Raw genomic sequence first — 60,948 nt, 5'->3', positions numbered from 1 at the left:
AAATAAAATATATAAAAAGCCTCTAAACTTTCTCATTATGGTAATTATAAATGGAATCATGCAAAGACGAATTTCGTCAGTCAGCATATTTTATTATGTTATTATTAAAAAATAAATTCGGTGCATTTGGTTCCTGTGGAGAGAGCTTTCAATGTATTATGTGTATTATACTTTCATAATTGAATTTTGACATGACTTAAGACATTTTTTTCGCTTAATACCCAAAGTTGCCTTATAATATTTACTAGGTTTTTATATTTTATATAATGCATAAACAAATCATTAAATGTAATCGGGTACCTGCCTATCTAATTTATTGTACTTAGGTAAGTAACAATGTTTTAGAACTATGTTAATTTGAAAGTGTTCGTGTATTTTGTTTTTATTAAGTCATTATATTGTGGTAATTTTTAAGGAATTTTTGGCAATAGCACAGAACTGACTATTCAAGCTTATCTACCCACGTCTCATAACTAAAGTAAGCTGAAATGATCCAGAATAATAACATATATTTTTTTACAGTGGTTGACAATGGAGGTATAATTATTGAATAGGCATGTTACAAGAGCGTGATATATGACATTTCAATTAGTGGGTAATTATATTATTTACCTTCATTAACTAACTGACTTTCGTCGTGATGGGACCTGACGCTGCAGAGAAAATACTTTTTACACTGCAACGAGAAATACAGGTCTATTAATATATTACAGTCATAGAATTAAGATTAAGAACAGTCCAGAAACCGCATACGCGCATCAAACAGAATGCGACTAAACTACTCTTAAACGAGTAGTTTTACGTTTTGACCCATTAGTTTCTTTGTAGACGTCGCTCAGTACGCAATTTCCGATTTGAATTTAACTATGCCGAGTTATTTCGATTAAAAGTGAAGAAATGCCGCCGAGATCAACAAAAAACAGGATGGGATCACATTTCATGTGAAAGTAGCAAATGCATTACTTACAGAAAATATCATTTTTCCACCTGTCAAATTGTCAAAGAAAACAAAATGGACATTTTGTTAGTGTTGCCAGGGTAGTCGATTTTTTTACGCTACTTTTTATTAATGAGAACATTGGTTTTGATTGATTTAATGGAACTTTTGTTTCCCTGCTGATGAAAGAAGGAAAACAAAGTGGATAAAAATAATACAAAGAGTACGACGATATGAATTTTGGAAACCAACAAAGCGAAGCACAATTTGCTCAATGCATTTTGAGGAAAAATGTTTTTATGACACAAAAACTCAGGTATCTAAATGTAAAACTTTAATGATTAGTTCTGTTTCTAAAAGGCAATATTACAAAAAGCTTACTCAACAAAGGGGAAATTAAAATTATCGGGTAGACTGTATTGATATGTTCTTATTAAAAAAATATTATTTATAAGAATGAGGAAATTGTAAAAAAGTTTTACTGAACTCTTCATTCGAAAAAAATTGTAGAGGTCTTTCTCTCGAAAATAATGAAAATGGCTTTCTTTTGGACAAGGCATAAACTTTAAATTTCTTTCTCTTTTATACAACATTCTTCGAAACCCGCACCTCAGTATTTATCTGAGAATTTGGTTTAACTTTCCAATTATGGTGGAGCACTTTGCTCATCTAATGAGAGAACTAACAAAAATTGGACCTCTCGGATTAAATAACGCCGTGGTGGATATTTGACCGACCTTATCTTTAAAACATCAAATATTATTTAACATTACATAAAATATCAATTTTATGCAAAATAAAATTTGTTTTACTTTTTAAGTTTAAAGTTCATTAATTTAATTGGGTACTCTTATTAAATGACCATTTACTTATCTACTATGTTGTGCCAATCAATATTTCCGTGTGTACAATAAGATTTTAGGGAAATTAACAAATTCCTTTTTAAAAAATATAATTATCTTACGTTTGTGTTATGGTTAAATTTTTCACGATCTAGCAACATTGTGCGGCGACTTTAAGCATGCGCGCGGTGAAAGTGGGGTGGAGTGGGGGGATTTTTGGACACAGTCCGATGTTTGATGTATTCAACGATGATTCTACGCTCCTTTTGGACTATTCTCAATTCTATGATTAAATAAAAACATCTTAGATAAGGGAATATGGAAGTCTAAGCATTAACAGGGCTTATGTAGTGTAATGTATTTGTTTAGATAGTTGTAAAAAAATCTCGAACAATTTGCTACAACTTACATTATAATCAATATTACAATTATAATTTACATTATAATCGATATTACAAATTTACATTATAATTCGTTTGCTCAAATTATGGTCAAAAGAAAATAGTTTTTTGTATTAGTGATAGTTTTTAATTTTTGATAATGTAATGTTTTTCAAGCTAAATTATTGTTAATGTAGGTTAAGTGTGAATAATCGATGCAATTTATAAGAACCTGCTGACGAGTTGTATGAATGCAACTTAGCAGGACTTTAATTTAAGACTATTTTGTAAATATTTTTAAAAATAAAAAAAATATGTTAAAAAATAATTTCATTTACTGTATTAGAAGTTATTAAATTCAGACACATTATGTTTTTTTATTTTTTTCATATTTCCCATTCTTCATCTGATTGAATTATTTGAGAAAATCTATCATATATTTGTCTGACCTGTCATTGGTTGGTTCAAGCGGCCACTTTGCACAGTTCTTTAACTTCACAATAGTCAACAGGTGTAAGAATTGAAGATTTAAACATAGGCAAAATGGTGAATGTTACACAGTGTGTAAAGTGGCTACTTAAACCCGCCAATGATAGGTCATAAGCCCTGTAAATGCCTAGACTACCTTACTCCCTTATCCTAGATTTTCTCCATATTTGTTGTAATAAAAGGTCGATGGTTGTAATATAATAGGGTTGAATCCAGTCCTAGTCTACGAAAATTTGGACACTCACTCAAAATATTGTTGACAGATAGGTGTATTGTTTTATTCATAAATATAATCCAATTTATGAAATAATTATATTATTAGTTATACTTTTCATTTTTAGTTTTTTCGTTTTTAGGAAATATAAATAATAACACTGACAGCCAGTGTCGTGGCTATGGTAATGAGTTAGACAACTAAAATGAATTAAGGAATCATGTCTATCTTTTAAATTGCGTGTGTATCATTATTTGCCATTTCTTTTTTTAATGTTTTTATAATGCAAATAAAATATTTGAAAAAATGATTTTTTATGAATTGACAATTTTTGTTTATAGGATGCGTCTCCCGGCAGTCAAAACATGTTGCTGTGGGTGTTCTTTGGAAACTGGATCATACTTTATTGGTTGGGTACAAATAGTAAGTTCTTGTAAAGTCGTCGCCAGATATGAAAGCTTACGCTAACATGTCAATGGTGATACTGCAATACCGCGTAACTATCAATTGAATTTTTTGGCAAGGGATCCTAAAAAGCTTTCTGTTAATATATTACTGACGATTTTAATAAACCGAAAATACTGCTGGAGTATCAGAAAAACGATTATTATTAAGGGTAAAAATAGATTCCCTTTATGGACAATTGGAGATAACTCTGTTAACTTTTCATTGTAGTCGAGGCCTTGATGTTTAAAGTATCTCTGTTATTTTAGATCATATTACCACTGTGCAGTATTTCCGATATTGTTGTTGAAATTGTAACAGCTAAAAATGAACACAAATCGGTTTCCTTGAAAGACGTTATCCTAAGTGCTGCAATCGGAATATATGCTTGTTTGTCCGGGATATTTCTTCTCGCTGGGATTTGTAAGGTAACCCATTGCACTATTGCACACAATTGTATTTTCTTACAAGTTTACTTAGAAACTACATTTAAGTCCCAATCAATGACCCGGTAGTTAGATAGGTACGTAAAGGTAGGATTACATTGTGCGTGCCACAACACACCACACTAGAGTAATTATGTCCATACAATATCCATATTAGCGCTAGGTAGCTTTCCAACACACCATAACACAACATAACACAACAATATAATCCAAACCTCATCATTGTCTTATCAGTGTATTAATAGGTTGATGGGTGTATGGGATTTCTACTTGTTGGATAATTGCCTACATTGCCTTCATTCTCTATCGGTACTACTACTGTGCGGACCAACCCTGTGTCTAGCTCCGCTATCACATCATATAAATGGATTGAAGCTTTATTGAACAATCGTATCTTTCAACTAAAAATAGGCAACAACTTATCTACCGAACATAACGTACTCAGCGGTGTTCCGCAAGGTTCAATCCTTGGCCCGATCCTCTTCATCCTGTACATTGATGATCTCAAAACAGTTTGTAAAATCTCAATCGAGTATCTTTGCAGATGACACCAAACTGTTTCCCGACACCCTTCTATACTCTTGAAAACTAATTTAGGATTTTAACCACATCAATGAATGGACCAAAAACTGGCTAATCTCGCTAAACGCTGAAAAATGTACCATTCTTTACATAGGCATAAACAACCTTATGTATACTTATACTTATATAATATATTTATAGATGACAACCATGAAGTTTCGCATAAATAAATTGTCTATGTTTTTATGAATGTATGTATGTGTATGCGCATGGGTGTATGTACGTGTGTGTGTGTATGTACATGTGTATGTATGTGTGTATTTATATATATGTGTGTATATATGTGTATGTCTGTATGTATATGAATCAAAATGTGTATCCGAATAACTTTATATTTTGTTTGTCTGTGCTCTATACTAATTTGTTAACTACTCGTATTATAATATATTAAAATGTAATTTCCTAGCTTGGAACGGGGTATGTACCCTTGTTAGCTGGGCAAAGTGAACATGGAATTGTATTTTGATAGAGAGTGTGAATAAATAAATAAAAAATACTTATCTGTTGGGTGGTGTCCAACTCAAACCTGTATCAAAAAGATCTCGGCATAATCATATCAATTGATTTAAAATGGGAAGCTCACATCACGTCTATTGCCAAGAAAGCCAAGTAATTTATTTTTTTATTAAAAAGGCATTCTAAAATATCAGTCCAGAGTTATTTCTTACTATATACAAGATCTATGTAAGACCTTTATTAGAGTATGGATATCAAGTATGGAGTCCCTACTTAACTAAAGACATTGAGCTATTGGAAGAACGACTGAAGAGAGGGGACTTAATAGAAACTTATAATATACTCAATAATTACTATGACTGCCCCCTGCATGGGATGTATCAATTAAATCCCAACACAAATTAACTGGGTCATAACTGGAAGCTCTATGGTCCCCAATTCCACCTCGATCCCAAGAAAAACTTCCTTTCCAGCTGGGTAGTTTCAGACTGGAATAAATTGCCAAGCCTAGTTGTCCATTCCATTTCAGTCAACCAGTTCAAAAACCGTTTTGGTGCTATTTTGAAGAAAGAAGAACACAGACAAAAAACAGCACACGAGATATAGGTAGGCGCATCAGCAAAGGCTGCCTGTCTACAACCAATAATAATAAAAATAACAATCTTCAGTAATAAATGAATATTTACCTAATAAAATAAATAAAACAACCTTTTTTATTTTTATCATGTTCACTAAATACTACACGTGGACCCAATAAATTGAGTCGTATTTTCCTTACACAGGTGGTAATTTGATATCACTATTTTCAAAGTTAGACAAGAGAGAACTAAAAGAAATATTGTTTATTTGGTTATTAATTGTTTTTTTCTTATTATGAATCGCTTTTTTAATTTCTAAGATTTCTAAGTTGTCTAATTTTAATATTTTATTTTCAACATGAAGTACTTTTAATCCAGTGTCTTTATTGAAGTTGTGATTATTTTCTATCAAATGATTTGCAAATTCAGAAAAAACATTATTATTTAAGCATCTTAAGTGTTCTTTTACTCTAATATTAAAGTTTCTTTTAGTTTTTCCAATCGCAATCATTATAATTTAATTGGTACATCCCAGATTCATTATATTTATGGACTTTTAATTTTTTAACAGTGTTCCTATAGTATTAGGAATTAGATAATTGTTTTGAAAAAAAGTAATTTATAAAAAGAATCCGCCTCCATTGATTAGGTGGATTTGCTTTATTTACTGTGGGAGTCGAAAGAGAATCTCAAAACTCATTGTACAAGGGATTGAAGCTATACAATGAGTTACCTCAAGAGATAAAAGAAATAGAAGGAATTGAATTATTTAAAATTATTATTAATATTTAAAGCATTAACTTTGTGGTCAAACATTTAGTATTTAAAATCAATTTGAAAAAATATTTTCTTGAGAAATTTTGAAAAAAATAGTGATGCTAATAAAAGCTTGTATTAGTTCTTAAGATGTATGAACTAACTAAATAAAGCACAAATAAATACCCAAACCGTTCAGTTTGAGAAAATTACAAGTACATGGACATATTCTAAGGAATTATACTGAATCAAATTAAAATTAAAAACAAAAATTAACACTACAGGTTTTATGAAGAAAGGAGAGGAGATGGCAAAGAAAGAAAAAGAAGAAAAGAACAACTCAAATATTTAGATAGTGACATTTCAATCTTGATTAAAAGGTAATAAAGAAGGGGCGGCGGCGTCTCTAACATTATTGGGTAGATTATTCCACAATCGAGCAGCTACAACTGTGAAAGACGAGGCAAGAAAGAGTATTAAAAGGGTTCTCTCGTTGCTAGAACGAAGAGATAGTCCATGTTGTGATAGAGGTTGGAAGAGCGATCTCAGATAAACAGGCGAAGTGGGATTATTATAAATATTGTGAAGAAGTGATATAAATGTGTGAAGAAGTGTGAATGTTTGTTCTATGCCTGATACTGAGCCAGTGTAGTTGCGTGCAATATTCGGTTGTGTGGTCGAATTTGCAAAGATTAAAGATATAACGTATACAAACATTCTGCAATCGTTCCAACAATACAAAACAAATTTAAATAAGAAACTCACTCCCTATATACAGTTTTGTCCGCAAAAATGAACTCCCAGACGGACACAGGTTAATGTTTCAACCTGTCATTTGTTGAAATATTTATTTGAAATAACAATGATCTTACACTTGATTATTCAATAAATTTTTTAAGTGAATTAATTCGATTTAATACATCAATGTTTTTTTTCTAGAATAATCCAAAATTCCTCTATGTGTGGGTGCTTGTCAATATATTTATAACCATCTTTGCTTTCTTGTTGGGATTGATCTCTGGTATTGTTTATTGTGTCACAGAGAATACACAAATTGGAATTGCATCGATTATATCGGCCATTGCATATATGGGTATGTAAACACACATTTAGTTAAAAAAAATTATGATAATATACCGCAGTAGCTAACAAATAATGAATCATTTAAAAATATTTTTTAATTCAGTTCTATGTGAAATAGAAGCAGGACCCTTGACGAGTGTTTTCGACTCGATGGTTACTCTAAGGTTGAAAACCCTGAAGAAGAAAATCGAGTAAGGAAACATCAGCCTCGTGTAGTGGTAGGCGAATTCGCCTACCATGCTTGAGATCCTAGGTTCGACTTCTAGAAGTGTGGATGTAAAATATTGGTTTTAAGACTTATTAAAGAAAACAAGATAACTTGTTTTATTCTTCCCTCAGGGGGGTGGTCTTTGGATCCCCTATCTCTGTTTACCCAGTGAGTCCTTCTTTATTCTAGGCCGTTCTCTCATTGTAAATATCCGTGTTTTTAAAACGGTTTGTTGTAATTCCTTTACACCATAAATGCAAATTAGTTTTTTAAAATTTTATTACTTACCCATATTTTAGTTTTTTTTTTCCGCACTTATGTATATACATTTAATGTAAATTTTTTTGGAACATTGCATTTTTTTTATTGTGTATTTTTCTATTTTACTGTAGTCTTTAGTCATTATTTGTACCTTTATACTTGTTTTGTTTTTCCATTTTTTTTTGTTTTGAATAAAAAAATCATAGCGACTGAGGGTATCCAAGGAGTAGGGACGACGTATTGACCACTGTCCTTACGCCTTTCTTCTCTCTTATTAATCTGCATAGAGTTTGTCTTGCTTAGGAATAAACTTTCCTCTATGCGCAGCTGACAGAGGGTCCCCTTGACTCTATAACAGCTGTCGGTGGATCATGGACTTTTTGATCCCCTCAATGCAAAATTGTTCCTGGATTGGTATCCAAAGCTTGATTGAGATACGCTCCATTTGGTGTACTGATGAAGTGCTCAATGCATCAAATGATGATGAATGTCTCCAAAATAACTAAGATCTATAATTTACTTTGAAATATCTTAATACAATTATATTATGTTTGTTTTTCAGTATTCAAGAGTTATTTTGTTGTTGTGGTTTCAAGCTTTAGAAAAGAAATGGCCGATTCATTTCCAACAACATAACCTGACACATTTTTAAATGAGATTCATTTATAAAATAAAATTAATAAATAACATGTTGACACTTTGATACGCTTAATTTGATAGACTAATAACTGGTTTATCGCTTTTGCAAATATCGTCTGTCAGACGGGTACGATTTTCAAAAAGTTTGAATTTATAACCCTCAACATTCAATACGGAAAGTCCATATAAATTATTTAAACTTCATACAGTAGACAATATTTATAAAATAAATTCCACTGTACAAATTAATAAGGAAGAAAAAATAAGAGATGAATAAGTCACTCGGATACCAAAATAATATTAAAATCCCTAAATTCCACACAAGTCATGGTCAAAATAACTTTATTTTCAAAGGTATCAAAAATTACAATAATCTCCCTAATTAACAAAAATATTAAAACTAATAGGTATATTAAAAAATTACAACAGGGATGGAGAATACCTTAAATAAGGGAATATGGAAGTCTGGGCATTTACAGGGCTTATGGCCTGTCATTGCCTGGTTTAAGTGGCCACTTTACACACTGTAACATCCACCGTTTTCACTATGTTTTAACATCCATATTTATTCAATTCTTCCAGTTGTTGATTTTAATGAAGTTAAAGAGCTGAAACCTTTATTGTTGTTAAGAGATTCATCTGACTGAATTATTTCACATACTAGGCAACGCCTGAAAACAATTTTTCAATTTTTAAACTTCTTCTTGGACCAGTTGGTTTCATTACAATATTTGAGTTTGTCCAAATGTTTAATAAATTCAAAGTAAATCTAAAGAAATTTTTTGAACAAGTGTAAAAACTGCATTGAATTTTAATTAGTATAAATGTATTATTATTTTCTGTTGATGTGTATATCTCCTATGTCTTTGTTTTTTTCTCATGTACTTGTATATTCAAAATTATAAAAACTCCAATAAATAAACAACTATAACAGTGTAAGTCACTTTCCAAGCACAAGTGTTAGTCTTTTTTTTTGGAGAGTTACAGTTTTAACCTTTACAAGATGTATAAAAGTAGATATGTATAGAATTTTTAAAAAACATGTACCATTTATGAAATTTATTAATAAAAAAAATCAAAATAATAGTAATAATAAATATTAATATAATAATAGGCTGTGATATTAAAGTGCGCATGGCTGAGAATAATGTGTTTTTTCTGAATGCATTTTTAGAGAATTACTACATATTATTACAAGATTTACAATGACAAGGTTAAATTATTTATGATATATAATTTAACTTTGTTATTAAAGGGTTATTGTAAATTTGAAAATATTATTCAAAGGAGATTAATTAGTTTTGTGGGGAAAATACTTAATTATTCAATGGGATGAAATACAGGTGAACATACATACATTCACCAATTATTTTAGATGTATTTTTATTAATTTTTAGGTTATTTTTTACATTTAATCTATTTATTTGAAAACATTTTTTTGTTCTAATGGTTATATATTTTGTTTGCTTTTTACACAGCACAGATTTTCCCCAGCGAGGACACATTATTTTCATTGCTTAATATTGTATATTATATAAAAAATAAATACCTAAATAAATAAAGACTATTAATGATTTGGATGGACATTTTTGTGTATGTTGGTACCTAGTTACTATTCATCATAATATATTGGTGATTTATTATTTTTGTAATGCCTTAATAGAATGACCCGCAAAGCCTCTGTATTAAAACAAAAAAGCATACGGAAGTATATTAAAACACCCAGACGAATAGAAAAAAAATCTTTAATTTTTTTTTTGGGGCTGGCGGAAATCGAACCCGGAACGCCAGTTTCACAGATGGCTAGAAGGCCAACTGCGCCTTTCAATGACGTAGGTAAAATATAAAACGTTACAAGCGCGTTGTAATAGCATCTCAATTCTAGGGTAATTGCCTTCCTTGACTTCATTTTCTAACGGACTTTCGTGATCTTTTTTTATATTTTTAATAAAGGAGTTGCATATTTTTTGCCTTGCTTATTGTGTACAAGGCTCATAGTAACTGCAAAAGGTATGTTCCTTCTAATTTTTTGTCTATAGTGTGAGCATCTGGTGGTGGAAACTCATACAGGAGAAGCCGGACTATTGACTATTGACAGGCATAAGCAGATCTTCCGTTCCACTTTGAGAACGTTCGGCGTTTTGTGTCCTATTTTTATTTGTTTCAGCAATCATCTTTACTTTTTTTACCATTATAGACTTTTGTGATCAGAAATAATACTGCGAAGAATAATTCCGCCTCGTGTAATGATAATTACGCTGTAAAATATTGTAAAAGGTGATCGTGTTGAGTGCAATCAAAGACAAGGTAATGTCAATAGTTTTATTCTTAATACTGCGGTGGTACAAAATAATGTACAGTGCTCTGCGATTACGTCGATCCGGGAAGGAGAAGGAAATGAAGAGTGAAGGCCACCAATGGTCGTTTTCCTGGACTCGGTTCCAGGCAACATGGCGGCCACCCATCACTCTGATTGGCTGTCACAATCCCTCCTTGGTATAAATGTTGCCATGTTACAATATATTATTTATGTAATTGTATTATATGTATTATGTTTTTCGTAAATATAATCTAATTCATTGATCAGTATTATTTATCATTATTTTATTGCCCTTGTTTGTCTTTCCTACATGGTTTTATGTTCTTTTTTTTCAGTTTCTCGTGCAAATGTTTCTTCATGTACCTAACTGTTGTAATTGGCTAAGGCCATATGTATAATAAATAAGTAAATACTTTTATTAACCTTTTATAACTCAACTTATTTTTTGAAAATAAAAAATACCAGCGTTTTACTTTCTGCAAATAATGAAACAGGCATTTTTTAGATTTCCCATATTTTCATAATCATTTCATTGTTTCCTTTCCGCACCTAATGGTGCATAGCGCACTGCATTGGTACACCAATCTCAGCGTATCTTGATCATTTTTGTTACATGAAGTTAAGATGATCAGTCTTACGCTTCAGGTACCAGTCCAGGGACTATAAAATATTCTAATGTGAAAACACCCTTTTTAATAAATATTTCATATCAAACCATGCCGGGAATCGAACCCGAGACCTCTTGAATGGTAGGCAAACGCGCTGACTATTACATTTTCATAATAAAATAAAAAAACGGCAGAAAATTGGAGTGTGACATTTGTGTCATATTGTGTTATCAAAGTATTCCAAATTATTTTTAAACAATGGTGCTTCTTATTTTAACAAAGCAATATACGTATAATTTTTTTTGGTCTTTAAAATATTTCGGATTCGCATCCGTTTGTTTCACAGCTAATAAATCTCAAATGATTTTTCTAGAAACCAACATAACGTGTAATCGTCTCTGTTTGTTAGAAAATATACTTAAATTGCAATGGACTATCATTGATTTAAAAAATACTTTGGTGTTTATTTTGGATTTTGCAAGCACTAAAAATCTATTGTAATAAAATTGTCACATGGTGCTATAAAGGATTAGTGTTTTTAAGTAGGTGCATATTTTTGTTTCTAGTTACAATATATATTGTTTTGCACTAATGTTTATGAAAAGGCCATTAAAAAACGAAGAAGAAGAAGCACTTATGTTTAGTGTTATCAATATCTTATATTTATGTAATTGTTAACCTTTAACATGAAATGTCAACATTAATGTGAGTACCTACATTCATATATTTTTATTATAAAGACAATCTTCTTCGAATCGATGGATATTTGAACGGAAAATCAACTTGAAATACAAAAATATATATTTATTAACTCGGCTCCAATGAACCTGGTTGTAAGACACCCGGCACATTTTTAAACGTTCACTACATACTTATATCCCCTCCCATTCAGTATCTCGAGTAAAAATACTGACGTGTTTTTGTTTTAGTAGTGCCTTGCGCATGGGATGAGATAGGTGGGTTTAAAGTGCGTTCGGGTGGCTTACACCCAAGTTCATAGTTTGCTCGAATAAAAAAGATATCCCGAGGTAGTTTTTTTTCTGCGCTAAGCTAAAATTGTTGTTTATTTTTCAATCTATCCCTTTATTTTTATACTTACTGTGAAAAATTATGTTTTTATTTGAATCTCAGTTTATTTCGATTTTTTTTAGGCGAAGAACGTTTTTATTATTTCATTTCCACATAGCTCCACTATTTACTGAATACATGTCTAATTAAAAAAAAAAAACTAATTGTCAAATATTCTTAATATCAAATATATATTGCAGTTTATTCATGCGAGAAATAATAAATTAAAAGAAATATAAAAATATGAATAATGTTTTTTAGTAATGGGTGTCCGTCTAACACCGGGATTTTTTTTTATTTATATCCTTTGAGAAATGTTGTAATGAAAATAAATAGTAAGTGGAACCAATAATAATAAATACGATACCAATAAGGAACCGGTTAATATTGAATTCTACAACTATAACCACCAATTAATCTTTGACATATTGTATGAAAAAACGTATTTGACTTACTGTGTGGTAACCTGAGGTTACCTTAGGTTGGCCTTAGGCAACCCGAGGTTAAGAAATGATCGCCTGATAATCGCGGTTTCTTTTCACCTTATTACAATTACACGTGTGTCTTGCTTAGTGATATAATCAGATTACATCTCTTTCTCTCAAATGAATGTTTTATATATTTGTCTCAGGGTACTCGATATTTTGTCATTTTCGGTGATCCTGATCGTTAAAATATTTCACTTAAAATCTAATGTAAAAATGATATGAATGAAATTTACAAAAAACTGCGGTAATGTTTATAATAATTGCCGAGATATTAATTAATTAATTACATTTTAATTTAATTTATCGGCTCAAGTATTTCGCTATACCGCACTGCTTCGCTTGTTTGATTTATTATTATTATTTTGCATATGTGATTTTTCAAATAGATATATAAATAAATTTGTAACGGCGCGCCGGTTACATCACAGGAACGGTCGGGTTAAATAAATAATGTGGTTTTAATTTCATTTATTTTTTAAATACACGCTTAAAAAATTTTGACTTTATATAAAAATATCTTTATTATTTGATGATTCATAAAAAGTATAAATTTAACATATCGCTAGCCCAAAGCAACAGTGAAATATCTCTGAAGAACCTATTCTCAGATAATCGGACTTTGAGGTGTGCGAAGGGTCTGACGGAATTCAATTATTTAAAGTACTTAGACTATGAATACTATATTTTCACATAGGTTCATATTTTCACATCTAACTTCAATATTTTATTATTTGAAAACATTAATTTATTTAATTTATTAACATAACATATCTGCATGTGTATCTCAAAATCAAAAAATTCGGGTTTATCTCATTGTTGCTTTGGACTAGCAATTTTTATAATAGTAAATATGTCTAATGTCTACTTTATAGATACAAGTCAATCGAGTATTTAAAATATAGAATTATAACACATGCAGAAAAATATCATCAAGATCAAGTGATAAAAAAAAGCTTGTAAAAAAATATTAATGAAATCTTTAAAATTACATAGTTACATAATATAACAACACTTTTAAAGCAAGCTATTTCATATAAGCATATTCATAGAAATACGACACAATATAATATTAAATTTTGTATTTTCTATATCGCATAATAATATTTACTTTTTAATTAATTATAACCTACCATGGCAGTTGATATTGATTAAAAAAAATAATCGTCACATTTGCATTGAGATGTCATTAAATTACTTGTTTCCCAATGTAAATTATTCAAAATAAATTTTCGCAATACATACGAAATATATGATTTCACATTCAAAACTTTAACCAATTAAATAGAGTTGAGAAATTAATTAAATTGTAATGATAACAAATCGCGATCACACACAAAATAACCCAATTTATTTTGTATTATTCCGTTTAGTAACAAAGGTTTATTTATGAGCACACCGCCAATTGTATAAAACATGTCTTGGAGTTTTGAATTTAATGCACAGAAAACTTCTTTGAAGAAAATAATATTTTAAGAGTAGGGCTGGCTGTGTATTTAATGTGCTTCATCACGGTTATTCTTGTGTACGTATGATATATTTTGCTGTTTTATAGTAAAAAAAACAATTATTTCTAATAATTAATCTCGTATAGTGAAACAATAATTTAAACAGAGAACAAATAAATTATTGTTCTATCATAATTAAGAAGGTAGCTAAAATAAGGGTCTATAGTACTCTAGACTCTTAGCGGAGGATGCAGAAATGAATTCTTCGTGGCATTTTCTATGGTTGTGAAAAATTTCGTTGCGATATTTATATAGGTATTAATCAAACTGTGACTCCTGTTATCAAAAATACTTAAATAATAAATCTACATGAAACATAAATTATGTATAGTTAAAACGTTAAACCCTTGTACCTCGAAACACATTTTTGCTGGGTTTCAGCTACCTCCTCAATGCTTCTTGGACGTGTAGATTCTACGAAGCTTCTTTTATTTGTTGAAAAAAATATTTTTGAACATTAACAGATTTGTTACTGAAAAATTAAAAACTTATAAATAAAAGCGTGACAAACTGTGCGTATGTGGTCGTTTTTAGTTAAAAATAAACGTAGATTTAAAATATATTTGATAAATTCTCAGAAATAATACTATTTAAGGGTATTATTAAAAAAAGCTTAAATTGGTAAGTAATTTTCTTAACAAAACTTACATGACTATTTTACGTAAAGAAACACACACAAGAGAGAGCTCGTGAGTACGCAACGGTGTATGACGTTTAATACCTATAACCTATTTTCAAAATAGACCACCGAACTAATCGAATCGACCATACAGATACAAAGAACACAACTTGGCATCTTGCCATTTTTACTTCCACTTCATAGACAGAATTAATACTACAGCGCTAGCGTACTAAACTCGGTAAAAATGCAACCATTAACAACTAATAGACAAATTAAACTGATCAGAAAATACCGTGTATAATGCATATCGAAATTTGTTATAATCTTGTAGGCAAACGTTAAATTTTTATCCCTTTTTTTATTCTCAAATCGTGCGTACACGCACAGAAATACTATGTAAACATCGAATTATTTTGTATACCTATAACGATTGCCATTAATAATCAATCTGTTCTAACTATATAATGCATATTTTTTTTATTCAGATATTGCGTGCGCGTGTTTCAAGTAAAAGCGTGTCTACACCCTGGCCAATACGTTGGCAAATACGTATCGGAAAACGTGTAGATGGATATTTGTGACTAGCAGAGCTGGCACACGAGCAGTCACATGTGCCGGTGTGCGATCCGCCTGTTGTCGGTTTTTCAATACACATCAAAGGGCGCTGGCTGAACGATTGTCAATGCGTTCACGCGTTTTCCCTGCTTTTAATATGCAACCAACTACCGAAGAGGGCGCACATTTTTTTTTTGCGCTTTTGACTTCCGCATATCGGCTCGCACAGACAAATACTCGCTGAGAGTCACGCTGCCAAAAACTGTTATTTAAGAAACACTGTCACATTTTTTCTTTTATATAGGGGGGAAGGAATTATAATCGGATTCGATGAATCGATAGATCTACCGAATAATCGGTAGAGCTGGCAACGCTGGCTGAACGACTCGCCAACGTGTGAACAGTTTAGTGATTTATTGCAAATACGCGCGCCAGCGTACTGGCCGACGTATTGGCCAGCGAGTAGAGCAGACTTAATAAAAATTGCGAACAAAACGTGCAGTTTGTCCCATAGAGCGAGAAACGCCTCGTTTTCGGGAAATAAAAAATATGTGCTTTTTTCACCATTATAGAAAACCTATTCGACGTCGAACGGGAAAAAGTATTATACCGTTGCCATCGTATTTTTTTTTTTTTTAGAAAACACGAAAAGATCCTATTTTGTTCATGCCATTTTTTATTCTTCGTTTTCTTATCTGTTTAATACGTACAAAGGAAATAGTGTCCTTGGTTTACGCGTAATTTGGTAATATTTTATGGCAATAGTGTTTTAGCTAGTCATGATTTTATTTTTGATATAAATGTTTTTGTGAAACAAAAGATTTGTAATGAAATCAGTATCTTGAAATCCAATTTAAACTCCCATGTTTGCTCCTGGCACAATCTCCTTCCTGAAGCTTGACACCACAACGAGGAAATAGTACATGAGTGCTGAAAAAAAAAACAAAAAAATTAGTACCTGGGTAATGTTTATTTATTACGTGTGGAATTACCTAAAGTGCTGTACAATGAGTGATAACCAAATAACAAAACTGAGTCGTAAAAATATTTGGTTTCCAAGACTTGTTGAGTTCTACAAATGGTGTATTGGCTTCCCGTAAACCCAAAAAACCTATTCCTATTCACAACACTGTATTATTTGTTGATTCAGAAGACCTAGTGACGTTTTTCAAAGTAGTTTTTTTTTTAATGAACATATTTTCAAGAAACTTCGGCGTACGATTTAATGCTCTAATTTTTACTGCGCGCAAGAAAATAAATACATATTCAATTTCTTGAGCTTTTTGCATATGCGTTATGAAAATGATCACATTTTATGCTTTTTTATTTTTAATTTTTTTATTTATAACAAATCTTTTTTTTCATTTCACAATAGATATACATAAGTTACAAATACAAAAAACCTATTAGATAAACACAAAAAAAAGTTACTGGGACAGATTTAAAGGTTGTACTTATTAGTTAATAGGGGATCGGAGGATAATACCGTAGAGCGGCCAATTCCGTACAGCAGTTTCAAATTGGAAAAAAACGAGTTACACATGTTTGTATCTATCATACTCGTTCGTAAAGCGAAGTCTAGCCTCCTAGTTGATGCGGTTTCACACTTGCCGTTTTAAATTTTAACCCCAGAAAATAAGCCGTAAGACAAACCTTTACGTAATTAGATAGTGGCGGTTTTGAATTTTATTTTATTAGCATATTTAGCATAATGTTATTGACAATTAACACCCAGTTGCGTATGTTTTTGTGACTACACGACGTTGAAGGTCAATATACGTTTTCGCTTAAGCCCGTACACTGTACTGTGTTAACCGTCATAACAATCTGTATTACACCAAGCTATCGCCATTTGGCTTCGTTGCTCTTTTTATCAAAGTTAACATCAGAATTTCCAATACGGAGAAATAATATAAAGTTAAGATTAGATAATGTGAGTAATATGCGAGGAATTCGGTAAGAACAGAAAATTATGACATTGGTGATCATTCGGAAATTGGGAACATGCTTTATGCAGTGGTGAGACTATTGCGGATAATTATTTATGTATATTTTGCGAATGAATGATCCTATAATATGGTTTGTATAATGAATTATATAAAGGTTTGATTGATAAAGTCCTTTAATGATTTGTAAAAATACCTTTAATTTGCTATTTGGGGCTCGAAAGAATCTATGAAATTAGACGAACGATGTATGGGTAATTCCGTACTTCCTACTTCTTAAAATTGATATTTTTTTAGGGGTCAGTGGTAGTCGCATATAAAAAGGCTTTATCCATATAAACCTTAACTACATTAAGAGTAAATTGCTACATAAAAGTAAGCCTTGTACCGAATAGATTCCAAGAAAATTACGTTCAAAGTTAGGTGTACGGAATTATCCTCCGCTCCCCTACGCCTCCAGGGTGGGTGGTAAGGGATCAATATTTCATGTACGCCTTGTATTAGAAATGAGGATTTAAAAATGCACTAGGTAGTAAGATCCATGTCAGCAAATGTCACTTCTGGAGCGTGTCTTTTCCCAACAAATAGAAGTAGTGTTTCTTATTATAACTCTTAGTGTTACGACATGTTAATAGCTTCAAGATACGACTCTGGTTCTCGCATGTGTGCGTCTCCAAGTATTGTAAGTTATTTATGTTTTATTACGCATATTAATTTATAGACACGCGGCCTTGTTCGCTTGTTCTTGTAGGCAGTGTTTTAATATCCGTCAGTTCCCCATAAACAAAATAATATGAGGTATGGAGATCGCCAACCAAAACCATTCACTAAATAAAATTGAATTTGAATTAGTTAAATACTACACTGCAGAAACGGATATTCGTAACGGAACTGTATAGTTCCGTTACGAATATCCGTATATGAGTATGACTGTATAGTCAAATGTCTACGAATAATTTTCATAAAATTAAAAATCTTGCAACGCGGCGTATCGTGTCCCCTAACTTTCTCATCCGAGACACGGTTTTAATTTATGAAGGTACTGGACATTAGACAATCGTCTATGCGCTTAGTAGCTGCAAGACGTGTTGTAATCTTACTCCTTTTTATTATTCATGTATTTTTTTAAAGTATTATGTCAATTTTTAAAATATGTGAATGGGGGCTAAATTTCTAACTGTCTATGCGCTCTGTAGCTGCAAGACGTCCTGTAATCTAGCTCCTATCTGTTATAATTTTTGATTGATCTTAATTGAAAACGAGGAACTAGAATCTCAACCATCCATGCGCTCTGTAGCTGCAAGACGTACTGGGATATTTATTAATTGTACAGAGCCCTTGAACTGATTTTCACAAAAATGGCGCTATATAAATTATCCAACTATATATATATATTTTTTTTTTTAAAAAGAGTCATTGGCACATTTCTGGTCATGCGGTTACAAGAGGAGATCCCAGCTGAATGCTCGTACGAGGTTTTCCTGTAATTTGAATTATTCAATACCAAAAACACGTACGACGTTCGCTCAGAGAAATGTATCTTCTGGCTCTAAGAGTGTTCAATGTCCTGCATGAAAACATTAAGTTCTCTCAAACGAAGGACATTTTCAGGAGAAGTGCAGGAGACTACTGCGAGGCATTGCATAGATTTATATACTATTAAGCGTGTTGTCCAGATGTTTATGTAATTCATATATATATTTTTTAGTGTTCTAATAATATGCATGCTTCCACTTTCCATTATGTTGTATCCCAACTCAACACTGGGCTCTTGGCCTCATAGAGTTCTTCTTCTTCTTCAGCCTTCTGTCCTCCACTGCTGGATAGGCCTCTTCCATATCCTTCCACTTCTTTCGTTCGGTTGCTGCTTGCAGCCAATTTCTACCCCCCACAGCGGCTATGTCGTTGGACCATCTTTTTTGAGGTCTTCCGACGCCTCTTTTATTCTCCCGAGGTCTCTATCTTAAACTTTTTGGGGTCCATCTTGTGGAGTTTTGTCTCGTCCTGCCCATTTCCACTTCAGTCTTGCTACGCGATTCATTATATCCGCTATTCTGGTTCTGTTCCTATAGAGTTAGGACACTTTTTTGTAATATGTGTCTTTATATTAATAAATAAATGTTGGATATGAGCTTTCTCTATAAAATTGTTAAAAACCTAATTGATAGCCTACAAATTGTTGGAAACATTTCATATCGAGTCCCTGTCCGTACTCGATATTGCGCGCTCACATACTTTTGGTGTATTTGAAAAATAGCACTCTTCGAAGAATACAGACTACCTATAGTGACAATTTTATTGACATCGACATATTACACTGTAAATACTATAGTTTTATCAGGACTGTTAAAGATATTAAACATTTATCTTCTGCTTAACTATGTGTATCTAATGAATTGTTGAATTGTGAAATTTTAGTTTAAATATAAATGTTCATGGAAACAGAGAGGGAAAGAGGAAAGTAGGGTCGGCACATACCATGTCTCCTCCCATATATATTGTTTTTACTTAACTTTATATATTTTTCCCTCTCCTTCTGTATTCACAATAAATCTGTAATTTGTCTTACTTCTTAAAAATAAATAAAAGAGGAACAATAAAAACATAATAATGGACATAAAAAGAAATGACAATATTCGATATAATATACATGTACTTATGTAAATTATTTTATGCGAAATGCGAAACTCACATTGATAGGGATAAAAGGGTGTCTAGTACTTTTGAGAAAGTACAACTTTTGGAAAATGGCTTTCATTTAATAGCACGATAAGCTTTTTTAGGTTATTATGCCGTTGCTGTCTACAGCTTGTCATTTTTATATCTGTGGCGCTTCACAACCTACGTGTTACGACCCATGACGCCAAAAATTCGAATTTGGCGCCGGGGGTCTAAGGTTACATAATCGACCACTAGATGTCAGGCTGGGATGACGCCAGCTTGGTGGCGCCACTACGAATTGCTAGGGAAGGATAGAAAGCTTTGTATCGAAAGAAAATTGTGCAAAGTCCGATAAGTGTGAATTGAGCGATGATTGATCAATAAACTATTTAATTACTAATAAAAACCGTGTTATTATTTAAGAGCCGTCATGTACGCTTTTATGTGATTTCTTTATCACTGGGTACCAGGGCTGGTATTCCAAACGCTCTCTTGGACGTATTATCTCGTGTATTTATATAAAAAAAACACGAGAAAAACGGTTATCTCGTGCCACGAGCGTGGTCCTGAATAGCACCCCAGGATGATTTTAAACGCATCCCCATCATCTCTGTTTATATATATCGTCGGGATATTTGTAGATCTCGATCGCCTCTTTTACCAATCGAGTTTGGTGACTTTTGGTATCCCTAAGGCTCGAAGAGAAACTTATGCCCCGTTTCGTTCAAAATTTTTATTTTATTGGTTGGAAGACATTGCCATTTGGCAAAAAATAGCATTATGTACAAAAAACTAACTAAATATCACACTAACCTGTTTGAATTACGCCGATTATAAGGATCGTGATTCCAGCACCGATGGCTCCTCCGACCATCAGCAAGATTCCCTGAATAAGAGCTCCAATGACGTAAATGATGACGAAAACCACATTAATCACCACCCAAAGGTTGATATAATCCGGACGTCTCTGAAATAAATAAAATCCAATAATTCACATTTATTATAGACATCACAGACGAGTGTACTTGAATCCACACATTTGGACTAACCAGTGACAGTTTCATCGCTTTCGCGACATCTCCGACACTGGTTTCTTTATTTATTTTTTATTTATAGATGTAGCCACTCCACTCCACTCCACTGGCCCACATGCATGTTCCGGAGTATCAGTGTATTATTTATTTTTTACATAATTGTACAAACTTTCACATCAATTGTGTAAAAATTCAAAAGAAATAAAAAAAATTAGAACATATCTACATCAATGAAACGATTATTTATTATAAAATGAATTTACCTATATACAGGTGTTCTTCAAACCCTGTCACATCTGAAACCACGGTGATCAGTATGGGCAAGAAGACATACTAGCATATAAAAAAAAATATTTAGGACAAATAATTTTTTAAATATAAAATATTTAAAAAACAATAAATTCTGTAAAGCAAAACAGTAAATAAAGTTTTACGGTAAGCAAGAAAGACAAATTTAAGTTAAATTTAAACAAGCAAGCATATATTATCGCGAAAAAATAAGAAATAAAAATATGTATATATGAAATGCGTATTTGCCAATACTACAATGCAATTTGATATAATAGTAAAAAATAAAAAACAAGTATAAGGTAATAAAAATAAACAAGTAATATAACAAAAAAAAAGTAACAAGTAATATATTGTCATATGTTTAATTATATAATAGTAATTGAATTTAATTATTTTTGTCTGAATGACCTTTTTATTAATGTTACTGGGTAAATATATGAATTTGTATAAAGTTATTTAAATCAATAAATTACAACAGGAACGGAGAATTAAATAAGGGAATTTGGATCCCAGGTATTTACAAGACTTATGACCTGTCATTGGCTGGTTTAAGTGGCCACTTTACACACTGTGTAACATTCGCTATAGCTGTCAAAATAATTTTCAATAAATATATAAGTCTGGCATTATGGTTCACTGGGATGAGATAATCGAGAACTTGATACACAAATAGCCAAGAATTTTCACTTACAAATTTCAATGTTTTTAAGTCATTAAATTTGTCGTTTCATAAGATTCTTGCAGAAACCTGGAATACGTTTTCTAATCTCTTAACAAAAAATGTCTCTCAATACTTCGCTGACCTTTTGCTGATTATGAATTATCTACGTTTTTAGTCAGGCTAACTTTATTAGTCTAGGTATACTGTACGAGTATGTAACTATGGGACCCATATTTTTATCTGTAAAGCATATAACATGAAATCATTGATCTCGCACTAAGAGCAGAACTGTAGCATTCCAAAATCCCACTTAATGTTTACAATTCTACTAACAATCAATAAAAATATAGTTGGTCCCAAATATTAACCCTGGGGAACACTGTTGGAGTAGTGACGGTGAATGTATTAAGTAAGTAATTTCGTAATTCGCGCCCTTTTTTTAAACCAAGTATATCTCGTTCATTATTTGTTACATCGGATCATACGATACGGCGTTGTAAATGTGTGAGTGTATACACAGTATACTGCAAACGTTTTTTTGACAGTATTGCGCTCAATCGGTTCAGTCGTGAACTATTTTGTACTTGTATGGTCCCCTCAATATAATGTATATATTAATCAAATTGAAAACATTCAAAAGAAATTTATAAGGAGCCTGGAATATCGTTTTGGTAACATTGAAAATGATTACGGCGCATCTTTGATCAATTTTAATATAGAATCACTACAAAAAAGGCGCCTTAGATATGATTTAATTTTTCTTTTCAAAATTCTCAATAACATAGTTGATTCGCCGTATCTTTTACAAAATATTGGTTTCCGTTGTCCTCTTCGCTATACTAGATTAAATTCCCTTTTTTATGTACCAACTTGTAAAAACAATTATACCTCGAATTCATTCATTAGACGTACCTGTAGAAATTATAACGGACTCAGTATTGATGTAGACATTTTTAACTGCACGTTGCATTTGTACAGAAAATTTCTTCATGGGGTCGATTATTTGGGATAGTTGCTGAATGTACATCTTGAGTGGTTTATGCTATGTATATGTGCCGCATGTAATGTATATGTTTGTGTATGTTTTATATGTGCGTTCATGTGTGTGCGTGGATGGCTCGGAGTGTGCATTCGGTATTTTTATTTATTTTAATTTATTACCTCCATGGAAAACGCAAATGTCAACAATTATCCTTTTTTCACTTAAAATTCTTATTTATTTTTTATTTTTTGTCACATTTAATGTTTATATCTTTTTAATTTATGAAAACTTAATTGGTCTTTTTATGTTAAAAAATTGTTGTTTTTAGTACTTATTTTGTATGACTGTATGTTTTCTAAATAAAATAAAATAAAATAATTGTAGGAACAAAGGAGCTTAGGGGACAAGATAAATTCATAAGAGGTTTTAATGGAATAATAATTAAAAATACTTGTAAAAATGGTTTACCTTCTGAACTCCAATAAGAAGAACTATTCCAAGTATGCAATTAATGATTCCTCCGATTAGTTGTACAATGTAAGACGATCCGCCTGGTCCTTCAGTGCCATGACCACCATGAGCTGAATTAGCTGAACTGCTCTTGGAAAACACAGCCAATAGTGAGCTGATACATATTAATATTCCACCCACCTAAAACAAACAAATTTATTTTTATGCTTTATTGCTGAAATACACTTTTTTAAACTGGAGGATCAAACGAACTAATACACGGCATAAAGACCACCATCTGGGGTCGTATTTTTCTGGTAGTGGTTGTCAAAAATTAGAAAAAAAAAATATTGTCTGTTCAACTTACAATTTGCAGCCAAGCTATAACTTTTGAACCTGTTTCTAATGTGCACCCACAGCAGGATTGTTTAACTTTTGGGAGCGCCATTCTGTAACAAAATAATTCAGATTCTTATTGCAATATTATTTATATCGAGTATCTTAGAGGGCAGGGGAACTTTTGAATTTGACAGCAAAAAAAACATCTAAGGTAGGTTAAAAATATGAGGTAGGTTAATGAGTAGTTGTTTTTTTATTTTATACTTCATAGTACGTAAACGTACACGTTATTGGGAGGCAAGATAATTACGCTTCAGATGCCAGTCCAGATACTTTTCCGCATGAATGGTCTATTGTACGTAAGCAGTGGTGTAGTCGGGCCGGAGCGCACCGAGCGGCGCTCCGGCCCTGGTCAGGAACAAATATTACGTTTCAAAAAAATATCTACTTAAGTCTCTATGAACAATTCGAAATAATAACAAACGTATTTATTGCCTGCTCATTGCACATGTTGCCACCCCCATCCATTTAAAACAGGAACGGAAGAATTTGAACTAGGTACCACCTAATTTTATGATTATTTTGAATGATTTCTGCCAGTGGTAAAAGGTGAGAGTTTTTACTGCTTTTAAGTATTTAAGTTTTATTGCCCTACCAATTATGTGAAAAAACTGTCTTTGGAAAATATCGACTTTTTCTCGTAACATTTTTTTCTGCGTGGCATCCTATTTTCAGTACACGTTTTTACAAAACACATATTTTATGTTTAAAAAAAATAGTATTTAGAAAACTATTGAAATGCCTGGTCATATAAAAGTCTCTTCGCGTCGCGTGGTTTTTGAGAGTAACTTTTTTTTAAAATTGTAATCTTTGCCGAAAAATACATTGTGTTTTTTTTAGTAATATGCATATATTTTTAATTTAATTTGTTTTTACATTGCTTACATACAACGGATAATACTGAACCCTAAAAAAAGAATCGTCGACTGTTTGAGCAGAGAAATACATTACTAAGTACAATTGGACAAGTATCAACCATATTTACGATCATAGCCAGAAAAATTTAAGAATAACTGGCGAACCAAGATTCTGGTGGTTCTGAAACCAAAGGTTACTTAAAGAAAACAGTATTCCAGAGCTGAGTGATTACGACTTAGAAACGAAGGAAAGCGCATCCGAAAACGAAGACCAAGAACTACATAAAGAACAAATCCATCAAGCATCATTTGTTTATAATATATCATTTTTATAAATACGTATTAAATTATTGGCGTTGGCGTGTGGTTAGGCCGTTTTTTGACAATGTGTCACAGGGTAAATTAATTCCAGTACCTACGTGTTTCCCTTTCTCTCGCCAAATTCAATCCTGTTCCTTTCGCACGTATATGAAATTCCGAAAAACAAATTAATAGTAATTATTTCTCACCTAATGTCAGTGTCCGCTTTGATCTCAATAGAAGTGTGTACATGTTAATTGCCAATCGGTTTTCGGTATTAAACGCATCGCAAATTGTAAAGTATAATTCATAATAAACAAAAGTAAATTTACCGCGTCTAAGAAAACGAAGATATGTACCAATGGTCTAAAGTTTTGCCGCTCGTGACGTGACATTAACAAAATTTAATATACCCGCTGTCGTGACCCAGCTCACGCTTCGCCAGCGTGTTCGCCTACCATGTTGAGCTCGATTCCTGGCAAGATGGACGTGAAATATTGATTTTAAAGGCAATATTTTATTACTCCTGTACTGGCACCTTCAGCGTAAGACCGATCACCTTACCTTCCATGTAACAAAAATTATCAAGATCTGCTACAACGAGGAAGTTCAGTGCTACGGGAAATTGTATTTTTACACGCGGTAAAAATTTAACACTTAATTGTATGGCAAAGATTCTCGAAAATGTATGAAAAAAACAATAAATACCTATACATTTTTAATAAAAATTAACTTCTTTCAAACATTACAGGTTCTGGTCAACAGCTGTTTAGAATAGCCAATTAATTACGTGTTGTGATTCGTGATAGATTTCCGGTTTCCAGGAAGCCATGTTTAGCGAGTTTTCATAATATGTTCAGAATTCTCTTTTTAAAGAACCGTTTACATGTGAATAATACAAAAGATATGATAATATTGTCTTGTCTCAGCTCCGTGAACAACCTCGATCGTGCAGGACATAACGCCGGGACAATACGAAAATTTGGCCGCTGTTCGTACGTGAGCGCTGCGAAAATGAATACACGACAGCGTTTGTTACGGGCGAATTCACGAAAAATATTATTTATTTTAAGCCAAATAATAAAAAGTATTTTTTTCTGCCGCCGTTTTCAACAGAATATTTTTTGGGAGCGACACGTTCGCGTCGAGCAAATCGCTATCGTCACAAGGTCCTGTTCGTACGCGTTCACACGAGGACAATGTGGTGGTGGGGCTAATCGTTGATCCGCGGAGATAGCCTGCCCGTCTATCTCGGTGGCGATGTTTCGGTGCAATTTTTCGTCCTACAAATTGCTGTTTACACGTGGATAATGGTCGAGTCCTGGGACAAAACAATATTGTATTGTCTTTAAATGTCAGCTCAACTCACGACGACAACTTGTGACGTCACGGGTGGAGTAAAGTCAAAATTATTCAAATTTAAACAATCATATAATGTTGGCATAGATTGTTAGCAGTGGCGAATGGTGATTTTATTTACAGGTAAGCTATAAAAAAATATCGTATATTTGTACCTACATAGGAGGTACATAATATAATGTAATTAATATATACTATAAATTGATATTTTTCTGTGTTTGAAATCAACTCAAACGATGTAACTTCGTGATATATTATATTATATAGATATATTTTCAATTAAACAATAAATTAAAAAAATTATTAAAAATACCACTAAGAATTCAGTCGATATTAGGTATTCAATTGAAATGTCAACTGACCGCATTGTTCTAGTAATTAATAGTGCTAAAGACGGCCGCGTGGAGCGCTATATGTCCTGCAATATAACGCATGAAAATAATTATGGTCTTATGTCAAAAGTACCATCTCAAAGAAAAATAGTCCTTAAGAAATAATGTTTGAAATACTGTTTTTCAAATCAAGAATCTTCAAATAATAATTTATAATTTGTGTAATCTGCAAGTTTAATATAGGAGAAAAAACCCGCATTGGGGTTAATACATTTAAAATATAGTATACTTATTTGCATGAAAAAATAAGCTGGAATAATCGGCTAGTTTCTTGGATCACCGCAGGCGCTGGGCGCATTTAATTAAAATTTATATTTATATTAGGATAAAAATACAAACGGTGAAAATGATTTTAAATAAATATTAATTATTTGTTTGTTTTTCTGTAAATAAAGTTACAATAAAACATTATTATGGTTAGTCAAATATAATGGTAAGCTGCGCATAATCGCTTCTATACACGGTTCGCCCATGGTTGTTAGTCTATTCACATTTATTTTTTTAAACCACTGAACCTCCTTATTGGAGTATCAATGCACCGCTGGATATGAAAATTATCATAAAAGTACTGAAATTATGTGTACGCTAGATAGGCATTAATTTATTGCGTAGGTTTTGTAAACTTTGATGCACGATGAAGGATAAAATGACGTAAGAACTGAAATAAAGCGTTTTAAATTATGAAGTTAGATCAGTAATTAAAAAAAGTACAATTAACCTTGGAATAGTTCGTCATTAAGAATCGTCTGGGAATGTTTGCTAAATGTTTCAGTAAGGTGGAGTTACATTTACCCATGAGATTATTAAGTTCAAGAAAAATGTACATTTATTGTACTATCCACGTATTAATTCATGAAATTAAATACCATTTGTTATACTGATAAAGCCCTCTAAATGGAAATATTTGAGAAAACATGGAAGAATGGAAATATATCATATACTCTGAATACTCAGGCGAAAAGAATTCAGGTTTCTGGGCCCCAAAATATTCAATATGTTACCCGAAAATTGCAAAATTTTTATACCCTTTGGTGGTACAGAAGATCAGTAATAAGACATAGTACGGTTGACTGATGTTTATTATAAAAAATAATATTACTGTGGTTAGAGAGCGACTGTTTGCTAGGAGAGACAGATCTAGAATGACTCGCCAAGTTGTGTGGGTGTGCAGACGACTGCAGATATATTGTTGTTAACAATAATATACCTACTTTCCTTACAGAAACCATGACCCGGATTCAACTTAATACATTTGTAAAAAAAATTGGTTCAGTGATGTATAGAAAAATCAGAAAATTTACTCAAAAACATTCTCAAATAATAAATGGTATTAATTTAATAATATGTATATAAAATAAGTTATCAGTAAGGAGAAATGTTATTGTTTATTTTTGCATAAAAATGTCTGCCTTAAAACAGGTTGTGCCTAATTAAGCAGACTAGACATGATCCAGAAAAATTTATTATCAATGTATATATGTAGTAGATAAAGCTATTGTAATTTTTTGTTGATAAACTATGATTATTATTATTATTTATCGAAGCGAAATTATGAAATTTATAAATGAAGCACTAACTTTGTGGTTATTCATTATAATAAAGTAATTATCCTATTATAGATGTTGTAAATAATCATAAATATCTAGGATTAATTATTGATTCGAAATTTAGCTGGGGTGTTCATATTGATGGAATCAGCGACAGATTAAGGTACTGGCTTATTGTGATTTATGAAATCAAAAGCATACTACCTTTCAAAACGTTAAGATACAAATATACCTCGCTCATTGAATCCATTATATCTTACGGAGTGCGTGTCTGGAGTCTCAGCTTCCAGTCTCATCTGGGTAAAATTTATGATATTCAGGTGAGACTGTTGAGAAGGATTGTACCGGATAGCATAATCCGCGAGGCGAAACATATGGGCGAAGGTGTATATATATATATATATATATATATATATATTTTTTTTTTAAATTTTTTTTTAAATATATATATATATTTTTTTTTTTTTTTTTTTTTTTTTTTAATTCTGTAATGTCCTGCCGGTAAAACAACTTTGTGACTACAAATTGATTGTAGATCACTTTGTTGATCCGGAAGATAAAACAAGAGTTTCCCACACTCACAACACTAGATTGAAATCTAAGGGCTCCATGATCGTTCCTCGAATTACAAATAACTTCGGAGAGCGAACATTAAATTGCGTTATTCTAAGATTGTTCAATGATCTCCCACAAAATATAATTAGCATGAAGGATCTTCAAATGAAAAAAAAGAACTGAGAAATATCTTCTAAATACTTTATCGTGCCTGTTAATAAATAAATTGATATAACATAAATAAAATAATGTAACATAAAACTGTAATTAAAAAAAAAAATGTGTCCCACCGAAAAGTCTTTTGACTTAATGGGTAAAAATTTTTTTATATGTATTTTAAATTTTTGAATAAACTCTGCTCTGCAGCACTGAAACTGAAAAAATATAAAACGACCTAACTTTTTCCATTTTCACTTTGTTTTAATGCAAACAATATCAGTAATATGCGCTAATTTAATACGTACTATATTATTTATTAAAAGCTTAATTTTAAAGTGCAAGTTATTTATATGTTGAAATTATCTTATAAAATGAAAATAAAACAACTTTGTCTTTAACCACTTTTTTTTCTACTGACCGGTTTCAAAGCTACACAAACTTCTTTATATGATTTCCTTCTAAATATTTTATCGATACATATGGATCTGTTAAAAGAAAATAGGAAATAATTAATTAGTTCATTGTAATTGAAAGGTGACGGTGTATGTTATTTTAGTATTTATTTTACATTTTTGTAGATTTAATTATTTTTGATAATTTTTAAAGCGAAATTTTAAGAAAATCACCTCAAGGGAGCTGTACATTTGTACAATAAACACCCGAACACGTCTTGCAACATTATGATAGTTCAGTAAGAGTCCTGACGATGAAATAGGTACGTTTTGAAATCAGTAGACATTAAAATCTCGTTTTGCGGTTGTTCTTATATACTAATGAATTATACTAACGATTCGTTTATGTTATTATCGTATTAGTCGAGTATTATTAATGTATAAATCGAGTCGAAAACACATGTCCATGTTTCAGGTTCGATTTATCACATTTAATTCTGAGTGCGAAATAGAACCAAAACCCGGCACAAGTGTTTTTGACTCGATGGCTACTCTCAGCTTAAGTCCTAAATAAGGAATCGAGTTCGTCTACCATCATTGAGGTTCTGCTTTCGATTCCTGCCGGGGTGTACGAGAAATATTTATTTATTCATAATTGTTTTTAAAATCACCTTAAAAATAAACAATAAAAATAAAGTGATCAAGATTTTAAATAAAAATGTTTATAAATATTTTTCAAACTCAAATATATCATTGTTCCTGAACTGGCAAGTGAAGCGTAAGACTGATCACCTTACTTTTATGTGAAGGATGATCGTAACTAATGCATTTGGTTTACCAATTCAGTGCCCTATGCATCACTGGGTGCGGAAAGGGGGATGATGGTGATGATAACTAAGCAATGTCCTTGACCATATTAAAAAAAGGCGGGCGTTCGGCTCCATCCATTGTTACTTTTTTTAGCGAACCGTGGCATACCGGCCGTCCATAAATAGATATGCTATAACAATATCATTTTCAAATGAATCGTAAAAACACATTTAAAATATTTCATTTAACGTAATAATAACCTTAAATATTTTTTGCTGTAATATTAATTTTATCGATCTAGTATTTCCGTTTGGTCCTCACAAATGAGATAACGAATTGTTGAAATCCCTCGGATACTTGCTTCAAACTGTAAAGGATTTTAATACTTTCCACTCCCTTAAAACATTGTCGACTGCCTTAACTAGGAGTAACTCAGAATTAACTCAACAAAATGGCACCCTTTTACAATGTGCATGTAATGAAGTCGGAAAAAGTTCCAAATAAATATCTCATATTCATTAATTTTAATCATAATTTTCGAGCTGAATAGATTGACTCTCCTTTTTCTACTTTATCTTTCCTTTCTAAGTAAAGAATTCTTAACGATACCATAAATTGTTATAAAATGTCGAACTGCACACTGGACGTCCTTGATTTAACTAGACTGATAATGATAATTATTAAAGTACCAAATAGATGTACAAGATTGCAGTCTACCTTTGTTGTGATGTCTGGTAGACATAATTATTTTGTAAATTCTCCAATCGTCAGACTACACCGGCTTGTACTAGTACTACCTATATGTATGCAGTATTGTATCTTTATATCTATAAAGCATAATGTCTTTTGATACTTTATTTTTATTCTTATTGTTATTAAATAAGTACCTACATATATATATATATATTTATTTGTGTTAGTTAGTTCATAACATCTTAAGAACTAATGTAAACTTTTAATAATATTTCAATTTTTTTATAAAAAATTCTCAGTAACAAATTAATTTTAAATATTAAATTTTTTTTCTCTTTCCTTTATTTCTTCTGGTAACTTATTGTACAGCTTCAATCCCTTGTACAATGAGTTTTTAGATTCTGCTTTTCTCCTCATTGGTAATCTTATCTTTTTTACCCCTTGTTTCATATGTATGACATTGTTGGTTAAATTTTATTACTGTTTTTATTTTATTCATCCCCTTAATTATTTTATGTATAAAAATTGCTACATTATATTTAATTTGTTGCTTTACTGTGAGCAAGCCAATTTCTTTGTTCATTCTTTCTACATTAGAATAGATATTTCTTTTGAGTATAATCCTCATTGCCTTATTTTGAAGAATTAGTATATTTTTAATTTCTCCTTCATTACATAAACAAATGGAAGAATGCGTGGACATATAATTGTTTTTTAGATATGAATACTACTTTTTAAATTTATTACATTTCGTAATCTTTCCATAATTTTTTTTTTTTTGAACTTTTTTTTGTTACATATTGAGTATGTTTTTAAAATTTAAATATCTATCCAAGTAGACCCCGAGATACTTTATTTCGTCCACATAATTTATATTCAAATTATCAATATTGATGTTGTAATCCTGGGGTATTTTTTTTCCCCCAATATTCATACATTTTGTTTTTGATATATTTAATTTCAATTTATTTATTTTATTTTATTTTTATTTGGGATTTTTACAGCTATTACATAAACAAAATAATTAGAAAAATCTTAACAATACTAAAGCCAATTAAAAAAATCCTGAAAAATTTGTGTGACGTTTGTATTCATGTGTATGTGAATGTGTGTATGCGTGAATGGCGTGTGTGTGGGTGCGTAAGTATGAAAAAAATATTTGCTTAAAACTTGTAAATTGTATTAAAAATGGTACAATAAAGAGCTTAGTAAAAAGTTAGAAACCTTTTTGTTAAAATTCAAATGACGAAATGATATAAATTGTTTTTTTTTTTTTTTTAAGTATGTTAAATTTCAAAACCGTCTTCTGAAAAAAAAAACATTTTATTTTTTAAATTTAACTGATACACATCGAATGAATAATGTGCGACGAGTCCTATACAATACGGTAGGTAACCACAAAATGCAGTAAATACAAAATAATGACAACAATAAAATAAGGTTTGACAATACGCGAACGTTGATTCAAAACGAACACACATTGCATATTATATGCACCTACATAATATAAAAATGAGAATAATATATAAGTTTAATAGAAATGATTCGGATTATAAAAATCAGGTGTCACAAACAGTTGGCCCGCAGTACGGGGATACATAATTATATTAAAAGATCTTCTCACTATAAAACTTATATATTTATGTTCAGGGATAGAGAGCAACGGAGAGGAGGATGCGGACAAAGACAATTTATTACCTATTTACTTTTAACCATTTTGATATATTTCCTAAATCGTAATTAATTTTATTTATCACTATATCATAATTATCTCCTGATATGTAAACTAGTGCATCATCTGCAAAAAGTTGGATTTTCCAATATTTTAGAGATTTACCGATGTCATTTATGTATATCATAAACAATATGGGCCCTAGCACTGAGCCTTGGGGTACTCCTAAATTATTTTCCATCCGATCTGAAATAATATTTTTAACTTTCGTTATTTGATATCTGTTATTTAAGTAGCTTTGAAACCAATTTAAGGCATTTCCTCTTATTCCAACTAATTTTAATTTTTCTAATATTCTTGTTGTATCAATAGTCTCAAATGCTCCTTTAAAGTCTAGAAAAACTGCTAATACATATTTATTTTGGTCGATTTCTTCTTTCCAGTCACCAATTACTGTATTAAGAGCTGTTTCACACGAATGATTGTTTCTGAATCCAGATTGCTCTTCAATAATTATATTCATTTTGTCTATAAATTCAACAAGTTGATTTTTTACAATGAATTCCATCAGTTGTTCATATTTTGGAAGCGTTTTAATAGATCGGAATTCCTCAGATTTTTTTGTATTCTTGATTTTCGGTATTGGGATAACTATTGATGTTTTCCATGACTGCGATTTGACATATTTGAGTATTGACTTGATATACCATAAAACTCTATAATTTTAATTTTATACCTGTCGTGTAAAAGCCCTTTGGGCGTATAATCAATAAATAATTTATAAAATATCTAACTGTTACATCTATATTCGAGAAAATTTCTGATAGTGCAATAAGGAAGTTTAGGCATTACAGGGCTTTGGACAGTTTAAAATAATCTACCAAAAAGTAGATATTGTGGTTTGGAGCACATACTTTCACTTACACATACATACTATCACACTTGACAGACATTTTCTTCAACTAGACTTACCATGCTAATTTTACTAAAGTAAAACATATCCCTGAATTGACAGTTTTATTGCCATACAGAATGATGTAATATGCGGCTGTTTACAATTACGATAAATTAGTTAAATATAAATAATTTGAAAACATCGACGCCAGTTATTTTTTTAAAGATAATATTATCATTATAAAATGTACGTCCTACACTGTGTGAGTGGTTCATTGAAATTTTCATATTGCACGGCGAATGGCAAAAGACATATTAAATTTAGCATAACTAAATAAAATACCACAAAATCACTCGCAAACGAGTGGAGGCGTATAAAAAAAAAAAAAAAAAAATACCAGGTGTTTATAAGAATATACTTGTAGGTACTCTACACGGTACGAGTAATTTTCAAAAACTTTTTTTTACGATAAATATTTTTAAAAATTAAAAAATCGATAATCTAATTACCATTTGTGCCCCAAATCTAAATGTTTAGGTCTCCCAGAATGGACCCGAAATTTGTTTTTTGTTTGTCAAAAACGCAGATATTAAAAAAAATAAATTAACTAAATAAAAAAGTTAAAAACCTTAAGAAACAGTATATAAAACTGGATATCTGTCATGTAACATTAAGGTCTTCAAGATTAGCTGAAAAAAGTTGTTTTTGTTACTATGCAAATAAAAAGAATTTCATTACTAACATATATTAACTAGATCATAACTTTTTAAAATTAAATTAAGACTATTTTTGTTATATATCATTTTATTTTCGCGAGAATTCACTTTAATTATACTTGTATTATTTCTGAATGTTGATTATTGGTAGAAATAGTTATAACATGCTGAAATTATTGCAGTTCACACATACTTATTAGTTCACATAGATTTATTTTATTATTATGTATATATGTGGCATCGCAGTTATAAGTAGTTTCTCATCCTACAATCAAAAAAAATATTTTACTGGTTGTTAAGGATCGTTTATACGTTTATATAACTTATTCGGAAGATATGCTTTTTTTTTAAACGTGAATATTCTTTCGATTTCGGCATTATTTAAAAATATTATACATTTTATCATTTTAGAAAATACAATCTTACTTGATGTTTATTCCTGGACTGTTAAATTTGTAAATTAGAAGTGACGTTTCGTTTTAAATTTTGAAATATTTTTCTGCCCAGTAATCTTGATCTAATGAATCCATCTCACTTTTTAACGCCAAACATGCTTTAAATTCTGTAAGCTCTTTTACAATTATTTCCACTGCTTGTATGCGCAAAGGAATTTTTAACTCTTTCCTTCACTAGTTCCTATTTTAACGATCAACCATAGTTATTGTTCTCCGAGGTGGTTCGTTACTATTGATGACTGCCAATCAATAAGATATATGTGGTCCGTAATGGGCAGGACACTCGGCGAAGCAAAATGGCAGGTGGACACCCAGAATAATAAAGTGGAGACCATGAGCAAGCAAAAGAAGGATTGGAAGGCCACAGAAAAGATGGGTCGGGTCGATGACAATATCTCGGTGTCATCAATGGAAAATCATGATTTTGTAGTCTCTGGTGCCTAAAGCACATCATTGATTATATTACCATAATTAATTTATTCATCGTGCCTTTATAGATATTTTTTTTATTTTTATATTTATTTAACTTTTTGTACATAATGTTATTTGTACATTGGCGGGCTTATTGCCAAATGGCAATTCCTTCCAACCAACCAATAAAATAAAAGTTTTATTTTTGTAATTCAAGTTACAGAACATATTCAATAGAAAATAAAGATTAATAAGCTAAAAATAGAAATAAACGTATTTGTTTATAAATTACCTTAAATCAAAACAATTACTCAATGGGAAAAAGGAAAAAAGAGGAAAAGGGAAAGGAGGAGAGATTAAGGAAGAGAAAGGAGATGTTTATGATAAAATGATCGCTTATACTTTACGATTGAAGTACCAATCTAGTACCTTCTGTACCATTAGGTGCGAATGGAGTTACATAATAATTATGATACATTAATAAATATACACCGTCCACTTGTAGATTTTTCTGAGAAACAAACTCAAAGGTCGGGGCCCGTAGGGCCTTTTCACACATGCCACGCCAATCCACCCGGCCCGGAAACTTTCCGAACCGTACAAACGCATACGCAATGTGTCACCTTTTCTAGAGTGTATCCGGTAAAATTACCGGGCCGGGTGTGATAAAAGGGCTTAATACAACGGGAAGGTAACAGAGACATCTTAAATAATTATTTATCTATAAACAATATAATATTTCAGTAAAATATGTTTTGAAACAGGTTCAAATACAGATATATGTTTTTAAAATAAGTATTTTAGGTTTTATATTTTCTAAAAGTTGTCTACAATTTCGTGGCCTACTGCCATGGAAAAGCGGCCAGAAACGGCTAAATAATTTAGTTTATTTATTAATTATCAGTTTGAGACCCAGTGTTCATTAAAATAAACGTGAAAAATCTGTATAAAAAGAGTTTTTTTTAATACCAAGAATTTTCAAAAAATTCCTTCAGTTCATCATCACCATTCACCTTCCGTACCCACTGTTGCATAGGACACTGGATTAGTACACCAATCTCAGCATATCTCGACCAATTTCGTTACATGAAGATAAGGTGATCAGTCTTGAAATGAAATTTTCTAGTGTGAAAACACCCTTTAAATCAATATTTATTATCAACAACGTCGGAAATCGAACCCAAGATCTCTTGCATGGTAGGCAAACGCGCTTACCATTACACCACGAGGCCTTCTTACAAAATTGTTTATATGTTCAGGATTTGATTCATGCGTGAAAAGGTTAAACCAACCAATGTCCGGTCATAAGCTCTGTTACTGCCGAATCTTTCGTATTCCGTACTCAAAAATGTTTTCTTTCTTTGTAGCGATAGATTTCGACATGATTTACGTTACCAAAATGTTAATGCGCTTTTCTGAATAATCTTTATGAAATCTTTGCCGGTTTAATCCAGCATTTGTCTACACGAATATTTGCACCTAACAACTGGTCTAAAAAAAATAAGTACGAAAAATTGCAAAAAATATGAATGTTACACAGCGTGTAATGAAATATATTGAACTAATAAATGACAGGTCATACATAAGCTTCTGTAAATGTCTACACTGATTTATTCTCACCTCAAATATTAGCCCGCTGCAGGAGAAATGAACTGTCATTTTAATAATAAAATCATTATTCCCTTTCCGGCACTGCATTGGTACTAAAGGTAAGGTGATTAGTCTTACACTTAAGGTACCAGTCTAGGGATTATGAAATATTCTAGTGTAAAAACATCCTTTTAAATAATATTTCATATTAACCATGTCGGGAATAGAACCCGAGACCTCTTGCATGGTACGCAAATGCGCTGACCGTGACACCATGAGGTCATTTTAAGGTTGAAGTAAACTTATTGCTTATACAGGTAAACGTCATTTTGCGCCGGTTCTATTTACGCCGATTTACAATTGAACGTAGTTATGAAAAAAGTAGCCAATCCACAATTTCGGAAAAATGAGATATTTGTGTTATCGAGTGCAGTAAGGTCGATTTTATGTTCTGCTAAAAACAGCCAGACCGCTTTCATATAAAAAAACTGTATTAATCACCTCCGGAAAAAGGTGTCGATCACAAAACTAGAAAAATCTTATGGTACTTTAAAAATCTTTTAAACTCGTCAAATACACAATAAGATTCTTGTTTGTAATATATAAAACAACTGATGTATTCATTGTTTATCGTTTGTTAAAGTCAAAAACATTCAAACTATTGTGTAGATTTTATAATTCACTCTTTTCACAAATGGCTATTATCTCAGTTTCACTTTTCTATGGCTGGCTGCTTTCTGTATAACTACGTTCAATTACGCCAGTCGGTGCTGGCGTAGGATTTATAGGATAATAGCAGATACACTTTTACACGTTGTATTATTCTATTACCGTGTACGCGAGCAGCCGTGTGTGTGAAATTGTTTCCGAGTTTGTTTTCCTTTTGTATTTAAGAAAAAAAAGGCATGACTATATTTTTTATTTTATTATTATTAAAATTAAAAAAATATTCAAATGTTTGTAGTTTATGTTATGATTCTGCAAGAAAGGAAGCAACAATCAAAGCAAATGAAATTGGATGCTTTTTTCAAAAAAGTGTGAGAATATGTTTTAGTACCGACGAACTGACGAGTTAGTATTTATTATAAAAAAAACATTATTTCAATCAAGAGATTATTATTTATTTTTTAAAAGGAATATAAAGATATTTATCAAATACATTTATAATTAATTTAGAATATATTTAGGGTATGTATTAAATAAACAAGTTGGATTGTTCTTAGAATTTTGACACGGAACCTAACCTTAAATCTTCCATTTTTTTGTGTTCATTTTACGCCTATTTTTTTTACGCCGGTGTCTCTCGTAACGGAACCCCGGCGTAAAACGACGTTTACCTATATTACGTTTCGGTAATCAGTATAATACAAAAGCCTTTATTTCCTGTTTTTTTAATGTACAAAACATCCATCTTAATTACAAACATCAAAACGCTTTAGTTAAAAAACTTATCTCTCTTATCGCTCATAGAGTTAAAACTTTGAATAAAAAAGTTTGACCATTATGTCAGTTAACTCACTTTTCCTGTAATAGACTCAAATGTTCTTTTATCCCAGTTGAAATATTAGTCAAATACATTACCACATGCAAATATGTTGTCGATTTATTACTTATTAAAATTAAACAAAAATTAATTATTATACTAAATATTATTAAATATTTGTATATAACCAGCTACCGACTTTTCTATGTCTACCGGTTTCGTGACGTACCCGTCTCTTTGTAAGGATACCAATTAAACCAACATGCAAAACCCACTATAAACCTTCACCATAGTTGTTGCTCAAAAATATAAAACCAACACGACATGCATTTTCATAAGCACATGCACTGATTAGGACAAAAATGCGCTGATTAAATTATGAAAATATTCAATGTTGTTTAAGAAATAGTAGAAAAAAGTAGAGGGGATGGAGGGAGCGGGTTGGCTCAGTAAGTTTAATAGGGTGACCATTACAGTGGAACATCGTATAAAGGACTATATTGAAAGTTTGTTTAATTATTGATCAAACGAACATTATTTTGAAAGCTTTCCTAATCTAAAATATTTCCATACTATTTACTTTTTACCCTTTATTATTTGTATGTAAGGTTTTAACTCCCGTATTTTTATTAAAGTCATGATTTAAATGGTGATTTGCTAATTCAGAGAAATTATTATTGTGAATACACCTCATATGTTCTTTAACACGAATATCAAAATTTATTGATGTTCTTCCAACGTAAACTGAAGGACAAGAATTGCATTTTTATTTGGTAAACACATGAACTATTAAATAAACAATTTTTATCTTTATTATTGAGCAATAATTTACCGATACTGTTATTTGTATAAAAAGCAGGCTTGATATTATTTGGTAAAAATTTGAATACATTTGTGGATATAGTATTTACATACATAAAGAATTCTTCATAAAGTTTAGTAATTAGTTATTTCTTGTTTTACTTGTTTTTACAAAAATAAATTAAAAGCCCAAAATAGAAACCTGTTGTTTTATCCAAATTACACTTGTTCACAATGTTACGTTCAAATCTCAACAAAACGCCTAATAAACTGAGGTACTGCGTTCTGAATTCGTAAGTTCGTATTTCGAATACGGGCGTGGTCTGATGAGGTGGAGTGAGGAGTGTGGCGCTAATGCCAATGATTGCTATTTTTGTTATTTTCATAAGCATGCGAAATTATCTTTTGAAATGTTATTTTTATAAAAACAACTTAACTACAGAAACTGACTCGTAATCATAATGTATTTTTTAATAACATAGACATATTTAACTGCAGTAAACTCACTTTTAAAACCAAAATTAAAAAACTATTTTATGAAAAAAAAAATGTTTCTTTAAAAAAAAAATATATTTTTACATTATAAATTTAAGTTGTTTCTATTCACTCATATCAAACACACACTCACCCTGTCCATAAACCTACCCTCACATATTCACATACCAAAACCACACTCCTACCTACCAAAACCACACTCCACTTTTTTACACACGCATCCTCACACAAAAAAACTCGCACACATGCACTTATATGAATTATTATCTAACTGAACTGACTAACTAACTAACTAACCATCACGCCATTTCCCCAGAGGGGTAGGCAGAGAGGATAGAACGCCACACCACTCTGTCCTGGCACACTTCCTTTGCTTCCTTCACATTCATACATCTTCTCATGCACGCACGTCGATTATTCCGACTTTTCACATGACCACTTTCAAGAATTTGTTGTACTTGATCATGCCATGTCTTTCTCGGCCTTCCTCGACTTCTACAACCAGACACATTCGCATCATAAATCTTTTTAGCCGTTCTTTCATCATTCATTCGCTCCACATGACTGAACTGGATTTTTATAATTGTATTTATGTGGAAAACTGATTTGGCTTTATTTTATGTTTTTTTTATAATGTTGTGGATATTTTTTCGTATTGCTGTTGTTTGTCTGAATAAACAAAATAAAAAAATAAAATACAGTAGAATCACGTACTGATAAACCGGTAAAATAAAATAGTTTGTTATTTAAAGCTCAGATAGCATTAATTAAGCTTACAAATGCTGAATCCACTGGACATGTGTAATATGATATTTTTTTTTAGTCCTTTGCTGTCAAAATTTAAAAAATGTTTCATAGCTTTATTTTTATTCATGCTAATTATAATTTTCTAGAAACATTTTTTATTTATGTCTATATTGTTGAATGAAACTAAAATGTCATTTTCTGTTGTATATGGTGAAATTTGTTCTGCACTAAAATAAGCGTTTAAAATAATGAACACGTAATATTTATATATATATATATATACGTACAGAGGAATTATATATATATATATATATATGTACAGAGGAATTATATGTATATATATATAATTCCTCTGTACGTGGGATGTCGTGTTAACTCCTTCTAAACAGCTCAACCGATTTACGTGCAGTGTTCAGAGAAACATAGATCTTTGCGCTGTGCGTGTTTGTAGATATTCAAATCTTCAATCTTACATGTAAAAGAGATGTAAGGAGCATAAATGTTTTATTCATTGATCCACCAGGGTTGCATTCGAGGAGAATGCATTTACAAAAAATGGAAAGATGTTGGTTTTTTGTGTATAAAAAAGTTTGTTTTTAAATGTTTACAAACAGCATTTTTTTTTTGTGGATCTCAATCAGATTCTTTTCTTAAATTGTTTATAATTCCTACCCATTTATTTCTTTATACTGTAATAATATTAAATTCAATACTTTTTTAAAAATCGTATTCCTACATAAGTACACCGCTCTGCTGGTGAGAAGACAGGAGTTTGACGTTTGCAAAAAGAATGCCATATTTGAAAGAAATATTTATATTATGTTTTGGAAATCAACCATAAACAAGTACCATAAACAAGTACGAAGGTATTCCTTCAAAATATTTGTGAAGAATATAATACGTTCCCTCTTAACGTAAAATTTTTACTCGCCCAGAAAGATTTGGATACTTATTTACTTCTGACTAAATTCATTTGAATTTGTTAAATATTATTTGCTAAATTTAAATAATAAGTCTAATTGAATGTCCCTCTTTACTTTTGGCCCGAAATTTCATGTTATGTTTACATTTAATTTAGACGGTAATAATATTTTATTGTCACATAACTCTTTCATACTGATTTGAACTACCTCACATTACATTATATTTTTTCGTGGGTATGGGTTTTTTTTTGTCGTTCACTGAAGCGTATATTCTTTAAATATATTATTCTTGTTTCTAAGAGCCAAAATCACTCGCAAACGAGTGGAGGCGTATATAAAAAAATATAAAAAAAAGTACGAAGGCACCTACTTGAATTCAATATTTGAATATGAACAATTTTTAGTTTTGGAATTGAATCACAAACAAGTATCTACGTACCTACTTATCAATAAAAAGTATTTTGCCAAAGTTTGGGCAGGACAACGTCTATCGGGTCCGCTAATATATTATACATAAATTTCATGCCACGCTTGGTATTTATATTTAAATTTTGCAGAAATATATTTTTACGTTGAGTAGTTACTTTTAATATAATTATTTACTATTTTATGATTTGTTTCTCTTAATTACCACTTTGTTTTTTTTTTAAATATATTTACTTCATGGAAAATTTAAAATTGTCTTTGTAAACAAATTTACCTAAATTATATAATTAAAAAAAAAAAAAAGTAAATCAATTGTGATAGTGCAATAGCAACAGGAACTTTAAAATAAAAATACTTGTTCTAAACTAAGTTTTGGACATCAATATTATTGGCTATTGTTTATAAAGGGTATTCTTTAAACCCTGTCACATCCGAAACCACAATGATCAATATGGGTAAGAAGACATATTAGCATATTTCAAAAAATATCTAGAACCAAGAAATTAAAAAAAAAAAAAAAATTAAAAAAAACAAATGGTTGTTTACTTCTGCAGGGGAAAATTTAGGGAAGTGCGGCGCAGTATTAGACCACCCCCTCCTCGTTTCTCCCCTGCAGAAGTAAGCAACCGTTTGCTTATTTTGATATTTTAGTTTGTAAAATTATATTCGTTCTAAGAAAATAATTTAATGTGCCAATATGTCTTCTTGCTCATACTGATCATCGTGATTTCGGGTGTGACAGGGTATAATAAACACTACGTATATTCATGGACTTAAACCAATTTTAACATACTTTTCGTAAAATGAGATACAAAATTTATTTATTTCATTAGGTAAACAAACAGTATGTACACAAATATTGCCAATTTATTTATATATTAGTGCAAGAAACTCATGCACACACCAAAAAAAATGTTTAAACTTAATGCAATATTTTAAATTATGTTTAATATAATAAATGTAAAAGAAACGAAATGAAAAAATATGTATTTAATAATAATAATAATAAAGTTAAATATCTGCTTCTCTCAAAATTTCTATAATTTTTGACCTAAATTTAGATACATTGTCACAAAAAACATCAGCCTCGGTAAATATATTGTTATATTGGTCGCATATTCTAGGTATTGTAGATTGTTTAAAATAGTTTGTTGACGCGTTTTCTGTGTAAAACAGAAAAAATAAAATGAAAGCATGTACACTAGTGTACAGGATACAGCTTTACGTCCGAATAAAGTACCTACCTTTTTTTAAATGATGCGCAATTTTTTTATATTCATTATACATTTTAAATTTCACGAAATAATGTTGCAAAAATAATGTCTCCCAAAATAATGGTCCATTCAAAACAAAAGAAGGGAATAAAAAAAACTGACCTGAAGAGCATTCGGATTTTTTTAATGTACAAGAACCTGTTTTTAAAGAATCTCGTGACGTCAGCGTCGTGATAACAATACTGTGAAATACGAAATTTTATAAGCTAAGCTATTTATAATTTTCGCATGCTAATAATTTTTGCGCGTTAAAATTAAATGAAATAAAAATAGCAATAATTTTAATCAAAGCTTGGCTTGGTTGAATTTAGAAAAAAAATATCAAATGATCTATTCACCAAAAATAAACCAGTCTACACAGAGCAGCATCATTATCAAAAAGTCGTGATCCACGATTAAATCAACAATAATTCAAATAAATTTTCGTTCGCCCTTTTATCAAATAACATAAATATCGTTAGAAATCTACTAAATCAAGTGGCTTTTTTACGATGTCAAAAAGCTTCAGTCATCACGAACAGTAGAACACTGTAGTTTTATCGCTAGTTTTCTCCTTTTTAGTTACGTAATGATTTTATTCTAAATTTCAACATCGTCATCTGGCTTTGAAGTTTATGGCCAATGTATGGGAGTATAATGGTCGACCATTGGTTTATTTTTACAGTGCTAGGTATGTTAGAAAAATATTTTAACGCTGTGTAGGTATGTATTAGGTTTATAAGTATACAAATATTATATACACAATGAACACGTGGTGGTAAATGCAAAAATATTATTTATTTTTATGCCTGGTGCGAAACCTTGATATTCATATTTTTTTTATCGTTGTTTCAAACGTGTTGTAGAAAAAAACAGTCGGGTTTTGATTGAAGATTTTAGTAATTAAAATCAAAACTAAGGTAGGTAAAAATATCTACTTAAATTAAAATATATTTTTTGTACTTATTGTAAATTGTACATTGGCGGCCTTATTGCCAAATTGCAATTTCTTTCAACCAACCAATAAAATAAAAGATTCATTTATGTAATGAGGAAGTTCAGTGTCTTTTTTATATTTTTTATTTGTTAATAGACTATTAAACCAAGAAAACTCTAAAAAAAAAAATATTTTTATGTATCGGTAATTCAGCGGTATGATTTTTTTGTATTTCTAAAATAGCTCCGCGAGTGACTTCAAAGGTTCTTATCTGTGAGTTCTTCCAATTGGTTCATTTATGGTATGCAAACCGTATATCCTTCACAGCTCTCATATCATTGGCTGGTTCTCATATCAACAGCAACCTCGTTCAAAGTGGTGCGTTTTAAATTATTTTTTTAAATCGTACATTTTTCAAGAAACTTTGCGTTACAATTTAATCCTCCAATTTTTACCGCGCGCAAGAAAACACTTTTTATATCCAATTTCCCATAGGGCTGAAGTTCCTTATTTGCCGTAGGGCTGATGTTCCTCATTTCCCATAGTGCTGAAGTTCCTCGATTCTCGTAGGGCTGAAGTTCCTCACTCAAGTGTTGCGGATTCGCTGATGAACAAAGAAGAAAAATACACCCAAGCGAAGATGCTAGTAATGTCTTGTTTATTGGTAAGTTTAGGCTCACAAGTGGATACGAACGCGACCGTTCAGTATTACTTTAAAATTACAAATTACATTTCCTTCTAGTACTACCTAATTATGTGTATTTATACTATTATCAAATCATAAGAGCCGCGAACGAAACAAATAAACGCGGCAAGAAATAAGGCCCTGACGACGAGACATTTGCTTGATGCGTAATGGTTTTACTCGACAAATCTTTCATAACGGAGATATGAACCGAATCATGCATCCGGCGATAGGATGGTCAAGACTTAGGTAAGTCTTTAACACAACAACACAAGTTACAAACATATTTAATAGAAAATAATATAAAAGCCATAGATATACAAACATAGAAATACGAAAGACGAAAGGAGGAGAGTTGAGGAAGTGTTATAGAACTACCTAAGTCTTGACCGTCTTATCACGAGATGTTTGCTTTAGGTCCATATCTTCATGCATGGTCTGGATGAAAGATATATGGAATAAAACCATGACGCATTATGAAATTGACTCAAGTTGTTTGGGACTAATTTCCTGTCAGCTTTATTTGTTTTGCTCGCGGCTCTATTGATTTGATTATTATATAAAAGCGCATAATTTTATAGTACTAAGTGCAATTGTTAATTTAAGAGTAATACTGAACGGTCACGTTCACATTCACCTGTAAGCTAAACTTATCAATAAACAAGACATATTAATATCTTCGCCTGACTGTCTTTTCTTCATCGTTGATCAGCGAGCCCGTAACATAATAGAGAGGAGACGTTTCTTCATACGTAATTTACACAAATGTACTGTAGTAACATCTTTGTGGTGGATAGGAGATGATTCCACAGTTGAGTCGCATGGACATGGACAATGGACACTGTGAGATGTGAGTTAGAGAAGAAGGAGGAATTGTGGACGAGTAATTAACCGCTGCACAATAAATAAATATCCCAGCACGTCTTGCAGTTACTCTCAAAAAAATCTCAGGTCGGAATTAACAAAGAGTAGGAAATCCATTATGTTTTCAATAAAACGTATCTCTTAACTTTGAAATTCGGTAAGCGAAAATTAGATTACATTCGCGATGTAATTTAAAACACAATGCTGGTTACCAGTGACGCGCCTGCGACCTTGACATATACAGACAACATAACAATTTGTAACGCCACACCATAAAAATACCATAGCAATCTGCTTTGTATTCGACTGTCGAGAGTGTCGAGGTGTCGAGTCGTTAGAAATGAACCTACTCATGTTCAAAATACTCGTGTAATACAGTATAGGTATGTGAATGTTCATAAATCATTTGTTTGCTGTACCTACGTTGTTTTTATATTAAGTATACACCGGAACAAAATAATCTAATGAAGGTAAAACAATGGTGAATAAGTTTTCCTTGTAAAAAAATCATTTCGGGATTTAAAATAACTTTTTTTTTTTTTTTATTATATTGAAAACATATTATACATAATTATATACAATATTCCCAAGGAGTTTTTAAAAAAAAAACTCATTTAGGGACATACAGATAATAATTTTTTTAGAGACGTTTTTAAATTTTAAACTATAATATTATTTAACAAAAGCAGAAAAATTAAAATTATGATATACTACAAATTAAAAAGGGTATGAAAAATACTTGAAAATAACAGAATAAACAGAATACTAGGCATGGAAATAAATTCAAAATAATGTTTACATTATGCAATCTGGGAAAGAAAATTGAAAAAGTTTAAAAATTACATGGATGTATATATACATACTGAACTAGTACAAAATAAAATCATTTTTTTTAATTAACAAAATATGCGCACACCCAATACAGGTTAATTTTTTTTATCAAAAACGTTGAAAAAATTGAAATTATGTATACAAGCCAAAAAAAGTATATAAAAAGAAAAAAACACAAATAACATTTAAATAGTATTAAAAATTACATATACAAGCAAAAAACGGTGAAATATTAAAAGGTATATGTTCAAGATGCGCATTCTCTATAAACTAACATTATTTATTCAAAGTACTTCTGGAAAAAATAATTCTTCAATTCGCACGTCCTGTTTCTATATTTTGAAATAGGTACTTTAAATTTTTGTGGCAATTTATTAAATTCCTTGAAACCTATGTATTGTAAAGATCTAGTACCAAACTTCGTAGATTTCACAGATCCAATATATATATTGTTTTTTGATCAAGTACTGTACCGATTACTGAATTGGTTACTTTATATTTTATTTAACCTTAAGTTTATTTAAAAATATAACATGACAACCAAATCTTGGATGTTAACGTAATTATAAGTGTCGGTTTTTTTTGTTATATACCGATGAAATCGCACAAGAAAAAAATTGATCAACGCCTACTAGATCAATTAACAAGACACGAAGATATCGTATATTATGTTTTTATTTAAAAGACATAAAGGCACAAAAAGTCATTATACTATTAGTACACTTGAAAGCTACCGTATTTATTTAAACTATTGTTATGTGCCGATGTAGTGTAGCACACAGAGAATAAATATTCGAAGTCTTTATTTTATTATTTAAAAGACATTACAAAAACCATTTTACTGTTACACTTGAAAGATACGTGTATATTAAAACCAAGTATTACGTCAGAGCGACGTAGTAACCACGAGAGATTACATTTTTAATTCATCTTCCTAAGGACTGTGTATGGATTTATATAATACAAGTTTTGGTCGTTTAGAGGGGTACGTTTGATACCAAAAATAGGTACATTTATTCTTCCCACGCCTCATCCTGAGATTCACGCGTTGAAGCATATGGTTTTCAAGTGCGTACGATAAACGACCCTTTTCAATAAAAATACATGATTTTTGCATTCCGTAAGATGTTAATATTGGTCTTAAGGGCTTAACTAGATGGTTAAGTGCCAATTTTATTTTGGAAAAAGATTTTTTTTCTTTTCTTTTGGTTTCGGATTAAATGTCAAACTCACGTCAAAACACGGCAAGCGATTAAAGAATTACTAAATTTGAGTTTGGCATGGGTTGAGTGTCATAGTTTTAGAGGGCTCAGGGTAAACGCGGTCCGACTATTCTTCATTAACACGTATTCTCGTATTTTCTCTATGGATTTTGGTACTAAAGTAGTGATTTTTACACGGTTTTGATTTGAGCACGACGAGGCCTCTTAGCCAATCACATGAGGAGATAAAACGAAAAACTAACCCTTATTATGAATATATAAATAGCTCAAAAAGGCAAAAATAAATAACGTGTGTCCTTATTTACGAAAAAAACGTTTTCTGAACCTTATGGCATACAAGCTAACGTTTGAGCAGGACAACGTCGGTCGGGTCAACTAGAATATGTTATAATTAATACCCCAGTACCTGCTATTTACGGTATTTGCAAATTTTTTTCATTTCCGGGAAACTGTGGTAGAGTTTTAAAGCCACTATCAAAATAATTTATTTGAATCCACCATAATATGGGAACCACATTACTTTGCATAAACAAGAAGTAGGTATTTAGAACTTACATCATTTTGTACAAGGACAGCATCCATTTTATTAACCTAATACCAAAATAAGATTCTATACTCGATTCGCAAAAAATGGATATTAACATTAAAAAAATATTTTAAGGCAAAGTACACTGAATGCACAATAAATATAATTAGATTATTTTTTCCTACTGACATTTCTTGGTGTAACTGCATTTTAATTATAATAATTAAATGTCATTTGCGTTATTTTTCTAGTGCTAGAAAAGTACGAAGGATTTAAAAAAAATATGTTTCGAAGGTACTTAGACATGATAACAGTTCGCACGTTATATTATTTAAATTTTATTATCTTCTTTAAATATATAATTCCACTGTACGTGTGATGTCACCATACTCCTCCTAAACGGCTTAACCGATTTACGTGCGGTTTTCAGAGAAACATAGATCTTTGCGCTGTGCGTGTTCGTAGATATTAAAATCTTTAATCAAATATGTAAAAAAGAAGTTAGGACCATAAATGTTTTATTCATCAATCTACCAGGGTTGCATTCGAGAAGAATGCATTCATCAATCTACCAGGGTTGCATTCGAGAAGAATGCATTTGCAAAAAAATGGAAAGATGTTGTTTTTTTGTGTACAAAAAAGTTTGTTTTTTAATGTTTACAAACAGCATTTGTTTTTTGTGGATCACAATCAGATTCTTTCCTTAAATTCCTTATAATTTCTACCCACTTATTTATTTTGATTGGATTTTAGGTAACACTAAAATACACATATGTACACACTAAACTACATAAGTACACCCCTTTGTTGGTGAGTTTGACGTTTGTAAAAAGAATGCCATATTTGAAAAAATTTTTTTTAGTTTTGGAATTGAATCAGAAACAAGTATCTAGGTACCTACTTAAATTAAATATAAACAATTTTTAGTTTAGGAATTCAATCACAAACAAGTACCTAACTATACTAAACAAGGCCCAAAATTTCATGTTATGTTTACGTTTAATTTAGACGGTAATAATATTTTATTGTCACATAATTCTTTCATACTGATTTGAACTACCTCACATTATATTATATTTTTTCGTGGGTATGGGTTTTTTTTTGTCGTTCACTGAAGCGTATATTCTTTAAATATCTTATTCTTGTTTCTAAGAGCCAAAATCACTCGCAAAGAGTGGAGGCGTATAAAAAAAATATTAAAAAAAGTACGAAGGTACCTACTTGAATTCAATATTTGAATATGAACAATTTTTAGTTTTGGAATTGAATCACAAACAAGTATCTACGTACCTACTTATCAATGAAAAGTATTTTGCCAACGTTTGGGCAGGACAACGTCTGTCGGGTTCGCTAGTATTTTGATAAATTTACGGACAGAGTCCAATCTAAACATATATTAAATCGGAAAAGACAATGAAGAAGTTCAGGAAGTCAGAAATTGGATAGAGAAAATGTTTTCTTTTGTGAGGAAAAATAAGAGCAGTAATTAAGAGCAGAAAACGTATAATTTTTTTTATAAAAATGGTTGGAATAAAAACGAACTACTTTGAACTTATAATTATTCTGGCTCTGAAGCTATTCTAAAGCACAGTAGAACTCCATCTATCCGAATCAATTGAATCGGACCCAATTCGCATAACGAAAAATTCTGATAATTGTTTTTTTCGGAAAAAAGGGTCTATTTTAATTCATTACCGTACGTATGTTGAAAAAGGGAGAAAAAACGGTTTTGAAAGAAGAGGGCTTTTAATTGATTAAATTAAAAGGCAACACTTCTACATGTTAAGCGTAGTTACAAGTGCTGTACAATAATACAGTAGGCATGCACGCACTCATTGCTAGCTGAACATCTCGGTCAAAGTAAGCTGTTTGACTGTCATCATCCGTTTTCGGCCAGACAATAGCGTGCGTAGATAGAATCATTATTTTGCGAATCGAAGTAGATTTCCGTCTTAATTTTTTTTAATGAAATTCTGAAAGCGATTCAGATAATTAGCGGATTTAGTCGGAGTTCGGGTAATTGGAGTTCTACTGTAATTATTCTAGCTATGCAGCTTTTCCCTGCACTGCTGGTTAGCATTGAATAGAGCATAGTATGCATATGGGTGTGACATCATGGCTTATCGCGATGGATTTAAAATTACGTCACAGTTCGCTAAGAGCGTGTAACGGTAACGAATAATGATGAGATAAAACCACACAAATTAAATACTGGAATGAGTAGTATTTGGATTCTTTAAATAATCAAATAATGATCATTCGAATGAATTCATTTGGTGGGGAGTTTGGCCTATTTCACACCACAGTAAAAAGTAAACATTCGCCCGACACGATAAAATAACATTAGGGTGGATTGATTTTTTTCGTGTTCGATTGAACGTAGATATACAGAAAACAGCCAGCCAAAGAAAAGTGAAACTGAGATAATGACGCTTTTGTGAAAAGAGCGAGTAATCAAACCTATACAACAGTTAGAATGTTTTTTACTTTGGCAAATGATAAATAATGCATGCTTTCGTTTTTTTATATTACAAAATGTTTTTTTATTTTTTTTTATTTTTTTTTAAATATATGTTTTAAAGTAATACCTAGTAGGAGATGTATTTGACCAGATTTAATGATTTTAATGGCAGCCAGATCTAATATTGAATGAAACCTTATACAAACTCTGAATGTATGAGATGACATTTATTTTCATGACATTTTGACATCATGAAATTTTCAGAGGGTGATTATTACAGTTTTTTGTATGAAAGCGGCCTGGCTGTTTTAGCCATAACATAGGGTTGACATTATTGCACCCGATAGAACAAATTACTCATTTTCAAGATTGTGCACTGGCTGCTTTCTGCATAACTACGTTCAATTATTTCCTTTATTTCTTTTATCTATTTAATGGCAGGTAAACGAACCAAGAGTGGAGGAAACTCCTGGATACAGCCACCCTACTCGGGGCTGTCGAGCTTATAATATCGAAACGCAATAACCAGTACACCATGAGGTCTATGAGGCCGACTAAACTCTATTTTCCTTAGAAAGTAAATAATAAAACGAAAAAAAAAACCAAAGTATTCACCCATCCAAATTGTACCAAGCCATGTGGATCGGGACGATTCGTATCAAATGATCCTTTGAGCAGCGCGGAAGTTAAGCCCTACAAAAAATCTTTTCTTACGCTCCGTAAAAATTAAAGCATTTAATGTGGAACTTCAGCTAAGTCTCTTGAAAATGTACGAAAAAAATTATCAAAAAAGTTTTAATAAAAATGCATTGTTTTGAACGACGTCACTGGTTCATATGAAGGATATCCTGTTTGCTAACCGTAAACAAACCAATCGGAAGAACTGACAGTAGCACACAGAAAATTATTATTCGAAGTCCACCAGAGTAATTGACAAGACACGTAGATGTAGTTGTATATTAATTTTATTATTTAAAAGACATTACATAAGGCCATTATACTGTTACACTTGAAAGCTACCGGATATATTAAAACTAACTAACTAACTAAAGAATTACGTCAGAGTGACGTAGTAACCATGAGAGATTACATTTCTAATTCTTTTTCAAAGGACTGTTTATGGATTTATATAATGCAAGTTTTAGTTCTACGGAGGGGTAGGTTTAATACAAAAAAAAGGTACATTAATGTATTCTTTCCACGCGACATCCTGAGATTCACGCAAAATTATATTTCTCACGCACAGCACATGGTTTTCCGGTGCATACTTTTTAAATAGAAAAACACGACTTTTGAATTGTATAAGATATTAAAATTGGTTCATGGGGGTTTTACCAGATGGCTAAGTGCCAAATGCATCAGAACTCTGGGTATATTACATCCTGCGGAAAACATAATTTCTACCACCAGCTAACTAAATACAATATGTACTATGTAAGTACATGACAGAACCTCGGAGTTAACCTCACACGCGGAGTTATTTCAGAAATACAAAACTTTAAAAAATCATAGCGCTGCTAATACGATACATACCTCGATACGATTGATTCCGAATATTTTCCCATGATTTACATTGATTTTTGTCATTTATTGTCCCGACACGTGTATTATATACCTATAGATTCTAGCAAAGGTGCTGGAAGCGATGACATTCCTCCATTATTCGCAATCAAATGTGCAAATCAACTCGCCAAACCTCTAACAATTATATTCAATCGCTCATTAAAAGATGGAGTCTTTCCGAGTCACTGGAAAAGAGCACTTATCATTCCCATTCATAAAAGTGGCCTCAAAAATAAAGTTGAGAATTATCGAGCGGTTTCAATCTTACCAGTGTTTGGCAAAATATTTGAAATGTTAGTTTATAATCACCTTTTATCTGAAGTTGTTTTACACATTCCAAATAAACAGCACGGTTTTATGCGGAAACGATCAGTAGTTTCTAATTAAATGCTCTTTACAACCGATATTGCTGAGTATATGGCCAAGGGATTACAATCTGACGTTATTTACACTGATTATTCGAAGGCGTTCGATCGTGTTGATCATTCAATCCTCTTAAAAAAGTTAATAGCAATCGGAATTAATAGAGATCTCTTATGTTGGCTTGGTTCTTACATCAGTAAAAAGAGTCAGGCAGTCGTCGTTGGCGGGCACTATTCTGAATTTTCCTTGCTTCCATCTGGTGTCCCTCAAGGTAGCCACTTAGGACCCCTTTTATTCAATGTATGTGTTCACGATATAGGCGATTGTTTTAATTACTCTAAATACATTATGTATGCAGACGACATGAAGGTATACTTAAATATTGAAAATACTAATGACTGTCATAAAATTCAGCAGGACCTCACTAGACTGTCGGTTTATTGTAAAAATAATAAACTATCGCTTAACCCTGAAAAATGCCTAAAAATAACATTCAAAAGAAAGACCCGTGCCATCGATTTCAATTACAAATTAAATAATACGAATATTAAATCTGTAGAAACAGCGCGTGTTTAGGTATCCTCTTAGATGAAAAATTAACTTTTAATCTTCACATCGACAGTATCACTGAAAAATCTTTTAGAACACTAGGATTTATACTACGCATAGGCAAACCATTTCAAAATACCGATACTCTTAAAAAAATATATTTTTCTTATGTTCTTAGTTTACTTGAATTTTCTTCACCTGTCTGGTCTCCTTTTTATAAAATTAATTCCTGCAAAATTGAAAGAATTCAAAAAATGTTTATAAAAAACTTAAACCGTAGACTACATCTCAATTTCCCAGATTATCGCCAAGCGTGCATTTTTTATAATATTCATACTCTCGCTGAGAGACGAACCACGGCTGGTATAGTGTTAAGCTAGGGTTTCCTAAGACAGCGGTGCCCGTATTTTAACGGCCGTAGTGAACGGTGATGCGGTGGACAGCCGTCGTAACGATGACTAGAGTGTGGTTTCCTAGGAAAACGATGTTATCAACACCATTTAACACCATTTCCCTATGAAACCATTCTCTAGACGACGTTACGACGGCTTCCCACCGCATCACCGTTCACTACGGCCGTTAAGATACGGGCACCGCTGTCCTAGGAAACCCTAGCTTTACTCACCAACATAATATCTGATAAAATAGATTCCCCCGAATTGGTTACCCGCATTCATTTTAAGGTACCACAGGGACAAACGCGTTATACACAACTTTTCCACATACCTAAATGCAAAACAAATTCGTCAAAAAACGCTACGATTACCGTATTATGGATACGTATAACAGGAAATTTAACGACATAGATATATTTACCAAAAATATTAAATTTATCAAAACTGCCATAGGTAATAAATTGTCTTTTTCCGCATCCTCCTCTCCGTTGCTCTCTATCCCTGTACAAATATAAGTTTTATAGCGAGATATTTTAATATAATTATGTATCCCCGTACTGCGGGCCAACTGTTTGTGACTCCCGATTTTTATAATCCGAATCATTTCTATCAAACTAATATGTTATTCTTATTTTTATATTATGTAGGTGCATATAATATGCATTTGTGTGTTCATTCTGAATCAACGTTCGCGTATTGTCTAACCTTATTTTATTGTTGTCATTATTTCGTATTTACTGCATTTTGTGGTTACCTACCGTATTGTATAGGACTCGTCGCACATTATTCATTCAATGTGTATCAGTTAAATTAAAAAAATAAAATGCTTTTTTTTTTCAGAAGACGGTTTTGAAATTTAACATACTTAAAAAAAAAAAAAAAACAATTTATATCATTTCTTGATTTGAATTTTAACAAAAAGGTTTCTAACTTTTTACTAAGCTCTTTATTGTACCATTTTTAATACAATTACAAGTTTTAAACAATTATTTTTTTATACTTATGCACCCACACACACGCACCCTCTCCCTCATTCATTCTCACACGCACATGTATCCTCTCCCTCATTCATTCACGCATACACACATTCACATACACATGAATACAAACGTCACACAAATACAATTACTAAACTTCTTTTCTTATATATTATGTGTCATTATATTTACAGTGGATTTTTTAAATTGGCTTTAGCATTGTTAATATTTTTCTAATTATTTTGTTTATGTAATAGCTGTAAAAATCCCAAATAAAATAAAATTATGTTGCTTAAAAACTTTCCTTATATCAACATATTTACTTCAGATACTATTTTTTCTCAATTTAGGGGATAAATGTGTGAATTAAAGTATGTTTACTGTTGATAATGACAGTTGATTACGGGCAATATGTCGGGGTCGCACTAGGCATCCATATAAAGTTAGATTTTTTATCGAGTAGAGGTCGATTCAAATTTTACTCGAAAATAGCAACATTAACCTTGAAATCGCATCTTAAATGACATTTCCAAATTTCAGGCCACTACGATTCACCGTTTCAGAGATGTGACGGACAAACAAACAAACTCAACACATGACTTTGGTTCAATGGAGTTGGGATTTATGTCTCTAAAAATATAACATAAATATATTGTGAATAAAATGATAAATAAATAAAAAAATAAGCACAAGCATTTATTTTCAGTTTTTTAAAATAAATAAAGGCGAATTATAGAAAAATAGGTTGGAATAACCCTGCAATTATAAATACACAGGTACATATTTAAAATTAATTACAATGCAAATCAATTTCCATTTGGCAATTCTCGACCTGATTACGGCTCATTGTTTTGCTGCAAACTGTAGCTAACTTAATACCCAATAGTCATATAATGGTTTTCCTACGTTTGGGCTCCTCTCTAGGTTACGCATTATTACTCTGAGATACATACAATATTTTGGCTTAGTAACAAATAAAAACCACTGAGCTTCCTCATTCGAACATTGTCGTATTTTTAAATTATTTGGTGTTAAATTACAGCAACGAGTTTGTCAATTTGAACTCGAGTGAAATCATTGGTCAAAAAATAATTCGCAAAGAATGGATTACACGCACGCCTATTGGTCAAAGTACAGGTATTTGAATTCAATTTACATTCGTTACAAAACGTCTAATTTCTTTCGAACGAACTAATTCGGAGTAAAGTTGTTGCAATTCGCAATGGACTTGCTTGCGGCTTTGCTCGCGTGGTATTGGGCAGAAATTAGGTTATCATTAGTTTTCTCGTTCAAAAATAAGAATTTTCCAGATGGAATGATTAATATTGTTTCTAGATAAAAGGTAGCCTGTATCGATTGCCGGTCCCCCAACTATCGCTATGCAAAAAACGACGATCCATTAGTCTATGACGACGTGGCATGTAGTAACGCCATTCTGTTTAAATATTAATTCATTTTCCACTATGAATTAATTTTTCTATTGAGAATTTTTCCGAGGGAGCGATATTTTTTCGGTATGAAAAGTGGCCTTGTGACCATAGAATTATAGTACACCAGAAGGCCCTCAGAACCAAGTTTGCAAAACATCGTACTGTGTCCAAAAGTCTGCCATACGCCCCCCCCTACCCGATATCCCACTTGCGCGCAGGTGTGAAGTGGCTGCGTTATGTTGCCAGACCGTAAACACTATATTATCATAACACAAAAATAAGATTATTTTGTGTTATGTTTTACCACAAACAATATTTAACTGGACTATAAAAAAACAGGTACTTTAATTAGGCAAACGTAAAATAATCATTAAATTATAATTTAATTTAAGGCTTATTAATAGAAATTTGACTTCCCTGGCAATACTAACGAAATGTCCACCTTGTTTTATTTAACAATCTGACAGACGGTAAAATAATCGAATTCAATAATAATATTATTTTTGAATTCGCTACTTACACATGAAATGAGATCCCACCGTATTCACGTTTAATCCTAGAAGTATTTTGACTCGTACAAATGACACAACACGGCATAATTGAATTTAAATCGGCAGTTGCGTACTAAGCGACGGTTTCAATGTAACTAATAGCCAAAACGCAAAACTACTCATTTATGAGCAGTTTAGTCGGCTTCAGTTTGATGCGCGTACGCGGTTTCTGGACTATTATAATTCTATGTTTGTGACGCTTGCCAGCTCTCTGCCTATCCCCATGCGAAAAACAAGTCTATCAGTCGTTCCGTTGCGACGTGAAGGAAACACACACAAACAGACAACTACACTTTCGCATTTATGATATTAGTACTATGGATGGATGGATTCACTCAATTAAATAAGTATAACAACTAACAGCTAATTCATTTAAATTAATTTAGCATAGCGAATAGAATAATAGCATTCTATTACTTTTATTCGAAATAGCCATTTATAAACACATAACAAGCCATTAGCTGTAACTACCTAATATTCTGTATAAACGCACATGTAAATATTATTACAACTGCTAAAATAATGTTCAGAAGTGCGATGGAAACCATATTACTAAAAAATAAACATGTTTTATTTATTAGTTTTACATTGCTAACGAAAATATCGTTCAAAGTGTAAGCCTCAAGGGCCTACCGTTATATTTTTGTGTTCAAACAATTCTTTGTTTTGATTTATCACATTATTAAATATGTTGTATTGAAAAAAATATGATTAGTATATATTTTTTGTTCATTATTCAAGATAATTATTATGACTTTGTTCCCTTTGGTGTCCATTCAATAAAATTGACAAATTTATCATTATTAGATGTTATATTTTGTTGCTACCTGTGGGTCGCAGGCACAAGCAAGGCAAAATCAAAAGTAAAGGATGGAAAACTCTCATTCTGGGCGGATCTTATGAAATCTGGCGCCAGGACCTTTGCATTGGTCGTGACTGCGACCACCCGAAAACACTGATTTATGCAGTGGGTCTAGTAGATCGACAGCTGCCCATGCGATGATGAAACTCTTCAAGATGTCCCTCACCTGTTGATGCATTACCCCTTTTTCAGCTTTCAAAGACAACAGCTGGAGGCGTGATGCAGATGCCTGGGTGAAGATCTGCGCAACATCCCATCGGTGATGGTAATAAAGAACTCACACGAGAGGTAGTATCATACATGATCAATATAGTGCAGGCAATTGGTAAAATAAACCAAAGTAGGGAATAAAATGCCAAACACTCCTCTAGTGGAACGGAAGGCCTGTTAACTACTGACAACAGGCCGGCTTTTCCTGAAGAGTTTTAAGTGGTTTCCTCTCCACTTGTGCAAATGCTGAGAAGTTCCTGATAAGCTCACATTAGTATATCCCTCCTGATCCCAAAAGTTTAGATAAATTTAAAGATAATTAATTGCAGAAAAATCCACTTTTTGAAATATAAAACCTTGTATATTATAAGCAACGTAAATAATAAAGCAACTCCCATACAAAAAATATTTTTTTTAAATGTTAAAACTGACGGATTATTAACCCTATTAATGCCTATTTCCTAATCACTTTATATTGGTTGTAATATCTAACAGTCATAATTCTTTGGTCTCTGTTCCGGACGTGGTGAAATAGGGAGTCCTAGCTAGGAACCCCGGTATCTGTTAGCTATGTGCTGGATCTGAAGAAGATTCACTTTCAGGTCTAGTCTTAGCAATACCGGAGCAAATATAATAATAATAATCATGGTTTATTAACAAAAATAACAATTACTGTATCTACTACATACACACTTAGGTAATAGATTTCTCTGGATCATGTCTAGTCTGCCTAACTACGTACAACCTGTTTTAAGGCAGACATTTTTATGCAAAATTAACAATAACATTACTACCTACTAGTTAATTTATTATACAGTTATACAATATTAATTTATACCATTTATTATTTAAGTATGTTTTTGAGTAAATTTTTCGATTTTTCTCGACCTACACCCAGTAATTAATTTTTCACAAATTTATTTAATATAGTATTGGAGTTGTGAAATTTAATGTTGAAAAATTGTGCGAGCTATTCAACAATCATTTGTAATATAAAAGAGATGAAACTTTTATTGGTGTGGGTGATATTCTTTCTAATTATTTCACCTTCCTTTCAGAAAATGCCCTTGAATGTTTTTAAGTTTTATACGTAACTACATAGAATTATAATATATCAGAAGGCGCGTAGAATCAAGTTTGCATATATCGCATTGCGTCCAAAAAATGCCAAATGTACCTATGGTCCATTGTTTTGCTGTAAACTATTGCTAACTTCGTAAATGATAATCCTTCGACGATTTTTGTCAGTATGGGTGACTCTACAGCTTTATTACTCTAAGTGTATCTTATATCTGATAGGACCACACATTCCTACACTTTCAGAGCATTTCCTTACAATACCTACATCATCATATTATTTTACCAATGAAAGTGGGTACTTACCTGTCAAATATGATGGATTATAAATTCTAAAATTAAACTTTTAGAACAGAAATTATTGGAATTTGTTTTGAAATGTCAAACAAATAGCGATTTATTGATATTATACTAAACTTTTCATATTGTTAGTAATTTCAAATATTATCATTAAAAATACATTTTTTAGTTGTAATTTATGTGAAAATATTTATAATTTCAATGGGATTACCAAAGGTACCCGTATTTTGCTATGGAAAGAGTTTAAAGTTTGGGTCTTATTTTGTTGGATGGGCACAATTGGTTAGAATTTGATTATACATAATTATTGTATTGCATAATTAGGGTTGCCATCCGTCCTGATATATCGGAATTGTCACCGTTATTGAGCCCGCTGTCCCGACTAAAAGTTACGCAGTGCAACGCTGTTAATCAACAAATATCTTCCACGGCCTGTACTGACTATGAATGAGAAAATAAGGTGGCAAATGTTTACAGCAATTGACATATCTAAAGAACTTTATAGAAGCTGAACTTACCTCGATAAAATGGAAGTCGATACATTCTGTGAAAGAAAAATGTTTTTTTTTGTCAATTTTTGAAATTGGGCGAGTATTTAATATCCATTCCTGCTCATTAAACCATAGTGGAAAAAGTAATATCATTGATGTTGGCCCAGTGAAAAGGACTGATAAAAAATGTTGTCCACTGCCAGGGACTGTACAATCAATATTGCAGTAATATGTTAATTTTAAATCATAGAAAAAATATGGCCATCTGTACTTCTTCCGCAACAAGCACCACATAAAATGTGAGAAAAACATTTCAATCATGTTTCTGTAAAACTGTTTGCCCTTTGTTCAAAAAAATTGCCATTTTTGTTACAACATATCTCCATTCCAGAACGTCCCGACGAGAAATATGGCAAACGTATGCATAATATACAAAGAAGAGTGCAAAATTTCTGTGCCTGATGCATTTTATTTGTGATGTTAAGCCCATTAAGCATCTTTTATGTACAGCATTGAGTGTTTTTACCCATAGTACACAATGGATCGCGAAGTTTAAAAAAAACAAGTCCCTAAAAATGAAATGTAAAGTATGCAGATTTATACAAAAGAAAATATCTCTAAGCATTGATATATATGTACGGTGTATACACTAGATGCGGCACTAAGCACCCGTATTGTGCTTCGTTCAACTGAGGTTTCAGAACTTATCTTGTATTTGGTGGGAAATAGTGTTTGACGTGCAGCGGTCAATAAATGTGAAGCAGCTTAAAAGGGCGCGACATACAGCGTTGAATTCACAGTAAACTGGCGTAGACAATAATTAATATTTTTTACTCGACTGCCTGTTTTGCACGGCGATGCAGCATGATACAACGATGCTAATTTTTAAAACATAATTTGAACTTAATACTTATTCTATGAAGCATCGTCTCTATTTTTTTATTTTATGTATTTTCTTTTTTTATTTGCACCACAACAGGCCAGGAGGCCAAATTACAGTGATAAATTACAGCACCGAACTCCCAGGCTTGAGAATTTATTTTTTATTTTTTTATTTTCTCACCGGGAATTGAACAGGGAACCTTCAGTGTGTAAGTCAAGGTCTTAACCACTATACCATCGAGGCCGCTAATTATACTTCATTGTCTCTGTGATTTATTACTCAGATAACTTTATTGCGAAGTCCCTATTGATGTACCTTTCTATGGAAATTCAACAAAAAAATCTAATTGAAAAGTGGTATTTTTTATATTTAAAATATTAGAAAAAATAATAGAACCAGGTACTTTTGTTGAACTGAATTCTCTGTTTGTCATCCTCTTCTTTTTCTTCTTCAGCCTTATTTTTTCCACTGCTGGATAAAGGCCCCTTCCAAATGTATCCATTTCTTCCTATCACCCGCTTTTATCATCCACGTTTTACCAGCTATCGAGGCAATGTCATCGACTCATCTTTTCTGTGGCCTTCCAACGCTTCTTTTATTTGCCCATAGTCTCGACTTTATTATTCTGGGTATCTGCCGGCCACCATTTTGCCTCGCCAAGTGTCCTGCCCACTGCCATTTCAATTTCGCTGCACGATCCATGATATTCACAACTCCAAATGACATCACATAACCACCCGCAAATAATTCTCATTGTTTAATGCCACAACTATAGCACTGTGAAAAGTAAGCAGGAGTAGGACAGAAAGAGTGGCAGTAGAAAGCTGTGGAAAAGGCTATTTAAACGTGTTCCTTTTTCCTCTCTCGCATTACGTTTCCGAAGCAAACCTGGAGTATGATATAAATTCTTTATTATTATCTGTGATTGATTACA

At 31.6% G+C, this 60,948-nt stretch overlaps 1 protein-coding gene and 2 long non-coding RNA genes across 10 annotated transcripts in view; 2 read left to right on the top strand and 1 right to left on the bottom strand.

Moving 5' to 3' along the window:
• Positions 1 to 397: 397 nt before the first annotated feature.
• LOC148278614 (uncharacterized) lies at positions 398 to 10,551 on the top strand. Of its 3 annotated transcripts, none has more exons than XR_015823143.1 (6): positions 398 to 478; positions 3,204 to 3,285; positions 3,576 to 3,734; positions 7,064 to 7,217; positions 7,326 to 7,583; positions 8,239 to 10,551. It is a non-coding gene; the product is annotated as an uncharacterized LOC148278614 (long non-coding RNA). The 3 variants fall into 3 exon arrangements; XR_015823144.1 differs by having other exon boundaries at positions 7,311 to 7,583; XR_015823142.1 differs by lacking the exon at positions 7,326 to 7,583.
• Positions 10,552 to 14,751: 4,200 nt separating this feature from the next.
• LOC148278613 (uncharacterized) lies at positions 14,752 to 39,323 on the bottom strand. Of its 2 annotated transcripts, none has more exons than XM_088231142.1 (5): positions 39,195 to 39,323; positions 23,874 to 23,955; positions 23,525 to 23,707; positions 20,902 to 21,055; positions 14,752 to 16,411 (listed from the first exon to the last, which is right to left on the bottom strand). In XM_088231142.1, the coding sequence occupies exons 2-5, from the start codon at positions 23,952 to 23,954 to the stop codon at positions 16,335 to 16,337; spliced, it is 495 nt and encodes a 164-aa protein (XP_088087268.1). In that variant the 5' UTR covers position 23,955; positions 39,195 to 39,323; the 3' UTR covers positions 14,752 to 16,334. The 2 variants fall into 2 exon arrangements, with proteins under 2 accessions (XP_088087268.1, XP_088087269.1); XM_088231143.1 differs by lacking the exon at positions 39,195 to 39,323 and adding an exon at positions 34,679 to 34,967 and having other exon boundaries at positions 16,154 to 16,411.
• A 19,364-nt stretch (positions 39,324 to 58,687) lies between these two features.
• The window catches only part of LOC148278612 (uncharacterized), an 11,053-nt gene continuing 8,792 nt past the window's right edge, over positions 58,688 to 60,948 (top strand). For 2 of the 5 annotated variants that reach the window (XR_015823148.1, XR_015823147.1), the window contains exon 1: positions 58,722 to 58,922. This is a non-coding gene — a long non-coding RNA (uncharacterized LOC148278612). Of the gene's footprint in view, positions 58,923 to 59,024; positions 59,431 to 60,948 lie in introns of those variants that run through there. The other 3 variants (XR_015823150.1, XR_015823149.1, XR_015823151.1) reach the window with 3 other exon arrangements.

The sequence above is a fragment of the Micrasema longulum genome, unplaced genomic scaffold, assembly GCF_059751315.1.
Source record: "Micrasema longulum isolate JH-2025_06_02 unplaced genomic scaffold, ASM5975131v1 h1tg000853l, whole genome shotgun sequence".
In the NCBI taxonomy this organism is placed as follows: Eukaryota; Metazoa; Arthropoda; class Insecta; order Trichoptera; family Brachycentridae; genus Micrasema; species Micrasema longulum.
Note: the sequence above shows the minus strand (reverse complement) of the source record. Positions and strands in the feature narration are given on the sequence as shown.

Coding starts and splice junctions, on each gene's coding strand:
- LOC148278613 (XM_088231142.1), bottom strand. CDS start 23,954: ATGGCGCTCCCAAAAGTTAAACAATCCTGCTGTGGGTGCACATTAGAA. Junction 21,056..23,524: donor TTCTTATTGGAGTTCAGAAG/GTAAACCATTTT, acceptor TATTTATTTCAG/AGACGTCCGGATTATATCAA. Junction 16,412..20,901: donor AATCGGCGTAATTCAAACAG/GTTAGTGTGATA, acceptor TTTTTTTTTCAG/CACTCATGTACTATTTCCTC.